The sequence below is a fragment of the Oryza glaberrima genome, chromosome 11, assembly GCF_000147395.1.
Source record: "Oryza glaberrima chromosome 11, OglaRS2, whole genome shotgun sequence".
In the NCBI taxonomy this organism is placed as follows: domain Eukaryota; kingdom Viridiplantae; phylum Streptophyta; class Magnoliopsida; order Poales; family Poaceae; genus Oryza; species Oryza glaberrima.
The window spans coordinates 18,886,764-18,937,251 of record NC_068336.1 but is presented as its reverse complement, the minus strand read 5'-3'; the positions used below and the strand labels follow the sequence as shown (position 1 = coordinate 18,937,251).

Here is a 50,488-nt window from a genome sequence, read left to right as displayed (position 1 = left end):
CTCTGACCGCCATGAGCTCGAATACCACCTCTGTCGCCACCATCAGCGTAGAAGAAAATTGGAGCTGCTTCGTAGGGCCGTCTGAGGCTAGAAAATATCCTTATTTTTTTTAAAAAAATCAAAACATAAAATTTTCAAAATCGGGGTTCATCGATTTTCTTAGTTTTTTTGAGAACCATATGAAAACTACCTACAAATATGTTCAAATTTGGTAAAAATTTCAAAATTCAGCTTGATTTTTTTGAGGTTAACCGAGAAACACGTTGTTTGTGTTCTCAATCAGGAAGTCCGGTTTTCAAAAAAATCAATTGATTTTCAGCGTTTTTGTAAACCTCGGGGCTGCCCAGCGGAAATTTTGTGATATCATATAAATTTGCCTAGTAGCCTTAGAGACTAATCCAGCTGATAATTCGCGGTGATAATCTGACTTTAGCTTTCTCAAAAGGTTATAGAGGTACTCTAAGCAACTTTGCTCCAAGCAATTGTTCCCTCCAATCAAATTTTACGACAAAATTTGGTCGAATTTTTACTAAATCTAACAACTGTTTGGTAGTGTTTCTGAAAGATAAATCTCTACACATATCATTATTTTGTTTTTATACGGGCAACCCGCGGCCACCACCTCGCTGTACCACTTTTTTCCAAATTTAAAATTTGAAAATCTGAAGCAAGACCAATCAAACAAATCCACATTAATGCACTGGCTAGTGGGGCCACCAACCCCCGTCATACTCTCCGGAAAATGACCCAAAAAAGGAGTAAAAAGAAGGCGAAACGAAAAATAAAAAAGAAAAAAAAATCGCATCCCACCCAACTCGCTCATCCGTGCGCTGCCTGCCACTCGGCCCAATCCCCTCCGTCCCCTCCTCCCCTCCCCCTTCTCCCCAACCGAATCCACGCGCCCCACCTCGCCGCCGCCGCCGCGATGGACGCGGAGGCGTCGGAGCTGCGGGCGAGGCTCGCCGCCGCGGTGCACGCGCTCAACCACGGCGGCGGCCACCACCACGACCCGTCGGCGCGGCTCGCGGCCAACCAGTGGCTCCTCGCGCTTCAGCGGTCGCCGCAGGCGTGGGGGGTGGCCACCTCGCTGCTGGCCGCGCCGCCCCCGGGCCACCCGCCCCCGCCCGCCGACCTGCTCTTCTTCGCCGCGCAGATGCTCCGGAGGAAGATCCAGTGCCCCCCCGCCGCCGCCGGTGGTTGCCCCACGCCGCAGGAGGTTGCCCACCTCCTCGACGCGCTCCTCCTCGCGGCGGGGCGGTTCTGCCTCGGCCCGCCGCGGCTGCTCACGCAGATCTCCCTGGCGCTCGCGGCGCTGGCGCTCCGCGCCGAGGGCGGGGTGGACGGCCTCTTCGCGCGGATGCGGCACCTCCCCGACCCCGCCGTGATGGAGCTGCTCACTGTGCTCCCCGAGGAGGTCGTGCAGGACCAGAGCGGGGACACCGGGGTGGACGCCGCGGCGCGCTGCAGGTTCACCCGCGAGCTCATGGCGCACGCGCCCGCCGTGCTCGAGTTCCTCCTAGCCCAATCCGAGAACAACGCCGCCGCCGCCGACGGGGTCCCCCTCCACGAGCGCAACCGCAGAATCCTGCGCTGCCTACTGAGCTGGGTACGCGATTCCACGGCTCACCCGCGTTCGCGTCTCGCCGCTCGATCATAAGGCTAACAGAGGCGACAACGTTTTGCAGGTCCGCGTGGGATGCTTCTCGGAGATGCCGGCGGCGGCGCTCGCGGCTCACCCACTTCTCACCTTCGCGTTCAACTCGCTGCAGGTAGAAACAAGCAGTCACCCTCAGTTCTTTATAAGCTCATAAAAGTGTACTTTGAAGGACAAGTTTGTGCATTCACGTCCTCACATTTTGCTTTGTTGTCATCTGACTAATGAAGGTGTCCTTCTCGTTTGATGTGGCCGTAGAGGTTATGACCGAGCTTGTCAGTCATCACCAAGTAAGTTCGGATTGCTGCATAGTGCCTCACTTCATTGCTGCAGCCAACTGATGATCAGTAACTTATTTCTATCTGGTGGCTGCATGCTTTTTCGATTGAGTTGGACTGTTGGACTTGTTAGTCACTTAGCCTGTCCCAAGTTGTCACTTATCGGTTGGCCCTAATCTTCTGTTTGATGTCATGCATTTCTGTTGTATGAAAATGTAACATTTGAGGTTTGCCATGGAATAGTTTGCACGATTGAGTTTGCTCTCTTCTGTTTGTGTCAAGATACCAATTTGATTAAACTAAATCAGAGTTCATTTCAGTTTACATTTTAATAATGTTCAACCTAAGCTGCTAGTTAATGTAGTTATATTTTGCCTCAGATATCTACATGATGTGAATATTATGACTAGAAGAGTTGCAATGCCCGTCCTGCTCCTCATTTATTTTCTCAGACAATGACTAGAAGCATGACTACTGTTCCCCTTGTTGAATTTGTTGATTAATTCAATACAGTTCCACTAATCTTGATGCGTGCCACTTTTTGGTTGTAGGATCTACCTCAGGCATTTCTAAGTAAAATGCCATATATTAGAGAAGCTCTTCTTCTACCAGCTCTTGCCAACAGAAGCGAGAAGACTATTGCTGGTCTTGTTTGTTTGATGTCTGAAGTTGGTCAGGCAGTAAGTTGTCTCACCTGTGTGGTTGTACTGCAGTGTCATATTTGCAACCTATCTATGTTGCATTTCTGTTACTCAAAATATTCCTCCATTCATTGTTCTACTATCAAGTTGAAGTGAATATTAGACCTCTACTGTAGTTAAGTTAGTGAAGTAACTGAATTAACTGTCATGTATTTCCTGAAATCAGCATTTTAGTAACGGCTCAGAGAATGAACCTGAGAGAAATTCCAATGTGAAATAGAACACACCTTATATGCATAATCACATTGCATTGTTTTCTAAGTGTGAGACTGTTGAATATAAGCTGATAACCGTTGAACTTTCTTAGGCACCTGCTTTGGTTGCAGAAGGGAGTGTTCAAGCACTTGCTCTTGCCGATGCACTTTTGAGGTCAATCTATTGAATTGTTTATGTGGTACTTTTCTTTGAGTTTTTAAGTTGCACGTTTCAATGTTTCAAATGATGCTATTCTATAGTTCAGTTCACTTTATTACCTGTTGTGATCCTGATGAGTTTTATCCTCAACACAGATGTGTAGCCTTTTCTAGTGATGATTGGGAGATTGCAGATTCAACCTTGCAATTTTGGTAATAATGTCTATGTCTTTGCTTTGTTTCATTTTCAGGAATCACAAGCTCTTCTTCTGATTAATTACAAGTATTAGTTTTTCGGAAACATATTATTCCCGTATTATTTTCTTTATGTTTGTGTTGCGATGTATTCCTGCATCTTGTCTATGTGGAAATTTAGGATGGCTGGGTTGCTGATGAGCATATTCCGTAACCTTGTGGTCGTGTGGGGGGTTTAGAAGGTCTAGGAGTATCACAAGATTTTTGGTGTTCGACTGGAATCTACGTACAAACTTTCTCAAAGGACTTGTGATTACCATACTTCAGGACTGGATTTAATAAAAACACTGTAACCTGATATGCCTATGGTCCTTCTAGCTATGTCTGACTTTGTTTTTCTTGTCATGGTCCCCTCATTGCAATCTCATAGAGAGTTAAAACACATGCTTTTACATATATTTTTGGATCATATAAGCATCAATGATAAGGCAACTACTCCCTCCAGTTAAAAAAAATGACTAGAGGGAGTATTAGATAATACAAGTGTGCAGATTTGAATTCCAATATTCCATTCTGTACTTCCAGAGTAGAGCTAAAATCGTACTACTAACTTTTCTTTCATGTCTGTAGTCAATTAAGTATTTATACTTGTGCGTTGAAACTTTGCAGGTGCAGTTTAGCACATTTTATACTTGATAGTGATGCACAAACAGAAAAAAGGAATGCTGCACAAGAGATATTTTCCCCTGTGTTTTCTTCACTGCTTGATGCACTTCTTTTTCGTGCTCAGGTTTTTTCTCCTTTTCCCATGAATTCATTTATTTATTTTCTAATGATCAACTGAAAGTACTATCTTACAAAATTGTGCATGTGGTCACAATTTTTATACTCCAGAATTCAGATTAGTTGCAGTTCCTTATCTGTACACTAAAGTAGAAATTCCAATTTTGCTTTTCGGTATATCCAATTTATTTAAACCCAAATTTGTAAATCCATCCACTTTTTAATACCTTGTTTTATCTGATAAACCATAGATTGACACTGATGAACATGGCACTGATGGGGAATTATGCATACCTGATGGACTAGCACAGTTCAGAATGAACTTGGAGGAGCTTCTTGTTGATATTTGCTTGCTTCTAGGTGCTCCTGCGTATATTAATAAGGTATGTGGTTTATTGCTGAAAGATTCCTCATCTTCCATGTTTGGGGAGAAAAGATTGTAATTTGCAGAATTGGTGGTATCTTTAGACATCCAATAACCGTATTTATAAGCTAGATATGCAATAGTATGATGTAGATATGTTATGCACCATTGTTCCAAATAAACACTATTTACAACTATACTATTGCATATATATATATGAATGTACTAAAAATAGAAAACACAGAAATAAACCATATGGTTCTGAAAATCTGAACCTTCTTGGTATTTGCTGCAGCAAACAAATACCCTTATGGTTTCTGTAATATTTATACTGCCCTATGCGCTGGTCTTGAAATCGATTTATTAAACTTCTACATATTGCTTCTAATATCTTGATACGTGGGATACTTTTGAGCCCCTTTTGTGACAATTATTTTAGATGATTTTGTTACACTCCCCTAGTGAGACCATTATGGCGATTAACTTTGAACTATGTTTTTGTATGCAGCTTTTTTCTGGTGGATGGGGTTTGGCTAGCCAATCAATTCCTTGGAAAGAGGTAGAAGTTCGAATGTATGCACTTAGCATGGTAAGTGCCTCATATCTTTTGGTATACTTGTTGATAATTAAGATCATTCAGTAAAGTTGCTTACTACTAGATAAGATGGAAATGCAATTTCATCATTATGTCCATTAGATCATTATGTTGATCCTAACATGTTGATCCACCTGTACTTCAGTTATTTCACTATACTTATCAAGGTTGAGATCTGAAAAGTTTGTGTCGCTTAATATCACCCAGGTGCCCAAAATGTTACCACCTGTTTGAAGGTGTTGATGATTCTTAGGTTGATCGCCCATAGGTTGTCACTTAAGTTGTCAGCCCATAGGTTGATCGCTTATCTGTAATTCTATATAAATATGAAAGTATAATATGCATAATGGCAAGAATAATCTTACTGATGGGTTTATTAGGCTTGTACACTAGCCCCACAGAAAGCCCTAGTTCACAATACTGCCTATGAGGCTATGACCACAAAAACTTTTGCCACTTGAGACAATGTATGGGCAGAACAATTACATGCATAGAAAATTGCCTATCTTACTATGCAAATATCTTGGACAGTTAGCTTTTGACAAACTTGGTAATAACATATGGCTGTCTATCAACTCTATCTTGAGCAAATTGTTATTTTGCTTGTGTTTCAGACTCCTGCCTTGTTGCTTTGCAAGTTAAATTTTCTCTTGTTCTGTTTCTTTGTTGATTGAAAATATGCGTGCTTGTTTGTCTTTGTGTGGTTGTCTGGTTGCACGTAAGCATGCAAGGAACCAGCATGTTAAATCTACACCTTACTTGCAAGTTACTGAATTTCAGGTCGCTGACACAATTTTACAAGATGGAAGCCCCTTCGATTTTTCAATCATAATGCATTTTGTGAACATTCTGTCGAGCAGAGCACACAGCGAACTTAATGGATGCCTATCCTTGGTAAAACACTCAATATGCTTCCTATGATTGCTGTTCTATGAGTAAACTAGGCAAGTGCTGAGAAAAAAATATTGGCAGAATACAGCACATCTTAATGGGTGAAACAAAACACGCAAGAGGACATATATATGTTGAAAATGGTTGATGTAGTTCTTTCCTCATGGACTAGTTTATTGCTACCCATGTTTATATAAAGACATCAGGCTAACTCAATGACATGATATGCAAATATGCTAGAAAATAATTCTCATAGCAGCCCCACTATCTACTTCTGAGAGTTTTTATTCCTTGGGTCCCATGTGTCATTCCATTTTTTTGGAAGGTGGGAGGGCAATGAATTCTATCTGTATCAATATACCATCACTGTCACCAACAACAGACTTTTAAGTAGTACAGACAAATATGTTTATTTTATTGTATTATGTGAAGCTAAGCTTTTATTGTGGTTATCCTAACTGTTCCAGGTATACAAATCATTTGGTGATGTCATTGGTTCTTACTCAAAGTTGTTGGCATCCTCTCAAAGTAATATTAAACCATTACTGTAAGTGTTTTAAATATGTCATGAATTGAAACATTGCATTTTTTCATCATACTTAATATATTTACCTTTACGGTCAGCCTGTTCTGTGCTTCAGGGATTTTAAAATCCATATCATCAAATGCTTGCTCATTAGCTTTGCGTAAACTTTGTGAGGATGGTTCTTCATTCATGAACGAGCCTCAGAATCTGGAAATTCTTTTCTGGATCAGTGAGGTAAATTGACTTGTACTTCAGTAGCTTTTATTTTTTACATGACATTTTTGGTTCGGGGTCGATGCTACTAATCTTAATTTAATATTGTTTTTCAAAAATGATAATTCAATTGAATGTTGAGTATGCTAAGCACTTACTCCTGTCCCAAAATAAATTAATTCCTAGCATCTTAAGAAAAAAATAGTAGTGAGGGATAATGACTAAAGTGACCCTCTTTAATAGGAAAGCAGTATTGGTGGGTGGGTAGGTAGCTAAGGGGTATTGAAGGGATAAAACTTCTCGATTTGTGGACCAAGGGTAGGTAAGAGGCTAGAAATCAAATTATATTGTGACAAATTTCAAACTCTAGAAATCAACTTATTTTAGGGACGGAGGGAGTAAGCTAGTATATTCTAGATGTATCACTCCAGGTTTTGGAAAGAATGCTGAAAATGATTTTGGATTGATTTGAATGGCATGTTTCCTTGTAGTCTGAATCGGGTTGAAAGTGCTATTTCTGATATCTTGGATTGCCTTATTCATCTTCTTCAAGGGCAAAATATGTTCACTACCCTATCAAACTATTAACCGAAGGCTGCTAAAAGAATCACTCAGGATAGTTTGGTTTTCAGGCACACATTCTTGATGCAATTGCAATATGACTGAAGAAAGATAAGAAAATTTTACTATCTAGAGAGAAATAATTTTGATTATTGTATGCTCTAGGATGGCAAAAGCTTTGTAGTGATGATTTCTTTGGCTGGTAGTTATATGTGCTGACAGCTTCATGCTAACATTGAATGATTTAATTTATGCGAACATGGCCTACCACATCACCCTCTACCTTTAACACTTAACTTATAAGTTGATTCTTTCTTTGGCAATTATATGCAATCTTATAGGGCATGGATGCGGGGAATCTGCGAATAGAGGATGAGGAAGAGATCATTAGTGCAATTACACATGCTTTATGTTCTGTTCTTGACAAAGAGTTAAGGAAAAGTTCACTAGCAAGGTTACTTTGTTCCAGCTACACAGCAGTGGAGAAGCTTGTATGTACTCTCTCCCTAGTTCAGCCTTGGGCTTTCGTTGAAACAGAGGAATTTCATGGGTGGAACTAATTCCTGTGAAATTCCTGTAAAATTCTTGCATTTTAAAGGAGCCCGGAATGTTTGCTGATATTTTATTATCTTTATCACCATGATATCATCTAGAGAACCATTATGAACCTTTGTATTAGCTGTGTCCATGATAAGTCCTTGAATGAACCTTTAACTTTGTTGACAAAAGCTTAATGGTTCTTCCATATCTCTGTTGCTTTTCAGCAATGCCAGTGTTTATTTGCATCTGAATGTTTGTATTTTAGTAGTACACTAATGGCATCATATATCAGGTGAATCTCAATTGTGGTTTGTACGCTTTTATAAATTAGCCAAACATTCCTAGATGCACAGCATATTTGAACATGTGCACCTGCCACGTTTTTTTTTTGTGAAAATATGATTCACTGTATGAGTAGGACAATCTACATGTTCCCATTGCACTGCAACTTTTTTTTTATTGCACATAACGATCATATTCTTGTGCATATATTTACAGGTGCACATGTCCCAACTTTCAACATCCAACATGTACACCAATGAATTTGTTTAGGATTCATTTTCCTGATATGCACTCCAGTACACAAGCCAGTAGTCCACAATGGTTGCTCATGAACTCTACTTCATAATTTTCTCATTTGTGTTCTGAGATGCTTTATTGTCCACTTAAATGCTTGTAAGATTATATTTTGCTTCTATTTGTGGACATTCCTAGTTAGTCAAAACATTATTTAGTTGATGGGATTTCGAGGACTATGATGCCATGAAGTTTCATGTGAAACATTCTCAAGTTATTCTTAATGGTTGCATATGAACTCTGCATGGAACTCTAACAAATGCTCACATTCATGAATTTGACCATGACATCATCTAAAACTATTAATGTTGTCTTTTTGCTGTCCTTTACAGATTGACATAGACAGAGATCAATCTCTGCGTCAAAATCCAGCGGCTTACACAGAAGCATTGAACCTTGCTGTCCATGGTCTCTACAGGTGCTTAGCCTTTAAGTTCTTTCATTCTTACATTTTGTGGCCCCATTTTTTCTAGCAATATATATATTTTTGTATCTTCCACACTTTTCAATGATACTACTACACTTGACTAATTCAAGAATCAAGCATGTTAACGAAATGGTACTAAAGTTAGCAGTTTGAAGAAAAATAGTTTTTTGTACTGTAAATAATATAAATTTGATTAATATTGGTGCAATTTTCCGTTGTGTCAACATATTATAGACTATTCAAAGTCATAAACTATGCAAAGCCTCATGTTGAATGATATTTAATTGAAGTATAACTTAACTAATAACTACAACTTGAAGTACAAAGTTGTGCAGAAAGCGAGTATTTGCTTTTGGGGCGATCATCAAAAGAACATGCCAGCATAAATATATTCAATTGATGTATAAGTATCCAATCATATTACTTTTTGAACTATCCAGTGAAAGCTGTGCAGTATCACCAACTACATTCTAGCCAATAGAGATGAATAAATGCTATCTAGAGTCAGCTGCGCGGAAGAAAAATTGACTGTAAACATGAAACCACTTTGTTCTAGATTAACAAAAGGAGAGCAAAGCAAGTGGAGAAGCATCTCCTGTTGGTTGATGTTGATGTGATCTTTAATAAAAAGATGGCTTTACCATTGAGTTGGGAGTTATTTGGTTCTTGGAAAGGTGGATACTTTTACATCCTCCCACTTAGATCATTTATGGCAAGCTATAGAAAAAACAATATGATATGCTTTGACCGGATCATAGAATTTGACAGATAAAAGAACACAAGTAACAACCAGTCATTTTGAACCTATTTTTAAGGATATTGTATTTTGGGAGGGATTTTTGGATGCCGTGGAAGAAAATTAGAAACATGCTGTGATCTACAATGTAAGCAAATGAAAATGAAGTTTCCTTTTTCAGGATGGGTGCTTTATTTGGCCATTTGGCGACATCAATTACATCTAGTCTGATTGATGATGACACGGTTTTGGTTCTTCTTGGTATATTCTGGCCACTTCTTGAAAGACTTTCCCGATCATCTCATATGGAGAATGTTAGTTTATCTGCAGCTGCATGTCGTTCTCTTTCTTCAGCCATACATTCTTGTGGTAAGTTAAATGATACCTGCAATGCAAAATTTCAAGACTAATAGCATTAGATCGTTGTGCTGATCAAGCAATTGCATTTTACAGGACAACACTTCCAGATTTTGTTACCTAAAGTTCTGGAATGCTTATCAACAAATTTCTTACTGTTTCAAAGGCATGACTGCTTCTTAAGAACAGGTAAGAGGGTTTACATGTGTGCATATGTAATTTGCTTTCTGTTATTCAACTCTACAATGAACTTGCTAGTATTTTTACCAACATGCTAGCAGTTGCTGATTTACATGTACATTTGACTTGTGGTTTACTACCTACATCACAGTAATACATATGCTAGTACTCACAGGAATAGATTAATCCCATCTACATAGGTTTGCCTTTAATTAAAGCATTTGGGACATCAATAGCTGCTATTTACCTGCCTTTGCTATGTACTTGTGATATATTTTTAGCCACCATCCCATGCTCTTAGAATATAATTTTTGAAGTATTTTGTAGCTTTACATTTACAAAACAATGCACAAGATAGACTTAAAACACTAAGATACTACTGCAGCATCTTATTCAATATATTTGTGGACTCCACACTGCCTTGACATCAACGACATTTTCAGCTGCCAGTGTTATTGAAGAATTTGGTCACAAGGAAGAATATGTTGCTTTATGTGTCAGAACTTTCGAAGCACTTAGCTCTGCAGCTTCAATATCTACTTTGAATTCTTCTTACACATGTGATCAAGAACCTGATCTTGTTGAAGCCTATGCAAACTTTACATCCACATTTATTCGCTGCTGCCCAAAGGTGAATTTATTGTGTCTTGTATGTTAAGGTGTTTTGGTTCATTGCTGCTGCATGATATGGATAGTGAGTCTGATAGTAGTTATCTGTGTTGATTGCATATATCATCAGGAAGCTATTGTCGCATCTGGCTCCCTGCTTGAGTTGTCATTTCAAAAGGCAGCTATATGCTCTACAGCAATGCACCGAGGAGCAGCACTTGCTGCGATGTCATATATGTCATGTGAGGATATCTATCCACCTTTATGTATATATTTTTTTCTTTATCAATTGAACACCTTTTTTCTTAGAGCATTTGTTTTTTTGTCATGGAATGTTAGTAAATTAGCCAGTTGCATAAAGGGGAAACAATGAATGCATACTGCTCATTCATTTCAGAAAAAAGGATAATGTCCTATTGGGCCTGTTGGTTTTTTAATTTAAAGAAATTTATTCCCCTGAGAAGATAAAGTATATGCAAAGAAAAATAATGCTTGGATTGTGGTCTACTGGTAAGCAATCATGTCAAGTTAGTGTTTTTCCCCTGCAAAGTCATGGATGCCTTTTCAGCTACTTTCTGGATAAGGTTTGTTACATTATTATGTCTGTTGGAACTAGTGTATCACTGTAATGTGAGTTGGTGGTAGAAAGCGTTATTCTTTTCATCACACTTATAATCCCTTTGGAGTTAAAAGATCTATTTGTACTTGCTGCACTGTTCATACCGTTTACATACCTTAATCTGTTACTGTGACATATGCTTCAGCATTCAGCTCAAGCTATTGCACTTGAAACATCGTGTAGCACCTAGTATATTTTTGTGCTCATTTGATCATTTGCCATGACACATGTAGGTTTTCTTGATGTTAGCCTCGCTGCTGCACTAGAATCTCGAGAGCACCCCTCTGATGGATCACCTGGTGTGGTGCTAGCTCAAATTTTGGCACGCTGCGGTGAAGGTCTCATGTCAAATGTACTTTATGCTCTACTTGGTGTATCGGCCTTGTCAAGGGTGGGTACAGTTTCAAAGAGCACCATCGTACCATTGCTTTCACACAATTGCTCCTATGCTTGTGCTTCAAAGCCCATCTTTTTACCTTTTCCCTCGCTTATGTTTGCACCCTGACCATAATGATTACTTGCTTAAAGTTTACTTTCTGTTGCTTTTCCAGTTTAGTACCATTGATCATATCTATGATTTGATTCTTTTATAAATATGGTCCACTCAGAGGGCAGGATATGTGGCCATAGAGACTTTGCATGATATTCACATTTCTTTCTTTCCAACAGGTGCATAAATCTGCAACAATATTGCAGCAGTTGGCAGCAGTGTGCAGCCTCTGTGAGAGAACAACGTGGAAGGCCATTATTTCTTGGGATTCCCTTTGTCGATGGCTGCAATCAGCGGTACTGCATTTCTACAATAACCCCCTTGGTGTAATTGCGAAAGGAACCCTATGTGTTTTTGTTTATTTTTTTGTTCGTCTAACATCAAAGCATTAGAACACATGTCATGCATAAGGTTAGTAGTACTGTACATCAATCTTGAAAATCACGATGAACATGACGTGGATTTGAGGATCTGGGTCAAATATCATTTGAAAATTACAGATGATATTTCTGTTTATTTGATTTACATGATACACTAATTTTTAGTCACTAGAAATCATCAGTTTGCATCTACATACTAGCCATTAATCCATATATGTAGGATTGTAGGCAGACATTGTTGTCATGTCGGACTAGTAACAAGTACTGTTGACACCTGAACATTTTGAGCTACCTTCTGGTGTTTTGGCGTGTTATATTCATTTGAAAAGTATTTCCGACTAATGTATTTTCTGCATGAAGCTTAACTTTGACGTGTTGCAACACCATCATGGACTAACGTTTTTCCAATCTTGTCCAGGTGAAATCTATGCCCTCAGAGTACCTAAGGCAAGGGGAAGCTGAGATGATAGTTCCTTTATGGCTCAACGTACTTCATGATGCAGCCTCAGACTATCTTCACAGTAGGACTGGTGATAATGTCAGAAACAACCATGCTTACATGCAAGGGAAAGGCGGAAGAACCCTTAAGCGTATAGTCAGGGACTTTGCAGAAAGCCATCGGAATGCCCCCATGCCCTGCCCTTCGTAACGTGTTTGATGAAACTACCTCATGCGGATGGAACTGCCGCGATTAATAGTGTTGATTTTGGAGCTGTCAATGATCCCGGAGAGCTCACTGCTCACATGAGGAACTAAAGAGAGACCGTGTGGAGCTTCTGTCTGGCGTTACGGGTATGTCACAATGCTGATCCCAAAGGCTTGATCTCCACATATTCCATCCGTTATCTTTTAGCGGGATTAGGAGGTCGTTTGGTGCCTATTATGCAAAAGACCTGGCTGCAAGGGACAAGGTCACTCTGCAGACTAGTGGCTGCTCTGAGATTTGAGTGGGTCAGGATCCTTGAGGCCAATGACCGTTCCTCAAGTTGGAGTTTGCTATGCTATACTCTTGGAAACACATGGTTTAGCTGTCGCATACTCCACATCTTCTGTTTTTTGGGAAGCTGGGAACGAAGAGGTCAGAGGTGAATTTTATAGCTCTCTACACCCTCTTTTCACAACCCGTGCGATGTACAAAACATTCATCTGTATTCTGTCTCAAATTTTGAGTTCATTACCTAAGTTATATGTGGGCATGTCCGCATGTGATCAAAGCCATCAGCATGTCAAGTGAAATTTTGAGGGGGAAGATTTTGAGAAATGTATATATAATTGCTAGCTCATGAATCTCCCCTTTAAAACTAAATGGGGTTTAAAAGACTTATATAGATATTTATGTGGCCTCATTCGGATCAGATCTTGCATGCGATTTTCATGTTGAATGAGAAATGTGTAGTTATTGTTGACAAACAAGAACAAACTCTGTTTATGTTCTCATCGTTAGACCCTGTGCAACCTGATGCCATACCACATTGAAAACACTTTTGAGAATGCTACGGTACTTTGACCTTTCGTTTTCACCCATTTGCTTATCTAATTCATTTCTTTGGGGTGGGGGGCATGGCATGCTAATCTCACGATTTCCATCATGTCGCAAGTAGCAGCACTGAAATTCAAGTATTATAACATCTATTGAATCATAACGACTTTATTTATAGAGACGAATTGAACACGGGAATATGACAATGTTCCAGTGTTGCTGTGGTAGGAATGCTGATTTGGGCTCCCATTCCTTTGTCAGGTGAATGCCAAACTGTTAACAGTTTTTTGTTTAAAGTTCGTAAACAATTCTTTCAAAAGAGATTAGGCAGGACATTTTGGCAAAATTTAAGCAAAAGATAAACGGCTCCCGAATCGCCCAAACGACCAAAATCCAAACGCCAAACCGGCCCAACCAGCCAGGCATGCAGGGCAGCAGCATCAGCAATCGCCTCTTCTGACGACCCAAATTAAAACCCTTAACCACCCATTAGCACCATCACCGCCAAATTAATTGCAGCCCTCCATGGCTAAGTTAGCTTATCTCCATGTCGTTTACCTCAAAAACTAAACAAGAAGAAGCAGTCGCACGCGCCAAGCGTCCAAGCAGGCGAGATCAAAATCCCAGCGATCGATCGATCTCCCCCCGGTTTAAATATCTCATCCTGTCCTCAGCAATTTGCCACAGGAACGATGACGGTAGAAGATACTATAGTACGGAGTAAGTTGCAAGATGCTCATGTGTACCTAACAATTTAGGTTAGTATATTCAGTTACCAGCTAATGAGAGGTGATTAAGAGCTAAGCCCTTTTTGGTTTTGTCCATTTGAAAAGTACATGGTCCATGCATGGTACGAGGGTAGGAAGTTGCTGATTAGTGCAGATGTGTGTGCAAGAGTTAGCTAGATATCATAATGTGGTGTGTGATGTTAGGATTTAGTGGAGATGCATGCTAATTAGCCTTCGTCACCAGCACCATCGCATGGTTGGGTTGTATCATTCTTGATTGTCGGCATATATAGGTTGCCGACCCGCGTGCACTTGCAGGGAGTTGTTAACTTCGGATTACAACAACTAGCCAAATGATGGGGACAAACTTAGTATGAAATTGTTTGATCGTTCAATGAATATAGGAGAACGAGTATATGGACACATTCAGTATAACAATTTAAAACTCTTCAGATGGATATTTGGACGGGAGTTATGAATGGACTCGGCCAATGGTTTTTAAAAGTAGGAGTGTAAGTGGGCTGACTCGTAAACTCGTATATTGATACTTTTTATGTACTAATCTGTAAAACTCTTCACATGGATATTTGGACGAGAGATATAAATGGACTCGGCCAATAGTTTTTAAAAGTAGGGGGTGTAAGTGGGTTTACTCGTGAACTTGTTTATTGGTACTTTTCATGTACTAATATGTGGGCTTAGCTTGGTAAGCATGTATTTACTAATAAAAAATCCTTATCGTACCGACCATTATCACAAACTAACATACGGGACTGCTTGCGATAATGATCTATAAGTGAACCATTAGTACAAACATCCTTTTACCAGTGCTAATTCTAAATCCTTTATAGATACCAGTTTTAGATCCAACACTATAAAAAGGGCACTAATGAGGGATATTAGTTAGTACTAGTACTGAAACTGGTAGTTATTAGTGTCTACTCCCTCCGTTCCAAAAAAAAAAAACTTAACTTTTAGAGTTTAAATTTTGTCCCACAAAAACCAACTTCTATCATCCTATCTACCCTCAGCACGTAAAACGAGAAGTTTTATCCCTTCAATACCCTTTATATACTTATCACTCTTACTACTTTTTTCAATGATTAAGGGCATTTTAGGTATTCTCACTCTCTACTATTTCTATTTTGGGATGTTAGGAATGAGTTTTTTTGAGACGGAGGGTGTAGTTTAGAATCGATGGGTGTACCTGTTTTTTATTTTGTATTTTACCTATATGTAGTCACGCTTCGGTTCCCACAACTCACGATTTTTCTCCTAAAATATGTGCGCATGCGGTTTATAAGACTTGATGAATCATGAACCCCGAGCCTCTCTCCATAAGGCCTCCTCCAACAAGGATGAGTCAGCTAGTTCATAAATCTCCACATCAGCTTTTGTCTGATGTGGAAGAAAGAGAAGATAAGGAGAGAGAATGCACTATCTCTTCTTCAAGAGCTAAGCTCCTAAAGAAAATGTGAGAGAAATTGTGGAACCCAAAGCATTTTAAACAATGTGCTATGAGACAATCTATTGGAGAGGTAGATTTTTTGCTATCTCTTGTATGAGGTGGACAAGCATGAGCTAGTGTACTAGCTCAACCATTAAAGGAGGCCTAAGAAGCCTCCTTACCATTTCACGAATCAAGCATTTGTTGTTTTAGTTGCAGATATTATTCTTTTGACTACTCTTATATATGAAGCTTATAATACATATTAGATATCGTAGACAAGATCAAATAAAAATATTGTCAACCAAAAAGTTGTAGATATCGACAAGATCTATAACTTTTATATATAGACTTTGTATTCATCATAAGTCATTTGAAAACTTTAAAAATTCACTTATCCAAATAGATCCGTGACTTAATAGCAGATTTTCGCACATCTAAATAATCTCAAATAAAAAGTCATCACCTACAAAGTTTTAGCTCTATAATTTTAATATATCTATCTTCATCTAACTTTATATGAAAAAATTAGTTTAGAAATACATATATGAGTGGCACCATTGTATGTATCAGTTTTTTTTTCTAAAGAATCTCAACTTTGACCAATTGTATGGCTAGAAATTCTGAACCGGTACATATCAGGCAATACATATGTAATGTTCTGTATTAATGATCCTAGCTTATGGAGTATTGCTTAAGAGGCCAGAGGCACGGTTAGCTAGTAGCGGACTAGCGGTAGTACGTACTACTAGTATTGATGAGAAACTAATAGAGGATTACTCCCTCCATAAAAAAAAGACAAACTATGGGTTTCCGTGTCCAACTTTGTCTGTCCGTCTTATATGAAATTTTTTTATAATTTGTATTTTCATTGTTGTTAGATGATAAAACATGATTAATATTTTATACGTGACTTGTCTTTTATTTTTTTTCATAATTTTTTCAAATAAGACGGACGGTCAAACGTTGGATACGGAAACCAGGTTTTTTCTTTTTTTGGGACGGAGGGAGTACGTCCGTAGTTCTTGAAAGGTGGAACATTGTGTGAAGTGTGAATTACGATGGTAGCATTTTGTGCAAAACTCTCAAACCCATTAATTGTACATGAAGAGTTAGTAGAGTAGTACTGGTCTTACAAAATATGATTTTTCTTTATTTTTTCTTATTTGATACCCTTTTTCCTTTTGATGTGAGTACAAGGCTAATTTAATCATGAGGTACAACGAGCTAAACACAATAAAAAAATATATATGATGGGAATTTCCTCCTTTAAATTGTAAAAAGTTTTGTAGTCCTAATACATTGAAATTTCCAAGTATCTACACCCTCCATAAACAAACTAACTTATAGCTATGAATCTAAATATAAACTACATTTAGATTTGTATTTAGAATTGATTTTTCTTTCTTTCTTTCTTTCTTTTTTTTACCGAGAGAGTACGTAGAGCTGATCAAACAGCATGGACAAGGGAATAGGGGGGCATGGTGTTTTATTCCTAGTGGGCTAAGTGTGTTCAGTGCTCAAGTGGGCTTTGGCTCCCCACAATTTCAAATATATATATATATATATATATATATATATATATATATATATATATATATATATATATATATATATATCTCCTTATGCAGGTACAGCTTGCTAGCTAAATACTCATGCATTACAACGAAATTCAAGAATGATAACTTAATGATATGTTCTTTTGTTCTAATTTGCTATACCAACATATATTGTAGAAAAATATAATTTGAGCCCTTAAATATTTTATGACATATAGCAGATCCATCCTAAAACCACACGAAAAGATAGTTAAGCTTAGATGGACCACTTTAGCCCATGTACCGACTGCATGCCCATAACTTAGACACCCTTTGGCCTAGTAGACATCTCCTCTTGCCACTACTATTGGGTCCCACATGTTAGATGGAAGTGGTGGAGATAGTCTCAATGCCACCATCACTACTGGCTTTTAAAGTAGTATAGATTATATATATGCTCATAGGAAATGGGACCAAATTAGCTCGAGGGTTAATTGACCACTACTGGCTTTCTATTTTTTTCGGAATCTACCATAAAGTTTGCCTCTTGATCATTTTGGTTTTCGAACTCACCTATTAGGCCACATTATCAGTGAACTCAACTCGACTGGCAATCTCAATGGTGTAAATTAAGAACTATAAAAAAAATTACTACCGGAAGATCTCACGAACTAGCTCCTAGCAAGTTGGAAAAAAAAAAACCCTTCTCTCCGGCCCGTCACCCTCCTTTACTTCCGGGGCTCCTCATTGGTGTACTGAGGGAGGGGGGGGGGGGGGTTTCCAATGACAACACTTTTAGTTACAATTGATATTATTCACTGCTTGTCAAGGTTGCCTCGACCTCCACTTTTGAGAGGCCTTATTTGGGTTCGTGTCTGGGCTTTACTTTCTGGAGTTCACCACGGTTTCTACGATCCTGTCGTCGTCACCCTCGTCAATCTGGCTGCCACCGTTGCGAAGACTGCAAAGTCAAGGACTTGTACTTCTCTTTCTTTTAGAGTCCTTTGCATTTTATATGCTCCAAGTGTAATTTGGCCATCTTCTAAGGGCCTCTTGGCAAACCTCACTGTACTTTCAGCTGGTACTATGAGAATCTATTATATACCACTGAGTTTACTCTAGTTTAACAATTTGCCATCTACTTTATCTCCCTCTATAATATGCTATTAACTTTTTCTTTTTATACAATATGCTATTGAAGTAGATACTTTTTAAGAAATGTCTAAAATATCATTCAAGTTATAAAGGGTAGATGTGATAGATATGTGGTCGACGGACCAGGAAATTAAGGATGGTCTCTGGCTCCTCTTATCATTGTTGACATTTTCCCTTTGCTATTGAACCAATCGGTCAATTTTTCATAGTGACGCACAAATGATGGATCTTGCTGACCAAGAGAGTATGATCTAGATCCCTTATCTTTTCTCGTATAATAGATCATACTCTCTCTCTTTTTTAATATAGGATTAATTAGATCCATGCCATTAAAAATATGCTAGTTTTGAAATATACCACTAGTATTCAAGTATTTGGAACCATGCCATTATAATTTTATACATATTTGATACATGCCACTATTTACCATTTGGATGCATTTACAAAAAAGATTGGACAAAATTGCCCTTCTTCTTCCTTCCTCCCCTTCTTCTCCATTCTTCTTCCTGTTCGATGGCAGCGGTGGAGTGGCCCGGTGGCAAGCGGCGGGCGGCGAGCTGCAGTAGCAGCAGCGAGCGGTGGGCGGCGGCGGCGGCGGCAGCAGGAGGCGGCGGCGGCGGCAGCAGTGGCGGAGCGAGCAGCCCGGCCTCCGAACCCCCTCGCCGCAGCCGCCGACGGCAACCCAATAGACCTGCACTCCTCTCGCCGCCAGCCGGTCCCTCACTGGCCTAAAAACCCCACGAAACCTCCCTCAGAAGTCCACGTCTCCCCTGAATTCCTCGAATTCCGCGGCGGCCGTGAAGAGGACCATCTGCTGGAAGACGAGGCGGCTGATGAACTTGGGGTCGTCGTCCCAGGGGTAGTCGTGCTCGAGCTGGAGGATGTACTTGGCGGAGCGGCCTGGCGGCAAGCGGCGGCAGCAGCGGCAAGCGGTGGCGCGACGGCGAGTGGCAGCTGCAACGGCGGCCGGCGGAGCAAGAAGCAACGGGAAGGAAGATAAGAGAAGAGAGAGGTAGAAGATGAGGGTATTTTCTTCCAATACATGCAAATACGTATCTTAGTGGCACCACTAAAATTTCAAACAAGTATCAATGGCATCGTTACAAATATGCAAATAGCAATGATATATTTCAAAACCAGTAAAATTTTAATGGCATAGATCTAATTAACCCTTTAATATATGACTATGTTAACTTTTGGTACAATTTTAATCATTCGTCTTAATGTCTTATTCAAAGTTTTGTGCGAATTTTAAAAATATAAGTATTAGTATTGCTTAAAATTCCTTTAGTGATAAATCAAGCCACAACAAAAGAAAAGATATTACTTACTCCCTCCGTCCCAAAATATAAACATTTTTAGCATAGTGACAAGTCAAACATTATTAACTTTGACTATTAATAACGAAAGAATAAAAAAGATTTATCCTGTAAAATTGATGTTACTAGATTTATTATTAACAAACTATCACAATATGTAACTCTTTTTATTTAAAACCTCTTACTTTTCTAGATATTGTTGGTCAAATTAGCATCTCGGAGACCGTGTCAAAATCCAAAATGCTTATATTTTTGGGACAGATGGAGTAAAATTTTAAAATAAAACATGATATAAAAAATTAATGGTACCATATATTAAAAACAGAGGTACGAAGTAGTATTTATTTATACTATCATCTGAATAGTTGAATAATTTTTTTTACTAGTAGTAGAACTCACAGAGCTTATTGTATAATCCCTCCGTTTCAAAATATAAGCTTTTTTAGGACTTCTACACGGTCTTCGAGATACTACTTTAACAAACAATATTTATAAATGTAAGATGTTTAAAATAAAGAAAGTTACATACTATGATAGTTTCTTTAATTCTAGTAACATTAATTTTACATGATTAATCTTTTTTTTTGCTATTAGTAGTCATAGTTAAAAATATTTGACTATGTTAAAAATATTATATTTTAAGACTGAGATGCTAAGTTCTCAATTACAGTGAAGTTGGAAGGCTGATTTGGACAAAATGTAGCTCTAATGCTGAGTAGATATCGTCGGGCGAGATAACATGCTGACATGCATGTTCCCGATCGAGTCCAGTCTGAACTGGAACAAAACCATGCCAAAGTGACCTAACGATTTTGATATTAGATACAGCAATTGGACCGATGGTCCCAACCCTAATCACGCCTAAAAGATATTTATCCCCATCAAACTGTCTAGTTAGCTGAATTCATCTCGATCCTTTTATTAATTAGTTTTCGAGTTTTCGTCGAAAAAGACAAAACCGCCTCTTGTTAATGTTAATGGGTCTCGTGCAGTGAATGCAACTCTGGTTCGAAATTTCGGACCCCCGGCAAATCATTATCTCGTCTACAATTTTCGTTTTTTTAATTTGGTTAAAATTTATTCAAATTTAGTTAAATTATGTTAAAATTTTAAATAATTTTGGTCTAAAAAGGGCTGAAAATCCTCAAATTTCGGGGGTTTCAATGCTACTGAAATAGTCGAATTTTTTAGCGAAATCGAAAGTGAAAACCCTGGTCATACGACGAGGCGCACACCTACTCAACTCCTACTCAAATTCAATGGAACATATTTTTCTGATTTTTCAGTCACTTACGCATCCGCGTCCTGAACAACAAAACCAAGAAATTAGCAGAGGGGACTGTAAATTTGCACGCGTGAGGCGGGTGAGTGACGCACAAATAAAAAAGCCACGTATGTGTAGCACTACAACTTCCCATACGTTCTTGAGATGGAGACAGAAAGGCGAATCTACAGTATAGAGTGACCTTGCAATGCAACACTAGCTAGAGCTCACTTCTCTGTATATATATATGCAGCTGCTGCTCATCGCCAAATCGACGGCAACAACTAACGATTGATCGCCATCAAGTATAGCTATAGCTAGCTAGCTCGTGAATTCATCAATGGAGATGACGACGACGACGGAGAAGTGCATCAGCAGCGTCCATGGCGGCAACAATCGTCGAGAAGAATACCCCAAGGAGGGAGCCGACGACGACGTCGAGGCAGGCGTCCTCGGCCGTGACGGCGAGGCTGCGGCCTCTCCGGCGGCGGCGACGACGACGCGGCAGCGCCTCGTGTCGCTCGACGTCTTCAGGGGAATCACCGTCGCGGTGAGCTTAATTAATTCCCATGATATTTCCATCTCCAGTGAACATATTCTCTAACCATTAATTCCATTTATCTTCTAGCATCGATCACCATTAATCACGTTTATTATATTCCACGCAAAGCTAAATTAAACTGCGCCAAATTAAGTATAATTAAGTAAAGGTACACGTCCAAAGAAAGTAATACTAATATAGTAATTAATAAGCCAGTGACATACTGACATGATTAAGCACAGAGCTTATCACATCATATCGTATCATATCATATCAGATATAGGTGGAGGAGAATAATGCTATAGAATTGTGATAGAGGAAGAGGGCATAATATATCTGTCTATCTATCATCCACGAGGGGTGTCGTCGTTGCTTCTCCATCACAGGAGGATCGAATAGGGGCACGAAGAGGATAAAACAGAAGATATATATGCTCGGTATCACTACCAGCTTAATTAACTGACGGCTGTGGCTTCGCGCGCGAGCTCCAGCCGAAATGGACGGCCGGATTCTCGCCATGCAGAAAGTTGGGTGCCTCTTTTTTTTTTCTTTGCCGCGTTGCGGTCTTAAAATATATAAAGCCGTTGATTTTTCACATAATATTTAATCATTTATCTTATTAAAAAATTATATAAATATCATTTATTTTGCAGTGATTTGTTTTATCATAAAATAAAATTATAATATTAACTTATACTTTTACATATTTATACTAAATTTTTAATAAGACGACCAATGGTCAAATATTATGTGAAAAATCAATTGTGTCATATATTTTAGGAGAGAGAGGGTAACAATATTTATATATATATATAGCCGTTGTGTTAGACTGTTTGTCAACCATACCTGGACACGATTAATCCTAAATGAATATATACGTGCATGGCAATTCACCCACATGTTAAAAAAAAGGTATAACTAGCACATAGAGAAAAGTTTTTGCTAAATTTTGCTTCTAATTAACAAAAACATTCAAAATCCATTGTGTGTTTGCCTGACAAACCCAGGCGGTCATTCGAGGTCGCCTCGCGTTGGATCCAATTTGTATCGTAAGCAATTTGTATTTTCCATTTCTTCGGTCGATATTTTTTGAATTATATTATGTTTTACTCAAAATATGATGTATTAGGTATGGACTACAATAACAAATGACTTAGGACTCCTTTGGAATTTATTAGTTTTGTATGACTTTCACATAAGTAGTTCAATTCCCACAAAAATCTCTATAAAATCCTCTATTAATTCCAAAAGGAGGCTTGAAATAGTTTCTTTAATGGGAAGAGAGTTTTTTTTAAAAAAACTAATAGTCACATCGTTTTGTCTACCATTGATTATAAGTCGTAATACTTATTAGCAACTTAAAAAAAATAATTTGATGCATAAATATTTTATATATTTGTTATTTGTGACTTAAAAGCTCCTGGTGAAAAAAATATTAAAATTAATTCTAAAATTAAGCTTTAATATTTAAATGTTCGCTACGGCTGATAAGCTAAATAGAAAATGACCTACAATAAACCAATTAGCTACTAGCTAATATTCGACATACTTATAGGACTAGCTTCAACCTTCAATCCGTGACCCTTGCCATAGGGAATAAAATCTTTGGCCTGTCTGGTATAGCTTTTTTTTTTTTTTTTCTGAAAATCTGCAGTATAGCTTATTTTATTTTTTAATTGAATTTTTTTTTTTGGGGGGGGGGGGGGGGTTCACCATTTTCATTACCCATTCTTGTTGCCATGCTAGGTCAGAAACTGACTAAAAATCTACTTAAAATTCGCACATCAAAACTTTTTTTTTTTTGAGAAAAAACGGTGCAAGTGGAGCCCCATCGTATTTTTTGAATCGCCCAAAGAACTAATAAGAGTTTTTTTTTGGCAACCGGTGGATATCAATATATTAATCCATTATGTACATAAATATTAACCTAAATACTTTTGTGTACCTACACCTAATAGATTAACATGCATATGTACATGTGTGAGATATATATTCTATTGATTTCTCTTGGGTTAAAGAACCAAGCATATGTAAGCCATAAAGCTGAACTTTCCCAACTTGGTGAAGTTTGTCAAACCTTTATTATGATATCTTACGTTATTTTAACTAAAGATAGACAGGTACCTCTAAATATATATATGCTCTCAACATTTGTTTTGTTTCCATAAATTAAGAAATGGAATAGGGCTTTGCCCTTTTGATCTGAGAAAAAAAAATCATATATAGTACTTGCACAGTATATCTTCAACCAGTCCACTTCCTTCCATGCATGAACACCTTAGTTAATTACCTGGAGTAGAAGATATTTCTTTTGAAACACTAGCTTTTTCCCCTAGTTGACATATAGTTAATTTATACATTTTACGGTCTTGGAGATACTAAGTGATGTGCTATCTGGTACTGTACTCCCATAATTCTTGCTACTTTTTGAACTCCCCAAATGACAAACAAAATTGTGATATTTTTTTGGTACCTATTGGTACATTCCAAGGGCCCTAAATAAAACTTATTGATTAAAGTTATTACTATATATATCATCTGTAGATCATGCTAAAAAACACCTACAATATTGCAGCTTATGATCCTCGTGGATGATGTTGGTGGCATTGTCCCGGCGATCAGCCACTCTCCATGGGATGGCGTGACGCTAGCGGACTTTGTCTTCCCCTTCTTCCTCTTCATCGTTGGGGTCTCCTTAGCTTTCGCCTATAAGGTATAGTAACCAAATAGTAATGTGCATATCATTCAAATTAAATCGGAAACCGCCTAACTCTGGTTAATTCATGGTTTGTGCAGAAAGTGCCAGACAAAATGTTAGCAACCAAAAAGGCCATGCTTAGGGCTGTAAAACTCTTCATTGTGGGCCTTATATTGCAAGGTAAATTCTTATAGGGTTGGGATCAATCTAGGAATTGAATGAAATAAAGCCATAGATATGGGATCTAACCATCTAGGTGTACGAAACATATATCATCCACATATATAGCATAAAGCACAATAACTATTGAATTCCCACTGGAATGATCATGTTAGGTGGCTTCTTCCATGGCATCCATGAACTTACCTATGGTGTCGATATTCGCAAAATTCGGTTAATGGGTGTACTACAGGTACAAACACAAAGTTCCAAACAGTCCCTACCGTGAGCAATATATAAGAGCTTTTTACACATGATATTTTACACACTTGATGCAGAGGATTGCAATAGCCTACTTAGTGGTGGCGCTTTGTGAAATCTGGCTAAGGAGGGTTAGTAGTGGCGGTGACATTGGCTCTGGCTCTATGTTAATAACAAGATACCATCATCAGATGTGAGCACACTTTACACAACTTGCTAATTTATCAGCTATTGTTAACTGATCTTAAACTTAAGAAATTTCTCATGCATTACATCACATGTTGTCCTTTTCCTTACTTTGCAAAGGTTTGTGGGTTTGGTTCTGGTGGTCACGTACCTGGTGATTTTGTATGGTTTGCACGTGCCAGATTGGGAGTATGAGGTCACATCTCCGGACTCAACTGTGAAGCATTTTCTGGTAAGTTTTTTTTTTCTTAAGAAATTCTCCTATATTTTAGTTTCTTAAGAAACTCTCCTATGTTTTAGTTTCTTCTGTTTGTTGTTATCTGAAATGGAGAAATCCACTTTTGATTGTTTTTATAAAATGTTGCTTTTGGATGGGTGGTTGCAGGTGAAATGTGGAGTGAAAGGAGATACAGGGCCAGGTTGCAATGCTGTTGGCATGATTGATCGGTCTGTTCTTGGAATCCAGCATCTCTATGCACATCCTGTTTATCTGAAAACAGAGGTACATATATGTTGACATAGACAGATGAATTTTAAGAACTACTCCGTTCGAGAAAAAACTAAATTCTATGGACGAATCTAGATAAATGCTTGTCTAGATACATTGTCAGAAGTTGATTCTTTTTGCACGGAGGGTGTACTTAAATACTAAAAAGTTCAACAACAAATTAACCTAAACAATAATTATCATGCATTTTGGGATGTGAATGCATATAATGTTTGAACACCGCAATATGTTCCCCATTCCACGATTTGTTTATTTTCTTTAGATATATTAATTGTTTAACAATATTTTTCATGGAGGAAACTAAGGTTGCGATTATCACGATATTTGGACTTGTTGTACCTTTCTTATGCAGCACTGATTATTTTTACATTGTTTTTTTTTATTGTGTATCATTTTCGTCTATGCACATAGTCTATTAGAGATTGGACAAATGTTGTACAAAGAATATGATGAATGAAACTAAGTAATGGAGACTAAAAAGCAAATAACCATAAATTTTTATGAACGCAAAGGCACCTCCCTTCCTCTTTTTTTTTGTGTCTCTAAGATGGAGAGGGTTCATCTCACGTAACTTCCCACATAACGTGAGTACGTGATCACTGACATGTGGGTTTAAGGGTGGTGGGGCCTACATATCAGCGATCACGTCTTTATGTGAGAAGATTCCAATCCCTCTAAGATATTGGGAGTAATTTCGAGTTGTCTTTCTTTTTTTTGACAATTGCAGCAATGCAGCATGGCCTCTCCACGCAACGGCCCTCTTCCACCTAATGCCCCATCATGGTGTGAAGCTCCATTTGATCCTGAAGGGCTTCTTAGGTGAACAAAACAGATTTTTTTTATATAGTTCTCTAATTGAATTTTAAATCATAAAAAGTACAGCATAAATGCATCCTAAATGTTGTATGCTGGCCTGTTTATATATAAATGGACACATACAAAATGTGCAGCTCGTTGATGGCGATTGTGACATGCTTAATCGGTCTCCAGATTGGCCATGTAATTGTCCATTTCAAGGTAACTAATCATTTTCCTGACGGCATTTCCTCCTTTGAGCCGTCGGGGAAACTTGTACTGCGTTTTTCAGTAACATGATAATTAATTATGGACTTAATCATGATCTAATCAACTTCGATATGCATGCAGAAGCACAATGAGAGGATTAAGCGATGGTCGATTCTATCATTGTGCTTGCTCACTCTTGGCTTCTCTCTTCATCTCTTCGGTAATTAATAATTCTTAATCAAGGCCAGATATGTGATTAATTAAGGCAAAGTATTTGTACTAATGAACTATTAACAATCATATATGTGTGCAGGTCTGCACATGAACAAATCACTGTACAGCCTGAGCTACACCTGTGTCACCACTGGCACTGCTGGTTTATTCTTCGTGGCTATCTACCTGCTGGTTAGTAACAATTACTCCCCTCTCTCTCTCTCTCTCTCTCTTAACAGACATTGACTTTTAAATATACGTTTGGTCATTCACTTCATTCAAAAATTTTATACGAGTATAAAAAATATAAGTGATACTTAATGATAAAATAAATAATAGTTATATAAATTTTTTAATAAAATGAATTGTCAAACTTATATCCAAAAGTCGGCAGCGTTGAACATTAAAACCAGAGGATGTACTAATTAGAACTGAAGTACTCTTGAATAGATAGGTGTGGCTACCTGCTTTCAGTTCCTGACTGGAAAAAGAGACTAACTCAATGCATGTTGATACAGAAATTACTACTATATTAATTGGACACCCAGAATCCCTGATTTAATTTATTGTGCACTTTGGTAATTAAGCATGACAGCTGTTTTGACGATTAATAATTAACATGAAATCGTTTTGTTAGGTGGATGTGAAAGGGTACAAGAGGCCAGCTCTTCCCATGGAGTGGATGGGCAAGCATGCTCTGATGATCTTTGTTCTCGTAGCATGCAACGTTATCCCAGTACTGGTTCAGGGATTCTACTGGAAAGAGCCCAGCAACAACCTTGTAAGTGATCACAAAACTCCTCTTTAATTACCACTAGTACTAATCAGTTGCTTTGTTCTTAATGTTTTCCTTATTTTTGGGAATTTAATTTCAGATACTTGGACTGCATCATAACATATATTTCTGTTAATCTTTGAACAGCTGAAACTCATTGGAATAGGAGGCTGATCGATGAATATATATCTTCCGGAAGTTCATGAGAGGGGATAATTAAGCTGCAAGCACAACATCATCATTTGCAGTGTTAGGTAGTCTACTGTTGATTTAGTTTTTTTTTTAAAAAAAATGGTCTACGGAATGGCATAGAAATGGAGCAAGGCCAATAAATCAATAAAGTCAACCAGCTGCAGATACTAGATTGAAGTGATTATGAACGAGGGGTCGATCGATCTGATCCAATCCCTTCAGATTAATTGGAGGAAAGAATTTTTTTTGAACGACGAAGTTCTATCGGTAGAGTAGGAAAATATTACAATATTACAACCCTAAAAGGTCGTAACTAGAAAAACGAAAAAAAATATATCACCACGCACACACCGACAGCGCCAAACACAGATCCAGAAGAAGGCTAGCACCGGACTGGCCGCCGCTAAGCGTAACCGACCGCCGCTAGGCCAACAATAGAACACAGCCGAGATCGCCTAAAACCTGACCCTTACAGCCAACACAAAACCCTACTCTATCCAAGTATTTGGGATTAAGGGAGGGAGGGTCAGAGAGAAGAATGGAACTCCTCTCCCCTAGGCCCTCTGACGTGGTCAACTTGCAGAAGCTAGGACGCCGGCACAAGAGGATATGAATCTAGAGCGAGCTTGCACCAATTGCTTGGGGGGCTTCGGCAAGGGGATGCCTAGACGACGTCTCCAAGGAGAGAAGCGACGAAACACCGCTGCCGCCGTCCGTCAAGGTCCTAAAGAGAACCGAGACTGGGCTTTCGCCCGACAGCCACACTTGAGGGTTGTGACGGCACGACAACGCCCTCAGGAGGGGAACGACGCTCGAACATCATCGTTGCCCTAGGTTTTCACCCGCCGTCCACCGCCTGCCGATCTACAACTGTGCACCATTGGTCCACCGCCATCTGAACCTCCGCCGGCGCGTGGGCACCACTGTACCTGCGCCCCGCGCCGGCCAGTCTCCGCGTGCTGCCGACTCACCGAGGCCTCACCGGGCTCTACCTCCACTGGCCTCACCTCCCGCTGCGCGGTCACCGCTCCAGCCAACACCGCCATGCTGGCCTCGGCCGTGTCTCCTTGCACCGCGGCCTCCGGCCACGCCTTCTCACGCCGTGCCAGATTGCAATGCTCCTCCTTGTACTGCACGGCCTCCGGCAGCACTCTTTGCGCCGCCCGGCCGCAAGCCGCATCTCCTTCGCCGTGCCGGCCACCGGCCTCGCTGACCAGCCACCGCGCCAGCCGGCCACTGGCCCCGCTGACCAGCCATCGCGCCGGCCGGCCACTCGCTGGCCAGGCACAGCCGCGGGCCGGGCAGCCACAACCGTTCGCCCCCAGCAACAACAGCCGTGCCTCCGCAACTGCCGAGGTCACCCACGCCTCCGCGGCTACCACGGCCACCCGCGCCTCCGCCGCCGTAGTGCCTGCTGCGCCTCCGCCGCTGTCGCCGTCGCCCGCGCCTTCGCTACCGACGCCGCGCCCGCACGCAGCCTCCCGCGCCTCGACACCGGCGCTGTGCCGCGGGGGTGCCAGATCCAGCGGTGGCGGTGCTGGATCTGCCGCCACAACGCCTCGCCGCCGTGCGGCCTTCCCGACGGTCCGCGCTGCCCCTTCGCGTAGAGACAGCCGCGCTACTAGGGATAGGAGACTCGCCGCCGCCATCCTGGTAGGCCACGCGGTTTCCGGCGACGCGCTCTGGCGGTGGCGAGACGGGGAAGGGGAGGGAAGTGTGGCGGCAACCGGGGGCTAGGGTTCGCCCCCGGTCGCCCGCGCGAGGACTCGCAGTACAGGGAGCGTGCAACAATTGGAGTAAAGAAATGAATAAAGAGATCAGATGCCAACTAGAAAAATTATGGTGCTACTTACCTTTCTTGATTTGGCAACCCATGATACATTTGCATCAGAAGTGTACTCTCCAGTCAGAGAAGAAGATTAAGGCACATATTTTGTCTTTAATTAAACTAGCATGGTGGCATGCGCAGATTGCGCGGCTAGCATAATTATATTTTCTCATATAATAGCATATATGTTTTCTCATTATATTATTCAAATATATTAAAATGACAACATAATTTTAAATTTTGCAATAACTTTACAAAACTACTGATGTGTAATATTCATATTGTATTTTATATACGTGTTAGTTATTTATTATTTTTAATATCAAATTTTAGTTATTTGTAAATTACATATATATTCCTATATGGACTCTAGACTCGTCTTTTAATATTTCTTTTTTTAATTCCGAAATTTCTGTAAATTGTATTTTTATATAGACTCTATACTCTTCTTCCAATATTATTTATTTTATTTCTGAATTTTTATTATTTTTAATTGTATTTCTATGTGGACTCTAAACACATCTTTTAATATTCTTTAATTTTTAATTTCGAATTTCAGTTACTTCTAAATTGTATTGCTATATTGACTTTAAACTCTTCTTCCCATGTTTTCTTAATTTCGAATTTTAGTTATTTGTAAATTGTATTTTTATACAGATTCTAAATTCTACTTTTAATTTTATTATGTTTATTCCAAATTTTAGTTAGTTTTAAATTTCTATATGGACTCTGTACTCTACTTCTAATATTCCTTATTTTTTAATTCCGAATTTCTATTTTTTTTTGTTAATTGTATTTCGATTCTATACTCTACTTCTAATATTGCTTATTTTTAATTCTAAATTTCAGTTATTTCCTAATTGTATTTCTGTATGGACTCTATACTCTACTTCTAATATTCCTTATTTTTAATTCCAAATTTCATTTATTTCCTAATTGTATTTCCATATGGATTCTAGTCCCCTCTTCTAATATTCTTTATTTTTTAATTCCGAATTTCAGTTATTTCGGTATTTCCTAATTGTATTTCTATATGGACTCTAGTCTCCTCTTCTAATATTTATTATTTTTTAATTTCGAATTTTATCTATTTCTAATTTGTATTTCTATATGGACTCTATTTTTTCTTTTTCTCCGATTAATGTGAGAATTTCTAGGCTATGAGAGTGAACGTGGAGGCTCCTTTTTCTATTCTTTTAATAATATAATAGATTGGCTGAACAGATTTATGGCAGAAGCCGTAGATGTAGATTATTTCCATTATAAAACAAAATTAAACTTGACTGAGTATGTTCCACTCCTCAGTGCTCTCTATTTGTGACTTTTTGGCTGCGTTAGAAACAGCTAATTAGTTGCACGTAAAACGAGAACATGATTAGTATATGATTAATTAAGTATTAATATATAAATATTTGATGGATAAATTTATTAGATTTTTTAAAACAACTTATATATAAAAAATTTTCACGTGAAATATACTACGGTTTAATCGTTTGAAAAGCGTTGTAACGGAAATCGAGGAGTAGCTAAGCTCAAATAGCTGAAAAGAAGGCAGCCTTTATCCCTAGCATGTCCTATAAGCATAAAGCATGTAGTACATGTTAGTGACAAGTGGAATTGGTACTTATTCAAACCTGACAAAATTAACATGCTCTTAATCAAATCAAGCCATGCATGAAAAACATGTAAAATATAAACCAAATAATCATCAGTGGAATTAGAAGAGGCACCCACAACACAACACAAATAAGCCAACCCCCTCACTCCCAAATCAAACAACGAGAGATCGAAAACCCCAACTCCAAAAACTCCAAAAACCATTCCAATTACAAACAAATCCATTCACATCGGAGACGGCGCCGCCGATCCGCCGCCGCCGCCCCCTTCCGCCTGCTGGTAGAACGACATCACGGTGTAGACCGTCTGCATGATGGTCATGACGAGGAGGAACATGGCGGCGGCGAGCGACATGAACGCCCAGGGGCTCCTGAAGTACGTGTGGATCAGGTTCGCCCTCCACATGTTCCACGGCTGCCGGCAGTAGGCGTTCACCTGCCGCTGCACGCCGTCGAGCGCGCTCTCCGGCTCCAGCACCACGTCCTTGGATATGCTGTTGAACAGCTTCGCCACCGCCTTGTCGCTGCCCACGGCGTTCTGGATGATCCCCTTGGACGACAGCAGCGCGACGTCCTTGGCCGAGTCGATGATGCTGTCCATGAAGAAGACGTAGGCGGTGACGTCGTTGCCGGCGCCCGGGTGGAGGCGCTCGAACGCCATCATGTTGAGGAGCATGTACTCGGTGGAGTCGTCGACGGCGACGGGCGGCATCGCGAGCACGCCGTGGCGGAACCGCACGTCGTGGAGGCTGTCGGTGCGGGCGCGCCGGAAGCGGATCCCGGCCTCGTAGAGCTCCACGGCGGAGCGGATGATGTCGCCGCCGCCGTCGTCGGCGTAGGCGGCGGGGCGGATGATGTCGCGGTGGTGGGCGCGGGCGCCCGCGCCGTGCCCCCGGCGCGGCGACTGGTACTCGCCGTGCAGCATGCTCCGCCGGAGCGCGTCCAGCGGGTGGTGACCCAGCGGCGTCCCCAGCGCCGGCGTCCGCGCCGACGGCGACAGGAAGCGCAGCACCATCCGGTTGATGTGGTCCTCGTTCTGGCCATGTGCAAGGATCAATCAAAAAGATTTCGAAATAATATTTGGAAATTTTGAACGGTCAATTTTGGACTTCAAACAAATTTCTTTAAATATGATAAGTTTTTGCTAGACTAAACAAGCGAAATGGTCAGAGCAACTGGTAGGTACACTCCGAAATGTTGCGTATGCATGCATCATCATTCATCAGGATTCAATATTTCGGAATGTATCCAGGGAGACCGAAACAAAATTTGGAAATTTCGAATGGTAAGCTTTGAACATCAAACTGCAATTGTCAGAGCAACCGGTAAACCTGCAATTTCGGGAAAACGGTCCAACCTACACAATGGTTTGATACTTCTGTAATGAAATTTCCGTATTTTCAGGAATTTCGGAAATATCGGTCCAATCCCATTGCCATGGTTTGCAATTTCAGTACGAAAATTTTTAAAATTCTGGGAATTTTGAAACTATTCCACCCGAATTTTTTTTGAATTTAGCGAAAACTATTTAAATTTGTTCAAGATTTATTCAAATTCTATTTTGAGAAAAATATTTTGAAATTTCCGATCCCCTGCGGATTTGTGCATAGTGAAATAGTAAACCCTGACATGGTCATGATTAGTTCTGATGTTGTGTCTGCTGATATTTATATATGGTTTAGTTTTAATTATCTACCACATCGAGTAGTTAATTATGCTTTAGTCAAACAATGTTGCACTAAAGATAAAGAGTGCCCTTTGATAGTTGTGATGTGATGTCAACAAGGAAAGAATTTTCAGATATACTACTTTATATGCAACTTAATTAGCCTTTTGCTTTGCATCACGGTGCAATGAGAAAGCAAATCTCTCATGAGGTGAACGTACCTAGATAACGTGACAAGCTGCCTAATGCAATTCATGTACAGTGTGCTCTACACTAAATTAGCACACAATTTCGCCAGTTATCAGTCATCTCATCTAGTGACATATCTAGAATTTTTATATTGATGATTCATATATAATTATTTTAAAATACCCTAAAGAATATAACAAAGTTAAAAGTATAAATGGATCAAATATGCATCATACTATATTAAAAATGAGTATATATGCATTAGGTTAGGATTTTTTTTCATGCACCACCCACTAGATCCACTTGCGATCTCGTCTCGTTACTTTAAACTCTCATTTTGAACACACTTATATCGAAAATGAAACACATTTTTCGCTAATTATATGTTGTGTCATGATTTCGTTACATTCAATTCTCGTTTTCAAACCTAGGCTGAACTTAACTTATACCTGTTTGATTCAGCTTAGAATTATTATAATTTAGATTATTAGAAGTAAGCTGAAACAAACAAGTAGATTATTATGCTAGATTATTATACTTCTAGCTAGATTGAAGCATGAAACTTTTTCTCTTTGCCTCAAGTTAATTTATTAAATTAAGTTTTAAATTTTAAATTTTAGCTGTAACTGGTAAGCTGCAATCGATGCAGTTGGTATATTTTGGATGACGTAGAGTTTTCCGAAACTCGCCATGGTACACTGGACCTCTCGGTCTCAACGAACATGAGTGCTCTACAAAAGGCTGCATTCGGTTGCAGGGGTTCTCAACCCCTCCCTCTTGTTTTCCATGCACACGCCTTTCAAACGGTTAAACGGTTCATTTTTTAAAAAAAGTTTCTACACGAAAGTTATTTAAAAATATCATATTGATCTATTTTTTAAAAAAAAATTAGCTAAAACTTAATTAATCGCACGTTAAACGTGGCTTCGTTTTGCGTGCCGGGAAACCCTCACTCTCGAACACAGCCTAAGTGTAGCTCTAAGTTAAATGTACAAGAACACGAATCTTGATGTAAGAACCTATGGACGAAAAATCCAAAAACACACAAAATAAAATTATGCAAGTGAAATAGCGAAACCGTGTAGAAATTACCGAAACTCGCGAATGGACGACATTAGCCCTCTCGGTCTCGACGAACAGGAGCCTCTCCAGCACCAGCAGCGGCAGCTGGTTCTCGAGCATGAGCATGTCGCGGCGGATGTACGGCACCATGTACAGCACGCCATGGCGGCTGAACACCGGGTCGTTCTCCGCGTAGTCCTCCTCCTCCGCCGCGTGCGGCTTCCCCGCAGCCGCCGGCGCCGGCGTCGCCGGCGACACCGCCGCCGCCGCCCTCATCACCTCGAGAAGGAAGCACCCGTCCACGATCATCATCTCCAAGAACCTCTCCCTCGCCTCGCCGCCGTCGCCGCCGCCGCCGCGCCAGCCGCCGCCGAGGTCGAGGTAGGCGGCCTCGAGGCGGTCGGCGACGGCCTCGACGGCGGCGACGAAGTCGGCCAGCGGGCGCGCCGCGCGGCGGAGGAGGTGGCGCAGGGCGCGGCGCTTGTGCGCCTCCATGGGGGCCAGCCCGGGGTCGCCGTGGTGGAAGGGGCCGAGCGACACCACCTGCGGCTGGTAGGCCTTCGGCTTGAGGTCCTTGATGCACGCCGGGACGCGGTAGATGCAGTGGCGCCGCCACCGCGACGCCTCCGCCGCCGCGTCGGGCGCGTCGTGCAGCGTCCTCTCCACCTCCACCACCCACGTCCGCCTCTCGCCGCCGTCGCCGGCGCCGCCGGCCACCGTGATGTCCATTGTTAGTGTTCTTTGTGTTCTTGTGATGTGATTGGCTAGTTGGTGATCATGTTGAGCTAGTTGCGTAGGTATATATAGCTATAGCCATTAATTAATCTGGAGGAGATAGATTAGGATCAGTTTAGGACGGATTACTAAAAGGAAATTATATAATGGAGAATTAGACGAAGGAGGAAGATGAAGGAGAAGAGATGAAGCAAAAGATGTTGGCTTTAGTTGTGCATATGCGATTACTTGCATTGTATGCTAGGGTAAGAAAAGGAAACACCATGGTCATGTGCAATAGCTCTAGGGTCTAGGCTCCATTTGAGATTGAGATGTATTTAGGCAGTGTTCTTTACAAGATGTTGGGAGCTAATCTCTCGCACACGTAAAATGGAGCGACTCGGCTATTTTTTTTAAAAAAAGAATTAATATGATTTTTAAAATCAACTTTCCTATAAAATATTTTAGAAAAACATATCGTTTGGTAGTTTAAGAACGTGTGCGTGAAAAACAAAGGTAAGTTGGGAAGTATAGGTGCCGAACCCAGCCTTAATTATGCAGGAACGTGCTAAGCAACCACCGTACATAGCCTCTAAAATTTTAGGTTTCAATTCAAGCTGGTACGTTCTAATATGATTTGAGGATATATAAACTCAGACCATTTTATAAGTCTGTCTCTTCCTTCTTCACTTATCTCGTTTGAAATAAGCAAATTTTCTGGGCTCTAACAAGTGTTATTAGATGATAATGACAACCACTTCAAATACCGGTATCTTTCATGCATGACGACGAAGTGAACACACGTTTCAATCAGCACTAGAGATTTTATTTTTACATTTACGGTCATCAAGTGAAATAGTTGGTCTACACCTGATTATGCTATACATAGTCCAAAATGATATTCAATTACTCCTTGGTTTAATATTATTTTCTAAACAGGTTTTAACACCAGGGCCTCAAATGTTTAGACACAGCCCTAGCTAGAAACATGGTGCAAACTGCAAAGTATTTCTCCGTTTCACAATGTAAGTCATTCTAGCATTTCTCATATTAATATTTATGTAAATGAATCTAGATAGATGTATATGTCTAGATTCATTAACATCAATATGAATGTGAAAAATGCTAGAATGACTTACATTGTGAAACGGAGGAAGTAGTACAAACAAGGTAAAGCTGGTGAATGTTAGGAAGAATTACGGTGATAAATGGGTGGTGTACGTTATGGTCAAACTGATTGTGTTTGTTGATGATCTGTTTTTCCTCTTTACAGCTGCAAGACGGACGGTCGATCACAAGTTCTGAAGAAAGGCTTTACGTAAAGAGGTCGAGATACCATAGGACAATGGCCTACACCGGCTCATGCATATGCAGCTAAGCTGGCCTGGATAGCTTGCTCTGATGAAGCCAGGAATATGTGCAGTGTGATCTCGTGGAATGTTGTGGGCTGTGGCCTTCAATTTCTCCATCGTTGGGAATGTTGCATACCCTAGCTACAATAATCAATTGAGATCGTGTGCAAAAGATGGAGTAGAGTTTAGGGGAGGTATAGTATCACATTTAATTAATTAATTTGTATGTAACAAAAAAAAATTTCTAGGTTTGTGCCCAAAGGAAGGAACATCGTCCTGCAGGCACGTGGATCACGTGATTCATTGTCTACGGCAATGGCATTTCCACAAGAGAAGTAGTATTGATATGTGTGTAGTACTTCCTCTGAATTTTGATGTAAGACGTTATTGTTTTTATTTATATATGTTTGACTATTAACCTAGCTTATTAACAAATTATGTAATTATCATTTATTTTGTTGTGATTTATTTTCTCATTAATGATGTTGTAAGTATGATTTAAATTTTTCATATTTACATAAACTTTTTTGAATAAGATCCATGTGTAATCAAACATATGTTCGATGTCTATATAAAAAACCAAAGAGAGTATCGTATAGATATGTCCCTATATATGGTTAGAACTCTCATTTAGTATATTTATTGGTACAAAGAAACTGTCACACAAAGTCATATTATCGCTCATATAATTAATTATACCATATATTTATCTTTCTAGTATGCATAAATGGGTTTCTTTGTTGTTGTAGATATATAGTACTTCTCTGTTTTATATTATAAGTCACCTTCACTTTTTTATTAGTCAAACTTTTATAGGTTTGATGAAATTTATAGAAAAGTTTAGCAACATGAACAATACAAAATTAGTGATGTTGAATATATTTTCATAATATGATTGTTTTGTGTTGGAAATGTTGTTATATTTTTCTATAAACTTGACTAAAGTGAAAAAAGTTTAACTAAGAAAAAAAATAAAAAACAACTTATAATATAAAATGGAGTATTTCTCAATCAAGTCCTTTGACTTTTTATCCACATAGTCCTATATTGAAGTCTTGCAACTGTTTACAAAGACCAATAACCCGTATATACACATGTCCGGCCGGCGACAATTCTATTTCTACTTGGAACATTCAGGCACTTCAATATATAAAGTAGGATTTAAACATATGGCAAGGACCAGATATAAAATAATCTTACCGGACCGATGGTTCAATCGAAAAAACCAAACCAGCTCCCCTCACCGGCTCGGTTTGCTCCAAGGATCCATGCCGCATGGGAAGCGCATAATAGAAAATCTTACCGGCTCGGTTTGCTTGGAGGAGTCATGGGAATCGATCCTTGGTTACTACTTATCATCCGTTTCACAATGTAAATTATTTTAGGATTTCACATTTATATTTCACATTCAATGAGTCTAAATTCATTAACATCAATATGAATGTGGGAAATATTAGAATGACTTACATTGTGAAACGGAGGGAGTAGTTAGGTTAGAGGATTTACTTACATACCACCAGGCTAAGCAAGCTACTACAATAATAAGAAAATACTACCTCTGTCCCAAAACAAGCTTATTTTTTACTCATCCTATACATACCAATACAAAACCAAAAAGACAAAAAATACCCATACTTTATCAAATCCCAATACAATTATTTCCCACTTTATCTACTCCCATTACAATTATTCCTTACTTTCATAAACTCCGACGCAATAATTACTTAAAAAAGAACTTAATTTAGAACAAATGAAAAGAGCTAAAAATAAACTTATTACGGGATGAAGGGAGTATTAAATGTACATAACCTTAAACCATGGTTCAACCAGTGCCTCAATGCGCGGTTCAATGACTTCATCGGGTCTGATGCACGCCAGGCTCTGATGACATATCGTCACCTTGGCCAAGCGAGCTCCGTTACTTCCGTAGCCATGGCGCCACGTTGCACGCCGCCCATGGTTAACGAGGGGGTAAGTCCATTTTGGGTTCCTCGTCTTGACGCCGAGTTTGGATTTCGTTCCCAAACCATAATACCATATATAACATGTCTCTTAACTTACAAAACCGGTGTATTTGGGTACATCGGTTTTACAAGTTGAGAGATGTGTATTGTCTGGTATCGAGGATGCAATTTAAACTCGGTTTGAACACGAGGGATTAAAAGTGAACTTATTCCTTAACGAGGCAGCCCACAACGGCATCTGAACCAGCCCAACCATCCATACGGCCCAGTCTGGCCCACCAGAAACTGGATCCCAACCCACATCACTTTTCTCAGAAAGAAAGATGGGCCACATCACCAGCCCTGATCACGAGACTATAGCAGGCCGGGCTTTGATGGGCCACTGCAGCCATGTTACATCGCGTACGGCCCAGTTCCCCAAGGTCAAATCGGCCCATATCTGAGGTGCCAAACTGGTCTCCATTTTAGCGGGCCGAACTTTTTGGTGGGCCAATTTCGCCATATTGTCCGCATGTCGAAATCCGTTTCCCTATTTTTTTGCGAGACAAAATCTCGATTTCTTCACGCGCATACAGTTACTCACTCACGTACAGGTGGGGCCCACGAAAAAGAAGAGGAGACAGAGCGTGCAAGCACGGCCCCACATGATTGTATACGGGTAGGTCGTGAACCCAATCGATCGAATCGAGCTGAATAGGAGGGATCAAACGGGGAAGATTAATTGGCATTGATTAATTATATTCCAGCTAGGGACATGATGATTAATTTGGGCTTTTTGCATTTGCTTGATTGCTTCTCCGGGCCTGGAGACACATTTTGATCAGGGCCCATCTCAGTAATCTCATCATAGTTCAACTATGGCTTAACTTGCGAAATGTAGGGTGTAGTAGTTGCTCGGTGGTAGGGCCTTGCAAAAGCTCCTTTGATTATATATCTCGATCAATTCATCGTGCAAATTATACAGGCCTTCTTTGGAAAAGGAAATTTAGAGGATTTTTTATTTTTTATTTTTGGATTTAATTGTACTGTGATCCTGTAAAATTCTTGTGTTCTAAAATTTTTTGATAGTTGTAATCTTTTTAAATTATTTCAGTTGGGTTTCTTTTTATCATCAGAAACACTTTATGATGTACTCCTATTAAACTCCTAGTGCCCTCTCCTTGGGAATCAAAAGGGAGCAAGCAAAAGCAGTCATGAACAACCAAAGAAGCAAAGCTCACAGACATCCATGTAGTAGTATCATCATACATGCACGAACAAAAGAAATACTCTATGAACAAATAAAGGAGCCAAAAAAAGGCGCAGCAGCCAGAAAAAGGATCATCCATTCGAGCATGCGTCCCCTTCAGAGATCAAACCATTCTTCCTCTGCTTAATCATGCAGCAAAACCACTCAATTACTCACTCCATTTGCCACACATTTTTTCTCCTCCTCTTCCTAGTGCGATCTGCGTCTCACGCCATGTTCGTTCGATCGATCGATCGATCGATTTCGGTCTCAATTATTCGATCCTTTTGTCGTAGCAAAAGCAGAATAATTCAGACACAGAAAATTCGAATTAATTAAGAGTACCATCCGAAAAAAGAAAGAATGTTACCAAACCAGTTCGTTGGATCCAACGATCAATCGATACCTTTGCCTAGCTTTTATCGGACAATTCGACCGATCCAGAGACTTTTCCTATCTCGTACCATACGTATCTAAGATCGATTTTGATTTTTAATTTCCAGACTGAACAGAATTTGTTCTTTCAACTTTAGTACCGGTGCGTACTTCAAATTATTACTGGCCCATCTCCATTTTGCGATGCAAGTTGATGTACGTACATATGGGTCGTACACGAGTACGTATTGCTACTAGCTACATATACCTAACATCTGATCCGGAGAGGAGTAAATTAAATACAGTCTGTGTACGTATGATGCAAATGTATGTGTACCTAAACGGACGGCACTGATCTGTCGTACACGTACGTACTGTATTGCGTATGTGTATGTACGTACGTATATGTGGGGGGTTTCCAATTCCAGAGCCTGGCTGTACGCATTGAATTTGTGACTGAATTTGTGAGAACACTGCACATGCTCGAGTGTGGCAGCTAGCGTCAGGGCACCGTTAGCTGACACATGCAAACTTTAAGGACCGGTTTGAATTGGTATTATCTGAATTTTCCACAGGGCATCAAACCAAAACGACCTTTAATTCTGTACCTACTACGGTACACCATTTAAGTTCATGATCTAAACTTGATGTACGTACTAATATTTGATGTTATTTTTTTTATGATATGTAATGTACCTGTCATAGTAAGGCGTCTGTTATGATTTCTTCAAAATCTCAAAGGTATTTTAGTTTAGTAATTGCAAGATATCAATAGTTTATCAAAAATTAGGGCACCGCAAAATTCAAATAAATAGTTTCCCTCTATAATTCAATATTTGCTCGAACAAGCAGGCTAACAATGCCGATCCTCGGAGTGTTTGGAATGCAGAAATTTGGTTGGAATTCAAAGATGTTTAAGGCCTGTTTGGTAGAGTCATAACTCCTAAATTTAGTTTAAGGAGTTGGGTCTTAAGTGGGGTTGTTAAGCAGCATACACCCAACTCTACATCTCTAGTTCATTACGTGAGAACGCTCCACCAAATTTCGTTTCTATTTTATGTTGAGCAAAAATTATTTAGCTGTGCTGTAGCTCTAGAGGAGATGGAGTCAAAGAGACCTTCATACTCTAGTACTAGAAATACAATCAGTTTGGAATACGCATAATTGGTCAGTGTTGTGCCCCCATCAATATTGGTAGGGTCTCTCTCACTCTTTCAATACCATCAATGGTTGGCTTCCTTGATTCTTCTCTCATCTGCCTCACAAATGGAAGAAGAAGAAAAAGAACAAGCACCAGCAGCTGGCTGCAAAAGAGAAAAGCCAGAGAGGCCCCTCACCTCCACATCTCGAGTCATTGACCTCAATGAGCGAAAGCAACACGACCCAAACGCAGCAGATGCCTCTTTTTCTTCTCCATCCTTTCTCCCTTTCCAATGGCATGCGATGCGATGAGACGCGAGGAAAGGAGGAGACACCGACACAACCCAACCCCCGCAATGCTGCTGTGACACTGCTGGTACTCGTACTCCATCCAAAAAAGCTGCAAGGATCTCGACCCAATTGTAGGACTAGCGGTAGTACAAATGCACTGCCTGCCACTGCTGCTGTGGTAATGAGTGTACTGCTTTGGTCCAGCTTGGCGCCCACTGCCCACTGCTGCACACTGCTGCCTTCCCGGTGAAAGAAAACTACCAGAACAGAGAGACACATTAGCCTGCCTGTTGTTTGTTGTTGTTGCTTCTGTCAGACATGATGCAGCGGCGGCAGAAGCAGAAAAGAGGAGGCCAGTATGGCATCTGCCTGCTGCAAACCTTTACTACTCCCGTTTTACTCCTACTGTAGAATTATTATTATTATTACTACTAGTCGGAACAACCAAACGAGAGAGAGAGACAGATTATTTTATCTGCTTAATTATGAAAATGAATCAAACATTTTGAAAAGTGAACTTAATAAATAACCACCCGTTCTAAAATATAGAAGTAGCAACATGCTCCCAGCTCCGCATTTCTGCTGCGTGTATTTCTAAAATGTACTATTTGTCCGGAGTAGTAATACTTCAGTACTGTACTTATTTTCAAAGAGATGAAGCAATCCGATCCGGCTAGCACTCCTACTCACAAAAAAAAAAAGGGAAAGGAAAGCTGAGCAAAGGCAGTGTGGTGAAGCACAAGGAGATGTCAGGTGTGTACTGTAAAACCCAAAAGAAAAAAAAAAGGCAAATGCATATGCCTCCTGCCATTGCCAATCTCGCTGTCTACTGGTAGTACTACTACTCCCAACTCCAGTGGCCCGTGGCTGGGGGGTATCTTTTCACATCACCAGTCATCCAATCCAAGTATCCAACCCACCCCACCCCCTGACACTGAACTGGGTGCATTCATGTGGATATCTTTATCCTGCATCTCATTAATCCGCCTCGGAAACCGTGCCGATTTGGGTACAGTAGTAGTACAATTAATCCTGCGGTGATTAATGCCCGGATGCAAAAAACCAACACAAACTGCCGCCTCACCCACCGAAAGAATCCCACCTTTTCCGGACGTAACGGCATAATTTAATTAACCCCCCTTCTTTTAAATCTTTTTTTCCGTTTTTCATGTGAAATTTGATCTCGAACAGTTTGGTTTCCCATGGAAAATGGGATAAGTCGTTGACAGTAATAAATAAAATGGTAAAAAAAGGGCCATGCATTCAATTTTTACAATCAGATGCCTGACTTTTTTTTTACAACTTGTAAGCTTTTCTTGACCCGGAAGGCCAAAAGAGGACACGGTGAAATTTTCCACTGAGCGATAATTTTACAGCAGAGAGGGGATGAACACAAAACGCCAATGGAATTTAACCATGTCATCATTTTTTTTTACCCTAATACTAAAAGAACAAAACGAACTGGATCAATTCAGCTAATCCCCCTACCTAGTCTATGTCTAGCTAAATTACTCATCTGGAGTTAGCGAGATCGATGGCGATGAGGAGGACGGTGTTCGATCAGTTGATGGCGATGTGGACGGAGGCGTTCTTGGCGGCGAGGCAGACGGGGCACGCGTCCAGCTTGGGCTCGCACGCCTTGCAGAGGCAGAGGTGGCGGCATGGGAGGAGCAGCACGGTGGCGTCGCCCTCACCGCACGACTTGCACGACCACTTGGACGCCGACGGCGAGGTGGCGGCGTCGTCGGCGGCGTGCGCCTTTGTGTCGAAGCAGGAGGACTGGGCGTCGTCGGCGGCGGCGGCGGCGGCGGCGGTGGCGAGGGGGTCGGAGTCGCCGAAGCCCTCGGCGGGTTGGGCGGGGGCGGCGGCGGCGGCGCGGAGGAGGTGGTCGAGGGTGGCGCGTAGGCCCGCCGCGACGGCCTCGTTGCTGCGGGCGAGGCCGCACCACGCCTGGCTCTCGGCGGCGGCCTGGCGGAGCCGCTCCTCCAGCTCGGCCGCGCGGCGCCGTGCGGCGTCGAGCTCGGCCTCCTTCTCCCGCAGCCGCCGCGCCGCGGCGGCCGACGCCGCGCGCACCACCGCCTGGCACTGCCGCTTCCGCGCCTGCTCCAGCCCGGCGCGCATCCGCTCGCACTCCATCCGCACCACCGCGTCGATCTCCGCGCTCTGCGCGCACAGCTCCGACACCAGCGCATCCCCCACCGCCGCCGCCGACCTCCCACTCGTCGACGTCATCCCCGACTCCACCAACCGGCTCACCGGCGCCGCCACCTTCATCATCCCGGGGATCGGCAGCAGCGCCGCGGACGACGCCACCGCCGCATACTGCTCCACCACCTCCCTCTCCCGCTTCCTCCCCGCCCCCACCCCCATCCCCACCGCACCACCACAAACCCCACCACCGTTGTTGCACGTCAGCTCGCTCTGCGCCGCGCCGCTCACCACGGCGGCGCAGTCATACCCTCCGCCGCCACCGCCGCCGTTGTAGCAACCACCACCCGCCGCCGAGAACATCGCGCCGAGCTCCTGCAGCGCCCGCATCTGCGCCTCCACCTCATGGTCTGGCAAGCACATCCCCGCCGCCATCCCACCCCCATATTGCGCCTGCACAGCCATGGCGAAAGAGAAGAAGTGGAGGAGGCGACAGAATGGCGTGGCTGGAGGAAGACGAAGACGAAGGCGAAGGAGAGGGAGGCGCGTGGGCTATATAAAGCAAGCGGAGGGGTGACACATGGATGGATGGTGGTGGGAAGCATCGACCACTCGCACACGAGACAAAATAATAAAATAATAAATAAATAAATAGATAAACAAAAGGGTTAGCGCTAAACCAGGTGATTAACCGCTTGATCAAATTAATTAATTAATTAACCCCCGCAATAATGACAACCACCACTCCATCCATCCATCCATCTAATCCTCGCATGTCCCTACGACCAAGACACACCCGAAAAGCCCATGTGGGGCCCACCTCCGTCGTGGCAGCACAGTGCATGTGCACATGTTTAAAAAAAATGTTGAATTTGTATTTTTTTTTTGTGTGTGTCTCTCTGGATTTGATAGAGAAAAAAAAAAGGGAGAGCTGGCTAATCCGATCCGGGGATCTCTGCGAGCGTCGCTTTCCGAGGCGCTGATCACACCACACAGGCTAGCTTGCCGGTCCAGATTGGAAAAAAAAGGGTTAGTGCGGCATTAAGCAGGGAGAGAGAGTAATACGGAGTAATTATTGTATCGTGGCGTTGATGGAATCAAAGCAGATGGGGGTGGTGGTGGTGGAGGAGGTGGAGCAGATAACAATAAACGCCATGAGATGAGGTGAGGTGGTTTCGTCCTTTCCTTTTCTTTTTGTCCACCTTTGCTTGCTTGCCTTTTCTCCACTGCTCATCACTCCTCATCATCAGTCATCCCACCACCGCTGCTAACCTCACCTTTTTTTAATAATAATAAATAATGATATTTTTTTTGGAGTTTACAAATCTAAAGGATATTAAAAAGAAAAATCTGTAAAGATATTAAAAGTGTCACTTTCTTGGTTTTTTGTTGATGCTGCTGCGTTCAAGGGAGGTTGGCGAACGAGGAGGCAACCACGGAGGTGGGGCCCACGTAAGGGGTCGATCGCCGTGTGGCCCCACACGCATGACTTGACTTTTTTTATTTGGAGGGAAAAGGAGTAGAAAAATCCTTTGCCTGCTTTTTCATGTGTTCGCTTTGCTGTGACACCTCTCCTTTTTCTTTTTTATTTTATATACTCTGGTCTATATTTTTTTTTCTCTTTTGTTTTAGTGGCAGATGCGTGCGTGGGCCGGCCGGCAAGGAGGAGAGCACGGTGGGCCCGGGCCCACCGGAGACGGGAACAGAGCGGTCAGTCAAACCAGCCGGGGGCCCAGATTCCGCCACCGCTGATGCTGCTGCTGCTGATCTCTGTTTAATTAATTAAATTAAGTAATTAATTAATTGGTTGATTGGTTTGTTTAATGGTACAGTATCGTTAAGCTAATCGAAACCTAAACTAAACAAATCCGGTCCAATCTTTGGTGTGATCTGGGGGTGATAAGTGGAGAACGGTGCGAGGATGACCTGGCGGCCGTTATATAATCGCTGTGCGTCCTGTACTGTTGTACTACGTACTTTGGAGCAATTAGGATTGTTAATTTTGTGATTAGAGTATTGGCCATTTGGCCCCAGTTTGGATGGATGGATCGATGAAATCGGGATATGGTTTTTTTTTTTTTTTGGTATTATTATATGCGGTGGTGCAGCGGCATCTGAGGCAGCCGAGCCGGGGGCAGGATTTGGTAGCGACATTGCTGGATCCGGACCTGAAAAGCGAGCACATATGCACATGATTTTTTTTTTCTCTCACTTTTTGTTTTTGTTTTTTTTTCCTTGATTAAGTAACAATGTACTAGAAGACTAATTTGATGATTCTCTTTCATACGTAGATGGTGTTTTTTTTTTGAAACCAAGATATAGATTTTGCATCGATTTTAGTTGCATGTATTTCAAACTATTAAACCTTTCGTTTCGTGCGAAAAATTTCTGTATAGAAATTATTTTTAAATATTTAATAAATTTATAGTAATTAAAACTTAATTAATTATACGGTAGTTTATGTGTGCTGGCTTATCTTTATTATAGAAAAGAACATCATTCACAGCTCACTATTCTTTTAGTGATAGATGGCGTACCCGTTAACAACGAGGTGTTTGTGGTGACTTAGTCAATCTTAAGATATATCGCGGTTCAGTTTTTAAGATGTGCTCATAAAGATAGAATGAGCATGTGTGTTCATAGGAGTGAGTGAACACACAGTGTTGTGAGCACCTTCGTTTATACCGTATTTCGAAAGGGAAGAAAAAAAAAACATGACTATAGGACTCGCAGATACTTCCTCCGTACTTGTAAAGAAAGTCGTTTAAAACAATGTTTAAGTTAAATCTTAGGAATATAAGTCATAAATAACTATCTAGATGTTGAGTTTGAAAATATAAAAATTACATGAATAGATTTGTCATGAAAAATATGCTCAATAAATATTTTCATAGAAACAACGAGTTAAAGTTATGTTTTGGAGACCGTGTCGCTGTACGAAACGACTTTCTTTACTAGTTATTTATTTACTAGTACTGAGGGAGTACTAATATAATAATCTGATCGTTGATTATTATTATTAGTTGAGCTTTGTTGGGATGATTAGCTAGAAAGGCAGTTGGGGACTTGGGGTTCCTTCGGGCATGGCATGCGGCAGGCATGCACGTGCACGGGTCCCTAGCGTGTCCGTCCACCACCGAGCCACACTCCCCACCCCCGCAACAGCCAAAGCCCACGCCCATCTCATGCGCGCGCGGTGGTGTACGTCGTCGTACTAGCGTAAAAGCCTCGCCCCCCACCGCCGCGATGCTTCCCCCCTCGTCGTCGTCGTCTCGCGCGCGCGCGCGCGGCGCATCTGCGTGTGCGCACGCATTTTTCTCTTGGTTGGTTGCGCACACATCCCGCGCCGCGCGGCCCGCGCGTGGCTGCTCACGTGGGCGCTCGTGTGTTCGGCAAAAATCCACGGGCCACCGTGTTGTGGACGGGATGGCCGTGATCGCTCGGTTGGATGGGCGTGGAGGAGATCTGACGGTCCGGGGACAAGGTTAAAAACGTACTACTGTTACAGGCACGAGATATACTCCCTCCGAAAAAAACCCCAATCTAATATTAGATATGACGTTTTCTATATACGTTATACTAGGAAACGTCTAATCTAATATTAGATTAAGTTTTTTAAGATGGAGGAAGTACGTACGTACTCGTGGTGGTGGTCTGCACGTGGGTCCGGGGCTATGAACCTGTGTACGTACTGTGCATTATACTAGTCCGACGTATACGTACAGTGGTAATACTGTTGAGCTGGCAGGTGCAATGCAAAGCGCATCTGCCCATGGGCGCTACAGCTAGAGCCGTGCCAATGTACACTCCTAGTAGGCCCAAGCATAGTGGATCCATGCGTCGGAGTACTAGACTTACACATGTCACAGCACGTAGTACGTACATGCACGAGTTGATCGTGGAGCCGCGAGCAGAGATTTTTTTAATTATTTTTTTTAATTTTTTTATTTAATTAAAATAAAACCTTTCAAAACTTATTTTCAATAAATATTTTGTCCCATCTAACGTGGTAAAATAGTCAGTTCAGCAGGATCAAATAACGCTACCAAGTGATTTTGAAAATAAGTTTTTAAAAGGATTTACTATTAAACTTAAAAAAATAAAATATATAAACAAAATTCACAAGCAGAGATGGCAGCCACACGTGGAGTAGGCGAAGATTAGCACGTCAGGTAGGGCTCTATCGTTTGGCTTTTTTTAAAAAGCTTTTATATATGTGTTCTCGGTGACTTAAAATCCTATGCTGAAAAAGAAACTACGTTAAAAATATCTCAAAATTAATGTTAAAATTAAGTTTAAAAATTTAGATTTTGGTTTTTTTTGGCTGAATAGGTAATCTGATGGGAGCCTATATCTCTTGCCAAGATAAAAGGCCGGACTACTATGTATAGCGTTTTTTTTTATTAAGAACAAGCCTACGTATAGGTAATCGACAGTGCGGTAGCCTGTGGCAGACATGCAAATGGACCGACCTGCGAAGCTATTTATTTGTTTATTATATGTTAAATAAAAGGTAATCCGTGGATTCTTATGTCATGGCTCGACTTGTCGCGTCGTAGAAAAGCAAGTGGGTCAACCCATAAACTTATTTATAAATTAAATTAGTAGTTAACCCGTGGGTTACTCACTAATTTAACCTATAAACGGTTTCGAAGGTTAGTCCGCTTGCATCGCTAGCTGTGGCTATGCCTAGGAGTTAACGTTTTCGTATCACGCTAGCTGATCGAGTCATGGTAGAAGTGGCGTAGGAGCATCATCACACATACATAGGAATACGGGAACTGGCGAACTGCGACCACCCTGAGTGGGTAGAGGCCTCTTTTGGGGTTAGAGTATCACCAACAATTCTCTTATTACCTTCCTAATCCTAATATTTTGAAATTTTGATAAAAAAAATACCTCCAACAGATCTCCTATCCGAATCCTAATTTATTAGAAACCCCTCCCCCGCATCCTTCACTCTCTTCATTTGAGGGAGAGAGATGGCGCTTCTGATGTCCCCAATCTCTTGTTCGCGCCAGATTTTTCTCGGGGGGACTGCGATACGCGCGGAGGGAGCGCCACGAGCGCACGCGAGAGAGACGAAAACGGAAAAATCTAGTGTTAGTTTAACAAAAGGACCCACTTTTAATTTTTGGGATAAAATTTAGGTTTTCTCTTGGTGTGATCTGTTTTCTGGCTACCTATTTTCAGTTTAGGAAACCAAAAACAAATTTTTGGGGAGAGATTATACGTGATAAGAGCATCACCAACAGATTATCTATAATTTTCTCCTAAAAAAATATTTTTGGGTTTCCTAAACTGAAAATAGGAAGTGAAAAAACTCCTCCCTCCAATAGATAGCCTAAATTCAATCCCCAAAACTTAAAAGTGGGCCCTTCTATTAAACTACCAAGAGAAAATTCCGTTTTTTTTCTTTCACGCACAGAAAGATCGCTATCTCTCACGCGCGGGAATGAAGGAGAGAGGCAGGATTGCGTGATTCGGGAGCGACTTTCGTGCCCGCATATAAACGGAGCGAGGAACTGGGGAAAGGGAACTCCAAAACTCGGGTAGGAGAGTAGGGGATCTGTTGGAGCTGTTTTGGACTAAAATCCCTCAAAATTAGTTTTGGGAATCATATAGGTAGACTGTTGGTGATGCTCTACGTCGGAATCAAAATTTATATTTTAAAATTTAATTCTGTAGTCGATTTTAATGTTTTGATAACATAGTTTTTTTTTTCAACATCAGTTTCTGACGTTTCTAATAGGTGATAAAAATATATAAAAATTTTATCTGTAAATTAAATTTTTAACCAGTAATAAGCTGTTACGGCTTATAATCAGCAACAAACAACCGATGGAAATCAAGGAGTGGCTCAGTACGTAGCTGGGGTTTCGGGAAACATGCATTACTGTATTGGACTGTACCGTGCGTAGGCAACGGCATCACACCGTACTACTGTGTGTCTGTGTATTGGGGGTACTCCCACGGCCACGATGCAGCGAGGAGTCGGGGCCACATATATACACTGCTAGTAGTAGATCAAGAAATAAATGACGTGGTGCGTGTGAACTGCGAACGATTTCGATCGGATTAATTAGAGGGAAATCAACGAACGGTTTACTATTAATTTGCGAGGTGAAGGAATATGTGTGAATTAGTTGTGATAGTTTTGGCCTTGGAAACGTGTTTTTTCAGTTGGATAATCGTGTTAACATTTGGAGGAGATATGGGAGGAATTAGGGGTGAAAACGGTAACGGTAATTACCGGCTGACCGGCGTTCGTTTTCGACTTTCTACCGGCCGAGCCATATGGAAATGGTAATCGACCGAAACAAAAATGGAAATGGTAAAAAATATGGAAATAAAAACGGAAATGGTTTTGCTGTTATACCGATCGTTTCCGTATTTACCGTATTCTTGCGGAAATTACCGTTTCTTATAATATGGTAATTACCGTATTCTAAATATGTCGATATTATAGGACATGTCTATACTTGACCCACAGCTTATAGATTGAATGACTCTTCAATAAAATCTCTAACTTTTGTACATGGCTAAAATAAAGTTAATTTATAATTTATATAGCATAAGTTTGAATTTATGTATATATATAACATACTTATGTAAAGTTAAATATATGTTTTTATAGTTTAATGTTTCCGTATTTGTTACCGGTTTCCGATCTGTACCGACATGTTTCCGTCCGTATTGTTCCGTTTCCGGTTTTCTGATATTTCCGATATCGTTTTCGTTTCCGACTTTACCGTTTCCGATTTCGTTTCCGAGAAAAATATGGTTACGGAAATGATTGAGGCTGTTTTCCGATCGTTTCCGACCATTTTTATCCCTAGGAGGAATAGTAGGAAGGTCACGGGGGTAGCGTCGTGGGTTGAGGTTATGGTTGTCGACGCGAGCATTTGGATGGCGTGCCCAAACTACTAGTAGCTAGTAGCTACCCAGCTTCTTTGTTCTGTCATCTCCGAAACATTGTTGATCTTTGGCTGTGTTTGGCCCCGTTTAGGTACCCAAAAGTTTTTCCAAAAATATCACATCAAATCTTTGGATACATGCATTGAACATTAAATATAGATTAAAAGAAAAACTAATTACACAGTTAAGGGGAACTCGTGAGACGAATCTTTTAAACCTAATTAGTCCATAATTAGCCATAAGTGCTACAGTAACCTACATGTGCTAATGATGGATTAATTAGGCTCAAAAGATTTGTCTCGTGGTTTCCAGACGAGTTATGAAATTAGTTTTTTCATTCGTGTCCGAAAACCCCTTCTGACATCCGGTCAAACATCCGATGTGACACCCAAAAATTTTCATTTGGCGAACTAAACAGGCTAGTAACTTCCAAAGTTGGAAGTTTGGTTTGAAATTGGTACGATGTGACTGAAAAGTTGTGTGTGTATGACAGGTTGATA

General features: G+C 40.8%; 4 protein-coding genes across 4 annotated transcripts; 2 read left to right on the top strand and 2 right to left on the bottom strand.

Annotated features, from left to right (window-relative positions):
- Positions 1 to 845: 845 nt before the first annotated feature.
- LOC127754449 (transportin MOS14) lies at positions 846 to 13,383 on the top strand. Its single transcript, XM_052279987.1, has 21 exons — positions 846 to 1,606; positions 1,686 to 1,769; positions 1,885 to 1,944; positions 2,484 to 2,612; positions 2,941 to 3,002; positions 3,143 to 3,199; positions 3,851 to 3,971; positions 4,216 to 4,347; positions 4,837 to 4,917; positions 5,704 to 5,817; positions 6,282 to 6,361; positions 6,439 to 6,574; positions 7,456 to 7,605; positions 8,563 to 8,648; positions 9,575 to 9,762; positions 9,847 to 9,939; positions 10,374 to 10,561; positions 10,670 to 10,781; positions 11,392 to 11,549; positions 11,828 to 11,944; positions 12,447 to 13,383. Exons 1-21 carry the CDS (start codon positions 926 to 928, stop codon positions 12,675 to 12,677), a joined length of 3,060 nt encoding a protein of 1,019 aa, XP_052135947.1. The 5' UTR covers positions 846 to 925; the 3' UTR covers positions 12,678 to 13,383.
- Positions 13,384 to 21,090: 7,707 nt separating this feature from the next.
- On the top strand, positions 21,091 to 27,821 carry LOC127754075 (uncharacterized). Its single transcript, XM_052279539.1, has 13 exons — positions 21,091 to 21,509; positions 24,076 to 24,213; positions 24,297 to 24,378; positions 24,534 to 24,610; positions 24,696 to 24,811; positions 24,925 to 25,036; positions 25,190 to 25,306; positions 26,040 to 26,131; positions 26,263 to 26,329; positions 26,459 to 26,537; positions 26,631 to 26,722; positions 27,168 to 27,311; positions 27,453 to 27,821. The coding sequence occupies exons 1-13, from the start codon at positions 21,300 to 21,302 to the stop codon at positions 27,477 to 27,479; spliced, it is 1,353 nt and encodes a 450-aa protein (XP_052135499.1). The 5' UTR covers positions 21,091 to 21,299; the 3' UTR covers positions 27,480 to 27,821.
- Positions 27,822 to 31,062: 3,241 nt separating this feature from the next.
- Positions 31,063 to 34,797, bottom strand: LOC127755911 (UPF0481 protein At3g47200-like). Its single transcript, XM_052281522.1, has 2 exons — positions 33,889 to 34,797; positions 31,063 to 31,977 (listed from the first exon to the last, which is right to left on the bottom strand). Exons 1-2 carry the CDS (start codon positions 34,585 to 34,587, stop codon positions 31,168 to 31,170), a joined length of 1,509 nt encoding a protein of 502 aa, XP_052137482.1. The 5' UTR covers positions 34,588 to 34,797; the 3' UTR covers positions 31,063 to 31,167.
- A 7,347-nt stretch (positions 34,798 to 42,144) lies between these two features.
- Positions 42,145 to 43,609, bottom strand: LOC127755912 (BOI-related E3 ubiquitin-protein ligase 1-like). The gene has a single exon (XM_052281523.1). It carries the CDS (start codon positions 43,533 to 43,535, stop codon positions 42,483 to 42,485), a length of 1,053 nt encoding a protein of 350 aa, XP_052137483.1. The 5' UTR covers positions 43,536 to 43,609; the 3' UTR covers positions 42,145 to 42,482.
- Between the last annotated feature and the right edge of the window lie 6,879 nt (positions 43,610 to 50,488).

Excerpts from the sequence above, each read along its gene's own strand:
- LOC127754449 (XM_052279987.1), top strand. The coding sequence starts at position 926 with ATGGACGCGGAGGCGTCGGAGCTGCGGGCGAGGCTCGCCGCCGCGGTG. Across the intron at positions 3,003-3,142 it reads CTTGCCGATGCACTTTTGAG|ATGTGTAGCCTTTTCTAGTG; the intron begins GTCAATCTATTG and ends TCCTCAACACAG. Across the intron at positions 10,782-11,391 it reads TGCGATGTCATATATGTCAT|GTTTTCTTGATGTTAGCCTC; the intron begins GTGAGGATATCT and ends TGACACATGTAG.
- LOC127754075 (XM_052279539.1), top strand. The coding sequence starts at position 21,300 with ATGGAGATGACGACGACGACGGAGAAGTGCATCAGCAGCGTCCATGGC. Across the intron at positions 24,214-24,296 it reads CCTTAGCTTTCGCCTATAAG|AAAGTGCCAGACAAAATGTT; the intron begins GTATAGTAACCA and ends TGGTTTGTGCAG. Across the intron at positions 26,132-26,262 it reads GATCCTGAAGGGCTTCTTAG|CTCGTTGATGGCGATTGTGA; the intron begins GTGAACAAAACA and ends CAAAATGTGCAG.
- LOC127755911 (XM_052281522.1), bottom strand. The coding sequence starts at position 34,587 with ATGGACATCACGGTGGCCGGCGGCGCCGGCGACGGCGGCGAGAGGCGG. Across the intron at positions 31,978-33,888 it reads TCGTCCATTCGCGAGTTTCG|AACGAGGACCACATCAACCG; the intron begins GTAATTTCTACA and ends GCACATGGCCAG.
- LOC127755912 (XM_052281523.1), bottom strand. The coding sequence starts at position 43,535 with ATGGCTGTGCAGGCGCAATATGGGGGTGGGATGGCGGCGGGGATGTGC.